General features: G+C 35.1%; 4 protein-coding genes and 1 non-coding gene across 7 annotated transcripts; 1 reads left to right on the top strand and 4 right to left on the bottom strand.

Annotated features, from left to right (window-relative positions):
• The first annotated feature begins 22,582 nt into the window (after positions 1-22,582).
• LOC131631730 (thiosulfate/3-mercaptopyruvate sulfurtransferase 2-like) lies at positions 22,583-27,382 on the top strand. 2 transcript variants are annotated; one of them, XM_058902496.1, is made up of 12 exons: positions 22,583-22,821; positions 23,249-23,434; positions 23,534-23,593; positions 23,847-23,909; positions 24,168-24,292; positions 24,396-24,558; positions 24,669-24,728; positions 24,843-24,901; positions 26,547-26,628; positions 26,767-26,830; positions 26,918-26,985; positions 27,093-27,382. In XM_058902496.1, exons 1-12 carry the CDS (start codon positions 22,720-22,722, stop codon positions 27,198-27,200), a joined length of 1,140 nt encoding a protein of 379 aa, XP_058758479.1. In that variant the 5' UTR covers positions 22,583-22,719; the 3' UTR covers positions 27,201-27,382. The 2 variants fall into 2 exon arrangements, with proteins under 2 accessions (XP_058758479.1, XP_058758478.1); XM_058902495.1 differs by having other exon boundaries at positions 22,585-22,821; positions 23,243-23,434.
• Positions 27,383-28,955: 1,573 nt separating this feature from the next.
• Positions 28,956-30,252, bottom strand: LOC131631740 (transcription factor bHLH52-like). Its single transcript, XM_058902505.1, has 2 exons — positions 29,491-30,252; positions 28,956-29,189 (listed from the first exon to the last, which is right to left on the bottom strand). The coding sequence occupies exons 1-2, from the start codon at positions 30,250-30,252 to the stop codon at positions 28,956-28,958; spliced, it is 996 nt and encodes a 331-aa protein (XP_058758488.1).
• A 9,198-nt stretch (positions 30,253-39,450) lies between these two features.
• On the bottom strand, positions 39,451-42,084 carry LOC131631721 (tRNA (mnm(5)s(2)U34)-methyltransferase, chloroplastic-like). 2 transcript variants are annotated; one of them, XM_058902482.1, is made up of 6 exons: positions 41,793-42,084; positions 41,619-41,682; positions 40,502-40,694; positions 40,345-40,415; positions 39,843-39,998; positions 39,451-39,767 (listed from the first exon to the last, which is right to left on the bottom strand). In XM_058902482.1, exons 1-6 carry the CDS (start codon positions 42,007-42,009, stop codon positions 39,677-39,679), a joined length of 792 nt encoding a protein of 263 aa, XP_058758465.1. In that variant the 5' UTR covers positions 42,010-42,084; the 3' UTR covers positions 39,451-39,676. The 2 variants fall into 2 exon arrangements, with proteins under 2 accessions (XP_058758465.1, XP_058758464.1); XM_058902481.1 differs by having other exon boundaries at positions 39,451-39,756; positions 41,793-42,077.
• Positions 42,085-44,664: 2,580 nt separating this feature from the next.
• Positions 44,665-46,271, bottom strand: LOC131631724 (aspartic proteinase CDR1-like). The gene has a single exon (XM_058902484.1). The coding sequence runs from the start codon at positions 46,124-46,126 to the stop codon at positions 44,792-44,794; it is 1,335 nt and encodes a 444-aa protein (XP_058758467.1). The 5' UTR covers positions 46,127-46,271; the 3' UTR covers positions 44,665-44,791.
• Positions 46,272-54,968: 8,697 nt separating this feature from the next.
• On the bottom strand, positions 54,969-55,075 carry LOC131631744 (small nucleolar RNA R71). Its single transcript, XR_009292802.1, has one exon. It is a non-coding gene; the product is annotated as a small nucleolar RNA R71 (small nucleolar RNA).
• Positions 55,076-72,089: the final 17,014 nt, after the last annotated feature.

Raw genomic sequence — 72,089 nt, 5'->3', positions numbered from 1 at the left:
TTTTCTAAAAAAACCATCAATTTCTTGAAACCAAAACCAATTATTCTCCAAAAATATTTACCTCCTTCGTTATTCTTCACCATCATCTTCTTACATTAAAGAGGTTCTTCCATTTTCCTTGAGAAAACACCAACAATCCTTCATAATCTCAAACCTCATACCCTTATATTCATCTGACTTTTTATCCATAAACATTCGACCTCTCCTTCAAACTACTAAGTGTTAACCTGCACTCACCTCAAAATTAATGTACAAATAAAGACAGGGAAAAAATTCAAAGAAATTTGTTTTTTTACTAACAACCTTTATCTCTTTCCCTCTGTCTCTGCATATATTTTTTCGGGAAAAGATTTTGTTACACTTGTAAGGAAGACAATGAAAAATATGTTGTTTATGAGGTGATGAAGCTGAGATACATTGATGTTTCTTTTCTTACCTGGTTTAAAGAAGAAAATAATATGAGTGTTGCAATTAGTAAACTTTTTAGTCAAAAATAAAATAAACTATAAGAAATGAAACAACAAAGCATATGTTATGTATAGAAGTTGAATGTAAAAGATGAAGTATTTTTTGGTGAAGAAAGAAAAATCAAAAACCATAATAAAAAAAAAAGAAGGTATCTTCATACCTTTAACATATTTCCCAATAACTTTCATACAAATCTTCACACCTTCAACCTATTTCTCAGAAACATTTTATATCAATCTCCATACATTTCATTAAATATTTAAGAATTCATACCTTTAACCTCTTTTAGGGTCTGTTTGGTTCAAATGAGGGGGAGGGGAGGGATTTTAATAAAGGGAAGGGGAGGGGAGGTGAGGGATTTTTTTTAATCAGATAAGTGTTTGGTTCAAAATAAGAGAGGGGAGGGAATGGAGGGGTTTTAATTAAAAATATGTTTGGTTCAGGAGGGGAGGGGATGAGTTTTATTAATAAATTACATTTTTATCCTTATGATCTTATAAAAGTGATATGATAGTCAAATATGAAAAATTCATACATAATATTTTGGTAATAAATTTTTTAATATTGAGGGACTAAAACATTATAATTTACCATAACGTTAATAAATCGAGTACATTTGATTCAGATTATAACTCTCCGACACAGATGAAACTATATACTAATAACAATTTTTAAATCGTGATGAATCAACAAACCAAACAAATACATAAAATAAGTTATTATTAAAATTAATAATTTAAAATTTTTAATAAACTGAATAAAAAAAATAAAATAAAGTGAATGATTTAAAACTTGATATAAAAGAAAATATAATAGGATAAATAACAAAATTAGAAGAAAATATGAACTTAAACAATATTAAAAAAATTATAAAAATAATGAAATGATTATGATTTATACTAAGTAAAAAATTGAAAAAATTTGAAGGTAGATAATAGTTATAATAAGTTGACGAAAACAATCGAGAAAAATCGCAAAAAAGAAAAGTAGGAACATGAAAGAAAATAATAATCTTAAAGTAATAAAATAAAACGGAGGATATTTTAGTAAATATTATTAATTTATTAAATATCAAAATCACCTCCCCTCCCCTCCCCTCCCCACTGAATCCCCCCGATTTGGGGGGACGCAAGAAGTGTGATTTAGAGGGATTTTGCTCCCCTCCCCTCACCTTCTCTCCCCTCCTAAAAATTGAACCAAACATATTTTATTTTAGATATCCCCTCCCCTTCCCTCCCCTCCCCTCCATCTACCTCAAACCAAACACACCCTTAGGGTAACTCAGTTTTTTATGCAAATGAAAGAAGAGAATATAGATGGGAGCAGAAAGAGAAGAGAGAAAATAGAGATGGTGTTGGGGAACATGTGATTATGCATATGAGAGAAGTAGTTGTATTTTTTGGCAGACATCAGTGATGCGATGACAAAAGTTGGTAAGAGAGAAGGAAAGAGAAAGAAATGATAAAAATAAAGTGTTGGAAAGAGTGAGGTGTGTTTGGGAAGCTAAGCAATAATTTGCAATTCAAATTGGACCATGTCAGAATTTAGTCACAAAAAGCAAACTTTAGACACAATTTAACCCTCATTTTAATAGGTGGTAAATTTAGAACAAAGGGCAAAAATGAGTTTTCCAGGTACATTTGTTTTCTTATATTATAGATATATTCATCTATTAAATCTTATTCTAAGTTTTTTATTTTATTTTTAACAAATAGAAAATTTTGTAAAAACCCACACCATAACATTAATCCATTAATATATATATATATATATATATATATATATATATATATATATATATATATATATATATATATATATATATATTTGTAACAACTCACAACGTAACATTAATTCATTAATATATATTTTTAAAAATAATTGAAAATAATTTTGTATTTATTAATTAAAGTGATATTAATGGTAATTATACAATTGTCATTGAACAAATTTAAATTTTATATTTTTAAATTACCATATTATAAAAAAAATTTACTATATTATTTTTTGACCCCATTACACACAAATGTTTGGATCCGCCTTACATAGTTAGTATTTCAATGTCCAAATCAATGAATGAGTCAAAAAAAGAAAAGAGAGAAGTATGAAAAATGTGAATAAGTAGGTCTTCTTTATTAGGCTTTTGGCCGACCTAGAGTAGTTGTCTCCAAGACTTATAGTTATGTGTTGAACGATAAGTCTTTTTGAACTTGTGTCGGTCGCATATTGTTGGGTTAATCAACATTAATCGTGGAAAGTTCTAGGAGATAGTTGCATTAATTGTCACTTCGCATAATTTAGTACATGTGGTTCCAACTTCGTAGACTAGGGCCTGACACATTATTAGGTTACTCGAGTGCACTTAAGTATCGTTGTATTTCTAAGATAAGATCTGATTGTTGCTTTTTATCTATATATTGTCTTGTGGTTTGGATCATTAATTGGTTTGTCTAGTTCTCATATCTAAAGATTGTTTAACATTTAAATGAACTTTTTGTTCTCATTATCCCATGGATTTTACTGTTATCCGGTGACCTTGCTTTTATTACAAACTTCAGTAACCTTTTATTTTCTTACCATCTCGTTGATTCAGGGTTTGTTAGCGAGATTTCTAAAATATTTATTTGAGACATGATAATGACTAATTTTATTTAATAGAATTTTTGGATCACAATTGGTTCTAATGGTGCAGTGGTTCAGACTTGAATAAAGACTTAAAGTGTCACGGGTTCGACACTTGATTTGGATAATTTTTTGGAATTGATATGTTATTAGATGCAGGATCGACCGAGGAAAAGATACTTTGTTGTGTATTCGTGAATCGTAATTCATTGAGTTATGAGAACTCGCGTTGTGTGTTTCCATACAAAGCTTAAATTCCCTTAGATGCTCAAGTCCTAATTCTATTGTGTAAGTGTAAACAAGTGGGACGAAGTTGAATGACTTAAGTTAAGAATCGATAAGAGATCCCTTTAGAGACGAGTGGACTCATAAGTTAGGGGAACTCACTGAGATTATTATCTCACCCACTATTATTGTTGTTTTTTAGGTGATTCTTTGCAAGTTAAAGGCAAGGATAAAGTTGTCTAATGATGTTTCAAAGACTTTTGTCGTTCGTGATCTTCCATTGCGGATTATGTGCATATTATGGATATTGTACATATCTTAGTTTTTGATTAGGCACTCTTGTATATCATATACCATATATTAGTTTTTGATTAGACACTTTTGTATCTCATGTATATATAGCGATGTCGATAGGATTTTATGATTGTATTAGTACCAGTTTATACTATGTATAATGTATTTATAGATTATATTATATTTGGCTATTATATATAATATATTTATAGACTATATTATATTTGGATACTACAATTGGTATTAGAGCATGTCGATTCTCGATCCAGCCTTGAAACATCATAAGTAAATTAATTTTTGCCTCATATGTGTGTTGCCAATATGATTTTCAATGTCACAATATGTAGTATTGGGACTGATCAATCTAATTCTATGTGTGTGGTAGGTAGTATCATGATTGAGCAACCACGAGGACTCCTAAGGTTTAATAATTGTTGTGCTTAGTGTGTAAGACTAGACCAAGAATTTTGGAAGTAAGGAGAAGTGGTGGTTTCGATCGATGCACCAACGATAGTAACGAGAGTTGTGATTCGGGTAATGTGGTAAGTGCATAATGATGCACAATTCAAGTTACCCGGTAGCTTAAGAGGAGTGGGAATCTTAAAGGTTTCTACAGGATTAATCCACCTAAATTCGGAAGGAGTCTGAACTTTTAGTAGCGCAAGATTGACCCACTAGTATAGATCGAGTCTTACAAGTAATTCCATGCAGTGAGGAAGAAAAGTTATTTTTCCGTTCATATGCCATAAAGTTCATAAGCGAGGTGGTGTACCAGTGTCTCAATTCGTATGACCAACCAAAGAACCTTGAAGGAGTGGAAGTATTTCAATGAATTGTTCTTGGGAAGTTATTTTCCAATAGTTTAGAGGCTCGAGAGGCATTGAGATTCAGCAACTTTGTCAAAAGTATATGATAGTGGCGAAGTGTGTGGAAAGGTTTGAGGGTGTAATTGCTTACTCCAAACGAGTCACTTATGTACCAGACGAATGGTAGAAGATGAACCAATTGTAACTGTTCTTAGAAGGGAGATTGGGTTCAAGGTTTTTCAACAGAGATTTAGTGTTAATACAAGACCATAATGGAAGTATTGAGTTGCCAAGGAGTATTTGAAAGAGGTTCATGTCGAAAGAAAAGATATACCTTGGATCCAAAAAAGCATGTTTTAATAGTATCTGTAACTCAGTGGGAGAACTGACTTTTTAAATGTTTCGCAAACAAATGTTGCGGTGAGCAAGAGTCGCCACCAACTTTTATTTTATCCAATTAGGAAAGGCAAAAAGAACAGGAAAGACCTTAAAAATATTTTGAGTTCGGGGGGGGGGGGGGGTAGGTTATACAAAGGGAAGGTGTAAGCACCCTTTGTATCCATGGGCTCTTAATTGCTTAGCTCACTTGTTTTTTTGAATTGTTTGAAAGTGCGGTGTGTGTTTAGAAAAACATTTTTATTTTTGAGAATGTCTGAAAAGACAATGTTAGAAAACAGGGTGTGAAAAGCATTTGATTTGTTGTAGAAAGCACTTAAGAGTTACCTACCCTAAGTTGTAAGGTGTAACTTATTCTTTAAGTCTTTACATAGGCGATAGTACTATCCATACCATTTGAGGGTAGATAGTCCTATACATTGGATGTGTTCAGGACATCCAGGGTCATCGTATAATCATAGGGCTATCCATATCATAAAGAGGGTAGGAAGTCTATGCATTAGATGAGAATAGTCATAAAGGCAACAAGTAAGGACACCTTAACAATCGAAGGTGTAACACCCTTCTAAATCCCCGCAGAATATTAATTAAATTCAGAGTAAAACATGTAAAAGGGCATTACAACTTCAAAATATTTAAAAACATTCAACCATGTCATGCCTTATGAGTAACATCAAACCATATTATTCAGCAACATGTTAACACAACGGATTTAATTCATAATCTAAATAACATAAAACGTTGGCATTCAACACCAAGAATTCACTGACTCACAACCAACCAAAATAACATTCAAACAAAAGAAATAGTAGTTCATCAAACAACTATAAGATAACTAATCGTTCCCCAGTGTTACGGGACCAGAGCATGACACCGACACGAACTAACAGACTAGCCTACAAGCTATCCTCACCGATCCCAAAAGTTGTTACTCCTCAATCTGAAAATGGTCAACAGTAAGGGTGAGACAAATCGCATTTAAACTGTATTATAAGCTCATAATGATAAAACATCATGAATAGGTCATTCACTCAACTGTAGTACAATTAGATTTCAACATCATTCACAAACAGTTATCCACACAACTCAATCATAATCACAACAATCCAATATATAACACTAGACAACCTCCAATCATGTCATATTAATAATTCATATGTAATATACTGACACTATGCATGTGGTACCAAACGCGAGATTAACTCACCCGACCAATCCAACATCTTCAAGATACAGCCCAACTGGCACAAATTCTACACAAAGGGAATTATGCCCTCACTGATCCAACACATCTTCTGGATTCAGCAATCATATGATTTATGAATGAATGCACACATATCACATACTTACCACATCACCGATCCGATAAACAACATCGTCTCACATAACTCAACATAGTTATCACCAACAAGTATGTACATGTATCATGCATCATTCAAAACAAATCAATCATCATCATACGATCAAAACAATCACCACATGATCACGTTATACACACATTATCAACATTATAATCATGTTGTCACAACATCACCATTGAATCAAAATGAACAATGTCATCACCAATAACTCACCAAAAGCAACATTGAATGATATATTCAGTTTCAACACCATCCACAATTATATCATATATAATTCACACCACACATAACGTTAAATCACAGTTATATCATTACAACATCACCACATTGTCACATTAACCAAATCATGCACACAATGTACGAAACACGCCATAAACGAAATAAATTGAGTTTTTCAAAACGAAATCAGGTCACTGCCTGTTAAACCATTTTATTAGATAGAGTACTCGATTACCTTCCCAACACACAAAACGGCAACCAAAACAAACTTACGTTTTGAAAGTTATGAATTTTAGAAAATAAAATATTTTTCAAAAAGCTTCAGTGGTAACCGGTTACCATAATTGGGTAACCCGTTACCCTGTTTAAAATTGCACTTTCTACGCCTCTGTTTGACTGGGTAACCGGTTACCATAACTGGGTAACCTGTTACCCCATTCAAAACTGCATTTTCTACACCTCTATGTGACTGGGTAACCGGTTACCATATTTGGGTAACCCGTTACACTGCACCCAGAATAAAAAATTCAACAGCTTCTTGCTGCTACGAAAATCACCTCTTTTACCCAAAATCCCAACTTTCAAAACACCATAAAGTCATCCAAAAAGCATATGAATCATACATATACGTAACACAACAATTATAAACGCATCATTACATCGATTTCTCAAATTCTAATCAATTTAGGGATTAATTTCCATGAACAATTCTACTAATTTCCATGAACAATTCTACCCCAAAACCTAACATACTCTCAATTGAATCAAAACAACCTACACGATCAATTCTACCACTATTAAACCGACAATAGATAGTAAATGGATTAGTCATCCCTAACCTTAGCAAAATTCTTGAGATTCTTCCTCTTCTCTTCTTCTGCTATTTCACTTTCTTCTCCTCTTCTGTCTTTTTACTTCTATTCTCACAATTTTCTTATTTCCCTTATTTTATGAAAATAGAACCCAATTTTAGTAATGGACTTAATACTTAGTACCTTCCCTTTACTAACCACAACACTAAGCCCAATTACCTCATTTTATCATTTCTCTACTTAATTCACCAATTAATCAATTATTTCCAAATAATTAATTTAAATTCTAATTAAATTAAAAATGGAAAACATGGGGTGTTACAGAAGGGACTATCATCATTTATCGTAGGCAACTCGAGGGACGAGATCATTTTCTTGTAGGCAACTCGAAGGGACTATGATCTTTATTCCAAAGGGATTATGATGATTTCGAATCGAAGGTGTCGCACGCTCGCGAAAAAAGAACAGAGTCGCCACCAATATATTTATCCCATAAGGGAAAGGAATATCAGAAAACCTGGGAAAGGAAGGAACAAGGTCTTCCGACCAGAGAATCAAGGTACGGGAGTCGGTTGCGCAAGGGGAAGGTATTAGCCCCCCTCGCGCCCATCGTACTCGATGGTATCCACCTATGTTTGTTTCTATCTAAAGGGTGTGTACTATGTCTATGTCAATATGCGAAATGAATGCAAAATGTAGGGAAAATAAAGAATTGTACTCGCACGGGCCCTACCCCGCTGCCTACGTATCCTTTTCAGGAATCAGAGTTACCGTAGCTCGGATCACGATTTTCTGTTTGTTTTTGTGTTTTTTAGTTGGGCAGAGTTAACGCTCGCGCTCTTGCATAAGGGGACAGCCTAGGATGCAATAGAGCGGAGATAACAATGCCCTTAAGAAAGGAGAGGAGAGAGAGAGTTTGAGTGTTTCGAGGAAATCCCTAAGGCAAGGGAAACTCGAGTTACTCTTTGGTTTGTGTCTTTTAGAATTTGGGAACTTACGCCCGAATGGTTCCCTAAAGCAAGGGAGATCCAAGCACTCGAGTGATTCCCTAAAGCAAGGGAGATTCAAGCTTCCATTCCCTTTTTAATGATTTTCACTTTTTTATTAATGTTTTATTGTGTTTTCTTTGTATTTTTTATAGGGATTTTATTTTGAATAGATGTTTTAATGTTGTAAAAGAAAAAGAATGAAAATGGGGGAGACTAGCCTAATTTCTAAACCTAGAGTTATGTAATTCCTAATAGAGAGGGAAAAAGTTATTTAAGTTGATTAAAACCAACTTTAATAACTAAGGGTATTTTTGGTATTTCGCAATATATGAAAATATTCACAAAAAGAAAAGAATTAAAATCTCAACTATTCATGAAAATATATTCACAAAAAATTTCATTTTTTGATGTTAGAACTATTTTTGAATTAACAAAAAACTATTTATTTTTATCTTTATCAACCAATTAAAAATCAAGGGAAACAACAATTAAAAGAAAATAAAATTCTAAACAGTCTCATTGGGTAAAAATATTTTTTGTCATTTTTGTTTAAGAAAGATTCACTTAATTGCAAAAAGAAATAAAAGAAAATTAATTTTTATTTGTTTTTTACTAACAGCATGGGGGTGCACAAGTACTTTCAGTATTTTGAACTAAAAAACAATTAGCAAAAACCAGAGGCCTGATCAGGGGGTGTTAAAAGCGTGGGCGCTCAGGCCCAGTCCAATAGCAGGTGGTGTACGTTAGCAAGAAAGGGTGTGTGATTCAGGAAAGATCCAGGCCCAAACGCGTAGAGGCCCAACGCCAGTTATTCACTTCATTTCATTTTTTATTTCATTATCATTCTGGCTTATTGCACATCACTTATTTTCATTTAATATTTATGGCATAAAATGTAACATGAAGAGAATGGTCTAGAACATGATATCAATTGGGTCAAGTTAATTTAAATGGGATAAGGACAAAACAACGCATCATCCAATCAGAGCCACACACTTAATATCCTAATGATTGAAATAAGACAAAATAGCATCACAATAGCAACATCAACCAACACATGTAAGCCACGTGGAAAAGGAATAAAAGGAACCACTAGTCGCCGGGAACAAATTCCGGTCATCTTCTTCGTTGATTATTTCGCCGGAATTTAACGAAACCGCCCAGAAATCGACGGCGAGACCACCACTCACCTCTCAATTTCGCACAGATTCCGGATCCAGTTTTGGTTTTCAACAATTCCTACTCTAAGCAACAAACCGATGGCAACTGCAAAGCCCTAACCAGAACAAACATCACCAATACCTACTCTAAACATCACGGTGCATTTACAATTGCTCATAACATTCAAGAACGTGATTCATCAGTGCAGACAATCGTAGAGAACAAATTTCAAGAATCAACATCACGCAAGATTTATGCAACATACAACTATTATCATTCTTTAATCATGCTGAGGAAGATCATGGAGATTTACCTGAATGTATCTTGAGCAACGAACGAGAACTTCACGAATCCGGATCCGCACCTGAATATGCGTTGATGCGATCCACTTCAAGAAGCCGTAGTGTTGTTGTGAACTTTGTTTGGAGCTCTTTTGTATCCGAGTAGTGAAGATGATGATGAAGTCGTTACGGATTCACGGAGATGATGCAGAGAAGGTGAGCGATGATGCTGAAGGTTGCGTGAAGATTGTGAAGCTATGGTAGTGGTTGAAGTTTGTTACATGGTTGTTAGAGGTGGTTATGGAACTTTGTTATAGTGGTGGAGTGTGATGAAGATAAGTTGCAGGTTGTTGTTGGTTGATGAAGATGATGGTTGTTATGGTGGTGATGAGGTGGTGTGTGGTGGTGGTTAGAGTTTGTTACGGTTGTTGATGGTAGTGGAAGTTAGTTGGAGGAGATGGTTATGGTGGAGAGAGAAAGGAGAGAGTGAAGATGAGAATGGAGGAGAGAGAACCGAGGGAAAATGAGAGGGTGAGGGAGAAAAATGAAGATGTATGAATGAATCGTGAGTGTGGTGAGTTTGTGAAAGAGGTTTGGTTTTATAGTGGTTTGCATGGGTTGTATGGGAATGTATCATGAGTGTGGAGCTTGTTATGGTAAGCTGGTATGGATGCTCTCTTGCTGCAACAAAACTTGTGCTAATGGCCCTTCTAACAATTTCAAATGAAGGACTTTATGCTAACATAGCTTGATGTATAAGCATCCAATTGGCATAATCTTGTGATCAAGTGAAAGGAGGCATGTAATTGCACATGATTGATGTTGGAGATTCCTTGAAATGGTGGCTGGAAGTGGGAGAAAAAGGACCTGGAACATGGTGTATCATTGAGGTCTAGGGCTTGCGTGCGCTTGGCTGGAGTTTGGCTTGCACCCTTGCTCAAACAGAATTTTGCCAGGGCACCACTTTAAGGCCTTGTATCTCATTGACCATGCAACCAAAATTAGTGGCCATTAGCTTGTTGGATAGAGGGCATGGCAAGGAAGAGTTTGATAGCTAGCTTAGGTTTTAATGAGGTTTGTGGAGCCTCAAAATTAGCTTCAAAGTTGGCACACCAGGTGTTTGACAGAATGCATGCGCATGACCTGGAATTCTGCCCAGCCAGATGTTGCATTCTGGCCAGTGTGAGGGCATGACTTTGAACATCCACAATTGATTCAATATCCACCCAGTTTACTCAATTCTTGTTTCATTGCATAGAGGGCATGGAGGAGAAGAGATGCATACCAAGTTTGCATTCATAGCACACTTGTATATCTTTAAAATCAACTTGAAACTTGGCATGCCACATGCTTGATGAAATGCCAGGTCATGACCTGGTCTATGACCTGAATTGTGACTTGGCTCAAATGACTTTTCAGCAACTTCAAATCATTTTATCTCTTCATACAAGCTTCAAATGAAGAAATGTCCAACTAGAGAATTGTAGCATTCCATGATCTGAACATTTTTTATGTTGGAATTTTTCTCAAATGAGGCCTTTTGACACGTGTAAATCAGAGCTGAAGTGGACTGCTCATCAAGATTTAAAGCCTTCAGAAATTTTCTAAGTGTCAAAACTTTCCACTTTTGTCATTTTTCTATTTTTGGCAACTCTTTGTCAAACTCCTGATTTTATCCATTCTCTGACTTTTCTTGATTGAATTTCCACCAAAAGTCAATATCTGAATAAATCTTCTGATTTTGACCCAAAAGTCAATTGTTCTGATTTTCCTGATTATTGATGAAATTCTTGATGAATACATCCACATAGTTAATATGAAAGCTTCTCACTCAGAAAATCCATTCCTGATTAAATGTTGACCAGAAAGTCAACTGGTTGACTTTGGTCAAGGAAACCCTGATTAAGAGGATCAGATGACTTCTAGACTTGTACATTCTTGCCAATGCTATGAACTGGATGAGGACCCTGATTTCAAGAGGTCTTGGGCAAGTTGATGACACCCCACATTAGGCTTCAAGTCTCTCCTTCTGACCAAGGACCAATGATACAAATGCATGCAATGGTATGACCTAAGGACCAATGATACAAATGCATGCAATGGTATGACCTAAATGGATGTATGTTTATGAGTTGCAAGCCAGATAAATAAGGGTAGGACAAATTTGGGGTATGACAGAAGGCAACATGTGCTAAGGTATCCCTACGCTCGAGGGACTTGACCGTATTATCGAAAGGCAACAGAAGAGGGGAAACCCTAAAGGTGAGTGAGTATGAAGTGTGTTAGATTCAGATATTTTATCTTGAATTTAGTGAGCTAACGATTGATTTTAATCTTCTCATGCAACCCTATTAGTCATACATATAAGCAGTTAATATTAGCAGAAAATTAAAGGTGCGGAAAGTAAATGTCCTACGCTATTACAGGGCTTCAGGATTAGGGGAGTACATAACAAAAAAATCGGGGGATGCGAAAAGTAAAGTGCGGAAAAGTAAATCCTAATTACTATTATAAAAATATCTTTGCGACCTATACATCGATTTCTAATACTTAAATATAAATGAATTAATTTAAATAAATAAATACTCAATCATGCGATAAACATTGAGAGTTTTGAGAGGGAGAAGAAGAATCGCGAATATTTTGAGGCTAGTGAAAGTTCAGGGTAGTGATTAATTGGGACCTAATTATTAATTTATTCAATAAGTTGACCTAATGCTAAGTTAATTATTCTAATTAAAATAGTTAAGACATTAAAAATCAAAGTGGATTATGAAACCAATCCTAATTTCTAATTGATTAGTCTAATTAACCTAAATTTATTAACCTAATTATTAGAAAATAAAAATCAAAGTTAATCATGAAACTAATCCTAATTTATAATTGACTAATTAAACCTATTATAAGTGGTTGATTGATTAAAAACTAATTCAAACTCTAATTAAGAAAATAAAATAAACAAGAATAAAAAAAAAAGAAAATCAAGGGGGTGCAGCCTGGAATAGATGTATGGCCCAACAATTTGGAGGCCCAGGAGCTTCGTTGGACTCAGTGTGCTCCTTCCCTGAGGGTTCACCGTGGACGTGCACCTTTGGATCCCTTGGATATGAATTTGTAGAGATCCTGTGGCGTGGATCTGAGGGTACATGATGAGTATGCGCGTGCGGGTGTACTGAATCTGTAGAAACATAGAAAGAAATAAAAATGAAGCAAAAATTTGCAAGAGTCAGGGTTCGAATCCCTGACCTTGTATATGAAAGCCTTTGGACGTCCTGCATCACCAACTGATCTAATTTAGTTAGTTGACAATAGAATGGGCCAAATATATTAAATGGTAAAAACATGACTCTATGGCTAATTCAAACGCTCGCCCGTGTGGACATTGACCCACAAACCAGAACACGCCACGCAATGGTCAACAAGTCACATTCACTGTTCACTTTCTTCTTCATTCACACCTGCGGAATTTGCTGCGAAAATAGCCACGACTTTTCCTGCGAATTTTCTTATGAGTTCATCATCATCAATGGTGAGAATGGGAACCCTATAAAAATGAATCAAACAAAAAAACAACACAACCCAGATTGACTATTTGGCAAGCTACAAGTTCGATGGTGGTATTACTTTGACCTGGAACGTCCAGTAAGGGTGAAAACTAAAAGCTTCAAAGCTTATGCCCTAGCCATGGTATCTCACGATCCTTACGTCTAAACTTTGATTTAATGGTTCGATCTTCTCCTAAATGGCGGCAGGAACTTATTCATACCATTAGTTCACATTGAAATTCAATAAAACATAAATTATGGAAAATCAAAGTTATGTGTGAATATGATGAATTTTGTATGAACGTTTCAAGGGTCATGGCACCTATACCTTGATTCAAACATACTCTATACCAGCCTGGGATGAGAATAGGACGACTGGAACTGGTTGAAAACGGCTGTAGGAGGATTTTCTTTTGTGCCCTAGCTTATGCAAGTTTCGTCAGCTTTTGGAAGGTCTTCTTTTTGGCCAGGATTCATGTCCCTCTTGCTGAATATTGTTGAGCATATAAGGGAATCCATTAGGGTTTAATATGGGCTTGGATACCAAGTTATTTGATGACTTGGGAATTTGAAAAAGGTTTGATTAAAATTTTATTCCAATATTTCTATTTTTTCTCAAATCCCTTTCCAATCTCATTTGTCACGTTTTTAGATCAAATATTTGGTATATAGGATGATTGAAATTGATTGGGAAATAAATCTTTGGTTTAAAACAAATTATTTCATATTTTATGTGATTTATTAGTATTTAAATGAATAAAAATTCAAATAAATAAAATAAATATTATAAAAACGAAATAATTAGTTTAGGAGTCAATATAAAGCCCAAGGATACGTTTAAAATCCAAAATTTAGGCCCAACAATTCAAAGCATCAAAATTCACCACTTTGCACTAGGTGCATTTTCTCAAAATTGACCAGCTTGTGTAGGCCATAACTCCTTCAAATGTTATGGTATGGAAATGTTCTAGGACTTTTTGGAAAGCCCAAGGTGTCCTCTACAAGCCACTTTGGAATCTTTTTTGCATTTGGAGATTTTATCTTGATGATATTGGTCCTGACAAAAAATAGCTTTTTGTAAACTTTTAGGAGGACTTATAATGCCTTGGCTCTTATCTTTAAAATGAAGCATTTCTTGGTCTTGGACCCAACATCAAAGTTGTAGAGGATGAAGTTTCCTTGAGAATAGGCTTTGGTTGTGTCATACCCCAATTTTTGACCCTAAGATCCTATATCATTCATATCCCAATCACTAATCAAGAGCTTCACTTGGAAGTTTGTTTATGGTGTTGCACTCACCTCATCAATGAGAGGGACCATCAAGCACCAATGATTGTTTATCTTTTATGCATATTATACTAACCCAAAAACCAAAAATATTGCTTTGTTTCTTTGTAGGCTTTTGTTTTGTAGGTACCAAGCCAAGACATGCAATAAGCAAGGCATTTTTCACATTTTTGACTGATGAAATCGATTTCCCTACTGGGTAAATCGATTTCCCTGCAGCAATCTTCAACAAAATCACATTCTGGACAGCATGAAATCGATTTCCCTCCTGGGTAAATCGATTTCCCTAGTGTATTTTGCGCCAATTTCTCTTCTGGAACAGAGTGAAATCGATTTCACTCCTGGGGAAATCGATTTCCTGTGCGCAAAATTCAAAAAATATAAGGAGGGAAGCTTGACATCATTTTGGCACCTTTTTATTTGATCATTTTACCAATTTTCCACCTCATCAAAATTAACTCATTCATTAAACCCACTTTAACCTCATTTTACCATTTTTACCATTTAATTGCCACTTTAATCACCAATTAAACACAAGCTAATTACCAAATGCAAAAAGACCAAATTACCACTACTCTTGCTCTCATCCTATAAATAGAGCCCTCTACTCTCTCATTTCTCAAGCTTAGATAGCCAAAAAAGTTCTTGCAAATTCATTTCTCAAGCTTTTGATAGCCAAAAAAGTTCTTGCAAATTCATTTCTCAAGCTTTTGAGAGCCAAAAAACCTCTTGCAATTTCTCTCCTCATTCCTACCAAATTCACCAAAGCTCTTCATTCTTTCATAAAGTTTGTGAGTTACATCTTGAACCTCACAAACTTTGAGCTAAACCACCATCCATTTCATTTTTTTCTTCAATTGTTGAGAGATCAAGATTTGTGTTGGTGATTCTTGAAGTAGATCCAAGTTTTGTTCAAGATTTGGTAAATTTTCTTCATCCTTTTTGTATATCATGATGTAGATCTTTGTTGCTTGTGTGTGATGCATCTTTGATGCTTTATTGGTGCTATTTGATGGTGATTTGATGGAAAATTCGTGCTCCAATTGATGTTTGATCATAAGGTGTTTGTACATTTGTTCAAGTCAAGTTTTATGCCTCTAAATGCTGTTTTTGCTGATTTTTACACTGAGGAAATCAATTTCCTTAAGGCTGAAATCGATTTCCTGCTGAGCGTGGCTTGTTTTTTTGAAAACTGCACTATGGAAATCGATTTCCCTCTGCATGAAATCGATTTCCTGCTGGCAGAATGTGGTTTTTTTGCCTTTTTAATGCTTGTTTTGGCTTCCTACTTCCTCCACTTCATTAATATCATTGGATCTAGGATGTTGATGGGTTTGAAATGACCTAATCCATAATATTAGATGAATGATATTAATGATAGTGTGAGTTGATTATCTTTTGTGAATTTTATTCTTCTTCCTCCATTTCATTAATATCATTGGATCTAGGATGTTGATAGGTTTGAAAGAACCAAATCCATAATATTAGATGAATGATATTAATGATAGTGTGAGTTGATTATCTTTATGCATTTTATCTTCTCCTTCTCCTTTTTTCTTTTGATCGATGAAAGTCTTAATACTTTGAGAATTCTTATGGATTCTTAGTAAAGACTAGATCGTTACCTATTTTCTTTTCGTGCGGTATTGCTTTCGGAAGGCGATCTACATATCGTTCTTCTCGCATGCATTAGCACATAAAGTTTTGACCGGCCTCGTTGTAGGGTGATTTCTACATAAATCACTTGGCGATCTGCTTAACATAGCGCAATATTTCGTGTCCCGAATAAAAAAGATCAAATATGGAAGAGAATTGTATGCGGTTGATTTAAGACTTGTGGAGGTTTTTATCGTGTAGTCGCTATGATTTTATCAAGCTTCTGATAAGCCCCATTGACTTTAAATCCGAGTACATCATTCACTCACCATAGATCTTCCTACTAACTTTGATAACATACTTGACAAGTTTTAAGATGGTTATCTTTAACATTTAACAACTAACTTTAATTTCCGCACCTTTATATTACCGCACCTTTATATTACCGCTCTTTATATTACCGCTCTTTATATTTCTCGCCTTATCGCTTTACTTTATCATTTCATCATATTTACTTTCCGCCATTTTTCCTTTGTCCACTTGGACCATACTTTATCTTTTCTTGCTAAAACACTAATAAATAACCAAAATCTAAAAAATACATAAGGCTCTCTTTGGACTATCGGTTACTATCCCTAGCACTTTGGAGATTCGGACTTATGGACCTAGTACCTCTGGACTCATTCTATTACTATCCTGTGATTGTTCTGTCTGTCTGGCATTGTTCTGTTGTATGTTTATGTGTGCAGGTATTTCCTTGAAAGCCCTTGATGGTTAATTCCAAGGCATTGAGATAAGGATTTTACCCGAAAACAGCCGTTACTCTGCCAAATTTTCGTCGGAATCTTAATGTTCTTAATGAAAAATGGTGCTAAGACAATAAGTTCATCTGGATCCCCAAGTGTTAATGTGTTGGTATTGATAAATCCAAAGGATGGGAAAACTACCTTGGCTCTTAATGTCAAGTGTTGGCTTCTTATTCGGTTAGACCGTTTCTTTCCTTAGCTTTTATTTTATGCACTAGGTTAGCCTCTTCATCTCCTCCCATTCTTAAATTTTCAAAATCTTCTCTCTTTTTCCAAAACATTCTTATGTTTGCAAATCTTTTCAAAACCTTTTTCTTAAAAATATCTTTCACCCTTAGTGGCTTTTCTTCAAAAGTTTAGACACCGTTAATTGTCGAAACGAGTGGTTATACCCCACGATTTTGAAATTGATTGATAATAACGAGATCTTTTCCGCGTGAGAGAGCTAGTGGCATACTCGTTGATTTTATCCGAGTTGGAGCCCTTCTTTCATTTGCGATGCAAAGAACTTGTTTGTTCTCATGCTCAAGATCAATGGCTGAGTATTTCTCTCTAACGACAACAAAGTATTTATTCGTTTTAAAAACGTTTTTCCTAAAAGCGGAACTACATTAGCTCTGACTTCTCCATTGCACCGAGGAGGTATGTAGGCCCAAAGCTAAACGCTTTGCCGAGCTTATTTTAAAAATAAAACAAACCGTTTTTAGCACACACACAACACAGATTTTCAAAAAGGTTCCCGTGGAGTACCACGGATATGAGGGGTGCTTTAAACCTTCCCCTCATATAATCAACACCCGAACCTGAGTTCTCTTTCTTGTTTTAAAAAAACAAAACTTTGGTTTTTTCGTTCTTTTCCCTTTTCCTTTGAAAAAATAAAGCGCGGTGGCGATTTCAAAACGGAATATTGATTCGAGTCAATCCCATGGCTTCGATATCAGACTTTCCCCGCTACAGGTTGGACAATTTCTGATAAACCATGTGATAGCTATGGCCAGTCAAAGTTTAGTTGACTTTTCTCCTTAAAACCCTAATTTAGAAACTTTATCTCTTGATGACTTTTGGATCTTTTTCTGATGAATCATGATCAAATCTTGATAAAATGATGAATGTAACTTCAAAATATTGATTTGACCAAAAATCATGGGTTTTGGCTGTAGGTTGACGATAGTTGACTTTTGACCCAGCATAGTCGACTGTTGACCTTTTGAGCCATTTACTGAGCAATCTTGTGAATCAAGGCTTGAAAATTGATATGGGAATTCTTTGAATCATATAGGAAGCCATGAAGTCCACTTGAGGTGTCAAAAATCTCTTTTCCTTGAGAAGAAACAAAACCCTAGTTGGGGACCTATTACTTAGGAGGAGGATGAGTATGCCCAATTCTTGTGTAGCCTTGAGCATCTGATGATTATATGTGTCTGAGGAGATTGCTTGAGCCAAAATATATTGAAATATGGAGGTAAAATTTTGGGGTATGACAGTATCTTAGTCACAAGTATGTATGCTTGATTATATTGTGTGGTGGTATTGTGAAGTATCATAGTCCTTTGTTCAAGCAAGCAAGTTTTGTGTCATAAGAATCCAAATGTGTGGAAAGCAAACAAGGGCGATCCAAGCATGAGGTCAAAACTAAACGTGGATTGTGAAAAGGACTATATCGCGTGAACTCATAAGTAGGTGACAAGAGTTGTCAGTTACGAGTCATCTAGATACGTAACCTCCGTGTGATGAAGCATATAATGGGTGTTTGGTTCGAAAGAGAATCCAAGTCAGTAAGTATCTAGGGATGTCAAGGTTCATCATGAGTGTGTATTATTTTGGTTGTTAATAATGGAAGTGACTTATTGAAAGCCCTCTTGTTGTTTATCTTCTGAAGTAGTTTTGGGTTGTATGAACTCGAAGCATGACGTTCAAGGTTGTCAAACTCGCGAGTCTACTTAGACTCGTAAAGGGTCCATAGACTCGACTCGCAGAATCGACTCGCAAACTCGTACGAGTCTATGGAAAATAAAAAATGACTTTCAAAAACCTATAAGTGACACATATATGACACACTCCCAAATTTTTACACTTGTAAATACCTCATATATGACACAAATATAAATAATAGTACATAAATTAACATTAAAATTTAAATTTCATACTCTATTAAAAACTTCTTATCAAAAAAACTTGAAAATAAAACAAATAAAATAGCATAGCATGTAGTTAAAGACTTAAAGTACTAATATATTCTTAATTGGCTACTACATAAAGCAAAAAAAACATAAAACATATATGCTAATGGCTTCAATCATAAAAAATTCCAGTGAAATTATCACCACAATTATCATCACCATCAAACTCTACCCCAGATAAATCAACTTCTTCATCATTAATCATTGTTGAATTACTTCAAGTTCTACTTCCACCTAACTCAACATTGTCATCCCACCACATCATAACTTTAATAACAAAAACATCATCTTAGACAATATTGTTAAGAGTAACATCATTTTGCTCAACAATAACTGTAGTTTGCACATTATCTTCATCAGGATCTTCAATAATTCATTCATCATCTCAATGAATATCTTAAAACGAAAGAACAACACTCTTTACTTTTCCTTTTTTATTTTCTACTTCAAATTGCATATTGCATAAACCAAATTATTGATTTTTTTCATATTAGGAGAGAGAGAGAGAGAGAGAGAGAGAGAGAGAGAGAGAGAGAGAGAGATTCTAATTCTTGTAAAAAAAGGTTTTTTAAAAATAAAAATAAAATCTCTTGGGGAGTTTGGACCTTTATTGGTTTAATAAAACAAAATTAAAAAAACTTATAGACTCGTAAACTTGTGATAGACTCGCGAGTCTATACGAGTTTATGCGAGTCTACCCGAGTCTATTTGAGTCTATCAAAAAATGATTCTATTTGCGAGTCTACTCGCTTACGCTTCCTAGACTCGTAAACTCGTACGAGTTTACGAGTCTACCCGCGAGTTTGACAACCATGATGACGTTCACACCTTAACGGAACTAAGTGTATATGAGTTCCATTTTGTGTGTCATTATAGATGTGCGAGTTTGAGAAAGGAGTTGCAAGTTAATGCAAGTCAGATGGATAAATTTGAATTTGAAATTCCTAAAGGTGTATTTCATAGTCAATCGCTTGTAGAGATATCAAGAAAGTTAGACGCTTGAGGAGCCAACCTATGTGAACTGTACTTAGTGCAAGTAAGTCTATGGCGTATCACTCTTATGACTAATAAGAGCAATAAAGAGTGAAGCTGGAAGAAGCTTACCGAGTGGTTATCTCAAAGAGATCATTTTAGTATCTTGCTAATGTATCGATAAAGTATAACTGGATAGCCATAGAATGACATATGGACAATTCACTTAGATACATGGCCTTAGAGGTAGACCCCCACTAGAGTGGTACCAGATGTATACAATGCTACCATACCTTGTCGGCAAGATTCGCGAGTTACCGTTTTAGGCGAGAGTGGGAGTAAGATATTCCCAAAGTTAAACATGTAACTTGGATTGTATATTTGTAAGATCACGAGCTAGAATTTCCATGAGATGGAGCAGGACGATTAGAATGCCTAATTATGGTTAAGAAGTGCGATGTCATCTTAAAAAGATACTTTGTTGTGCTTTCTCGTATAGTGATTCATTGAGTTATGAGAACTCATGTTGTGTGTTTCTATATGAAGCATTAATTCTCTTAGATGCTTACGTCCTTGTTCTATTGTGTAAGTATGCACAAGTAGGACAAAGTTGAATGAATTGAGTTAAGAATCGATAAAAGATCTCTTTAGAGTCGAGTGGACCCATAAGACAGGGGAACTCACTGAGATTATTATCTCACCCCACTATTATTGTTGTTTTTCAAGTGATTCTCTGTAGGTTAAAGGCAAAGATAAGCTTGTCTGAAGATGTTTCGAAGACTTTTTTCGTTTACGATCTTCCGATGTGGATTATGTGCATAGTGTGAATACTGTATGTATCTTAGTTTTTGATCAGATACTCTTGTATATCATGTACCATAGTTGTATATTATTCTTTTGGACATGTATACATAACGATGTTGATAGACTCTTATGATTGTATCAATACCAGTTTACACTATATATAATGTATTTATAGACTATATTATATTTGGGTGTTACATCACACATGAGCGAATTTTGTCTAGAATTCTTAGGTATACGCCTAAAGAACGTGTGGGGATTCATTTTCCCAATTCCCCCTGGCAGTCTGCAACCTTCTATTTAACCCTCTCAATAATGCCTGTTTCATAGCTTTTGCCTGCCTGTTTGTTTGAGGATGTTCCACTGACGTTAAATGTTACTTTATATTCAATTCTTATAGCAAGGGCTTCAATTCCCATGAGATTTCAAATCTAGCCAATATGTTTCTCTTAAAGAATTTCAAAACATTTGCATCTGTGATATTAGTTAATGCTTATGCTTTCACCCACTTTGTAAATTAATTGTTTGCTACGATTAAATACTTGAGTTGACCAAATGCTAAGGGAAATGGGTCAATGATATCCATACCCACAAAGAGAATGGCCACGATGATGTTAATGCGTGCAATTTTGACAATGGGAGCTTATGGATATCTCCATGCTGCTGAAATTAATCTCACATTTTCACATATTCATTAGCATCTTGGTTCATGGATGGCCAATAGTATATGGACCTAAGAACTTTCTTAACTAGTGTCTGGGCGCCCAAATATTGGTCGACAATCCCTTGCTATACCCCAACAAGGACATAGGCAACTTCTTATCCTTTAAGAAATTTCAATAGAGGATTCGATAGGCCTATTATATACAAAGTTTATTAAATCACAATATATGAACATGTTACTCTTTTTATGAGGGAAGTTTCAGTCAGATTAGGTGGTAGTACGCTCTGCTCTATATATGTTATGATGGGTAATATGAAAGAGGATTAGGCGGCATCACCAATGTCCATAATGGTAACTTCAGAAGCTTTAAAACTCAGGTTTTTCAAAGTCTCTTGGATGAAGACGTGATTTATCCCAATCCCCTTATACTCACGATCTTGATAGGACATCTACTAGAGTGTTCTGTTCTTTTAGGACATATGCGACCTTGGACATTTTGAATTTCTCCAAGTTTTCCCTGGCCAGGGCCACATACTGTTGCAATAATGGTTCTCTAGTTTGATTTCCCCTATGATTTGGGAGACAATAAGTTAGGAATCCATCCTCAACTTAACGTTCTTTGCTCTATCTTTGCCGTCAAAGTAAGCCCTGCAATAAATGCCTCATATTCGACGTAGTTATTGGTGGCAGGGAATTCAAAGTGTAGAGATACTTCGATCATCAAGCCTACTTCGTTTTCAAAAATCATACCTACTCCATTTCCTGAGTTGTTGGATGATCCGTCCGTAAATACAATTCACATATGAATGATTCGAATCTCACAAACTAAGAGCGATTTCAACTGTGAAATCTGTAAATAATGGTGCTTTGAAGACTTTCCTTTACTCGAATAATCTCTTAAAATCCTTATTCAATTTTGATACTATTACATCCAAATTTTAAAATAGTCTTTTGAATGTTATGTTATTGCCCTTATTTTACCAAACTGAAACATGAAAACCCGACTCAACCAAATTACCTTTAACTTACAAAACTTTACACAATCATTTGTTAAACAAAAACAGTGACACCTTCAGCTGCATCATCATCACATCACATCACACTCTCACTACCTAATTGATTGATGCTACTATCCTCTTTTCTGATTAAAAATTAAATTTTTGATTTTGGAATAACCTGCGACTCTTCGAATTATCCGAGGCCACACCTTTTATATGGTCGCTGCTGCAAAATGGCTTCGTCCCTTTTGACAAAGATTCTTTTATCTCCTCGCTCGATTCACACCTCCTCCTTATTCACTCACCACCCACCAATTCTCTCTTCTCTCTTCAATGTAAGAATCGCTTTTTCTCTCAATTTTTTCATCTGGGTATCAATTTTTTATCAACCCACTTCAATTTTATTTGTGGGTTTTTGTTTCTGTCTTTAAAGTTTTGATTTTTAAGTTTAAGAATCGCTTTTTCTCTCAATTTTTTCATCTGGGTATCAGTTTTTTGGTAACCCACTTCAATTTTGTGTATGGGTCTTTGTTTCTGTCTTTAAAGTTTTGATTTTTAAGTTTGGGAATTGAAATTTTATGTTGGGTCACTTATGAATTGTTAATTTGATGAATCCCAATTCTTTGAATTGTGTTTACTAGTGAATCACTGAAAAAAGAGCAATTTTTCTTTTGTAATCTATATAGTCTTTAAATATAAACTTGTTGTGTTATTGATCTCAAGGTGTTGTTTGGTCTTTGTTTGTTCTTTTGGCAGAAGCAGCTGTCCTCTTTACGAGGTGTTTCAACCTTTACAGCCCAAAATACTAAGTTGACTAGTTGGGCTCCTTGTATGGCTTCTTCAGTAGTTAGTAGAAGAGCTACATATTCGACGCGATCTGCACCTACGAATGAGCCAGTTGTTTCTGTAGATTGGCTTTACGAAAACTTGAAGGAGCCTGATATTAAGGTACTTACCGAATTGGTTCTATTGGTGCCTGAATTGTATCTTTGCATATTTTAGAAAAGTAATAAAGATGCTAATACTTATGTTGCCTATTCCATGCAGGTGGTGGATGCATCCTGGTACATGCCGGATGAGCAAAGGAATCCGATTCAAGAGTATCAGGTAAAGACATTTGGGTGATATATGTATATGGTATCTATTAAGAGTCCACAAAGGATGATATATGACCTGAACATGTGTTTATAAGTGGGGGCAATCATCAGCCTACTAGCTGGTTTTATAAGGATGAGTTAGGCCAATCTCTAATAGTATCACTTCAATTTGTTATCTTACATGTACGTTGTTTGTGTGTTTTTAACATTTTTATGTACCGTTTTTTATTAATGTGCTTTTTGTGTAATTCCATGTGCAACAGGTTGCTCACATTCCCGGGGCCCTTTTCTTTGACATAGATGGAATCGCAGACCGCACTACAAATGTGAGCTTATCTCCATTTTATTCTTTTCGATAGTTTTTTTTAAACACCTTTATTGATGAAACAGTTCTTGTATCTGAATCTCGTTTACATATTTTGTCAGCGATCTTCTTATCAATCACTACTATTTATAAATATTGTGATGTCTTTTGTGAGCACTCTTAATGGTTTTGTGATTATTTTATAGATTGCTCTTGGTTGTTACTTGTTAGTGTGTTTATTCTGTCAACAATGTTTATTCTGATTTTTATTCTTGATCAGTTGCCGCACATGTTACCTTCAGAGAAAGCTTTTGCCGCTGCTGTTTCTGCTCTTGGCATACATAACAAAGACGACCTAGTTGTTTATGACGGAAAAGGACTATTTAGTGCAGCCCGTGTTTGGTGGTAAGCCATGGTGTGGTGTAAAAACAAGCGGGCTGTGTCATCTTATGAAATTTTCTACCTTTGTTCTCATCAATACCTTTGTTCTCTTTTCAATGATTAAAAGGATGTTCCGAGTGTTTGGGCATGACAGAGTTTGGGTATTAGACGGTGGCCTACCAAGATGGCGTGCATCTGGTTACGATGTTGAATCTAGTGCTTCGAGTGATGCTATTCTTAAAGCCAGTGCTGCAAGTGAGGCGATAGAGAAAGTATCTCAAGGACAAGCAGTGAGTTTGGAATTCTATTTTTTAATTTTCTCTTATTTTGGAGTTGAATTTGACATTCGACAATTTCATTTTAATGCGTTGCATCTTTCATATGCATTTTTTGTTTTCAGGTTGGTCCAATCACATTTGAGACTAAATTTCAGCCACATCTTGTTTGGACCCTTGAACAGGTTGGTTTAATTATTAGTGCTACTTCAAATGTAAATTTTGAATGCGTGTGTGTATCCAATGTCTATCAAATATCAAAAGTACCTTTCTTTTTCTTTGTTTCTTTTTCATAATAGGTAACGAAAAATATTGAGGAAAAATCTCACCAACAGGTAGATGCTCGATCAAAGCCTAGGTAATTTACATTCCCTTTTGGTTGTATGCTTTCACATCACATATGATTTGCATGTAACTTAGTTATCAACCCGGAAATGATATAGCATGATGGCTGCTATACATAAGGTTATAGGTATATATATACAGAATTATTATGGTTAAATTGCCACCATGATAGCACACGGTGCTATGGAATAGTGGATTTTGTGCTAGTCGCCATATGCTACTACAATGCTTATTATTTTAGCCATAGGTGGTAATGACATGTTCATATGGTGGATTTTTGGCCGACTGCCGGAACTTGCCATCCACCTTAATGATATGACTTTACCATTGATAATAACAGGGCTAAAAAAAAAACTCAAAATTGCAAGACATGTTCAGATTGGTTCTCAAAAGTAATAATCTAAACCAGTAGTCACCAGCAATCTAAGGCATAGGCAACAAGACAATTAAGGCAAAAGTGAAAAAAAGGCATACGAAAAAAAGACAAAAGTATGATGACACCAAATCTTAGTCAAGTTGATGGAATCCATGAAAAAAATATAAGATGGTTGAAATAAGAGAAAAAAGCGAGCAATAAATTGTCCAGCATATAGGAGCGAAGCGCTTTGATCTATGAGGTGCTTGAACTGTGAAACTGGGAAGGGTTCTGCTAATGGATGATAGGAATCATATAGATGAATTGGGCCAGGGGACATATTGAGGGCAGAAGGAATTGACCTGTTTGGGGGATCATGGGCTCTGTTAGGAGAAGAAAGGATCACTTAGAACCTTCTTTGGCAAGGGAGACATTTGACTAGCGGCTAGTAGACATAATGCAATTAATTTTTCTTCTTTTCCATTTGTCCATTGTTTTCAACACAAGTTACAATACCCCCAAGAAAACCGAACTAAGACATGGGACTTGAACTGCAAAGAGCATGATGAACAAATTCAATAGAGACCTGCGTGAATGGCATAAAGAATATCGTGGATTAGTACACCAGCAGTGGACTCTGGCATACAGTGGGTGTGCCGGTAAAGCCTGGCATGGGTGAAAATAATGTGGCAAGTATCGGGTTTTGTTCATAGTTTGAAACTGGTTAGAAAAATGTTTTTTAAGCGAATCTCATCAATGAAAAAAAAACTGTACTGCTTCTAATGCCAAAATCAGGTCAAATAAAAAAAAGGTTAAACTTCACCGGTAGTCCTTTAGCCTAATTTAAAGTTTTAATGTTCTTTTATTTTTTTTTCATGTCAAACTAATCATTTTTCAAGTCAAACTAATCATTTTTCAAGTCAAGTTAGTCCCTTATGTTTAAAATCGTGATCAGGTTTGACCGAACTTCATTTTTCATCTATGTATGTGACCAAAATTCTTACTCGCCCCTTAAAAAGGGTCAATTACATCTTCAATTCATCAGGATAACAACTAAATTTCATCAAAATGACTCATGCAAACAATATCTAAGTAGTGACTTTGTTGTCTGCAAGGGTCTAATTATGCTGCTGAGTGTTCTTTTAGTATATCATTCAATAATTGTATCCTCAAATTTGTAACATTAATGAACTAAGAATAAAAGTCGGTTTAATGGCCATGATTAACGTGTTATTTAATTTGGGACACAATTTCGTTTTTGATGTATGATTCTTGGACTTACAAAGATTTTATCCTTTGTCAGGTTTGACGGAATTGCACCAGAGCCCAGAAAGGGAATCAGAAGTGGTCACGTACCTGGCAGCAAATGCATTCCTTTTCCCCAGGTACAACATATGGGGTCATATCGTATTATACTCGCCTATATCGTTATTATTAAGAACTCTTCGGTATATTGTTACATTATGCGTGCATGTAATTTTGAGACTATTATTTAATCACTGCGAAATGTTTTTGACCTGCAGATTTTAGATAGTTCACAAGCATTGTTACCAGCAGGCGAGCTTAAGAAGCGATTTGAACAAGAAGGTTCAAACATCTTTCAATATATTTTAAAAATATCGCCGAAATCATTTTCTTCTCGAATTCTGTTGTCACAAACTCATTATTCTGCAGGCATCTCTTTGGAAAAGCCAGTCGTGACTTCGTGTGGAACCGGAGTAACTGCATGCATTCTTGCATTGGTATTGCTATATCAATTCTTCCCTAATCTTTTCCATCGAAAAGTTCCCGATATATTGGAAATATCTTTTCTTTACATTTTGAAATTGATTTTGTTTTTTGTTTCCAGGGTCTTCATCGTCTTGGAAAGACCGATGTTCCGGTTTACGATGGATCATGGACCGAATGGGGATCACATCCTGATACTCCTGTCGACACCGCCGCACAAACGCAATAGAATCACCAAAATGAAATTGCATGGCAAAAGGCTGTATCTAGTTTTCAAACATTTTGTGCAGAACAGATTTATCTCTGCATCTTTGCTTTAAAAATGTTAATAATGACAGGATTGTTTGATAACTGTACTAAGGTTTGTGGTTTTAGTTCTTGTCATATGAAATAAAATCAATGTTAAAAGGATGTTAATAGAAAAAATTAATGATAAAAAGAAAATACAATGTTTAATGTAATTGGCGGAGAAGCTTATTTGGGAAATTTTAATTTAACTTTGCAAATTAAAATGTATTTTGTTTTATATATATTTATTATAATTATAATGAGTCATCTTAAAATAATTCCACATCATCATAAATATGCCACAACAATGTCAAACATAAAAATTTGCCACATCTTTTTAATTTAAATAAATTTTTCATTAAGGATTAAAATTAATGATTTTTTGATATTAAAGACAAAAAATAAGTTATAGGGTATAAAATTAAATATCTGTTTGACTTTTAAATAATTAAAAAATAAAGTTCAAATTAAAATAATCAATAGTCATTTTAATTGATTGTAAAAAAAATTATCTTAATAGATAAGAATTTTCTAATTATTTTATTAAAAAAAAATAATGTTTGTTGCTTTTAGTCAAGTTGTAGCTGAAATGTATTTCCGTATTTTTAGGGTAAGAAATGCAACTTCATTATACAGTTATTGTGAATTGATTAGGTCTTGATTAAAAAAAAAGTTGATTTAGTCCATTTTACATTTGATTTGTTCGCATCCACTCACCTAAAAGTTAGGAGTATTGAATTAGAATAATTAGGGTTAGGATAACTTGAATCCTAAACTTGTACCCTAAAAATACATAAGAAATTTATAATAAATAATAATTATGTTTTGCAAAAATAATTTTTAATTTTTGGGTTTAGGGTTTAGTAATAAAATAGTAAGTTTTAATATAATTTTTTTAATCTTAGGACAATAACAAATTATCTAAGCATCCGATAACATTTCCTTATAATTTTAGTAAATGGTTGAATTTTAGTTTAAATATTATTTTACATATATTTTGAATATAAATTATTTATTAAATTCATGTACTCAATTTATTTATTTTTTTATAATTAATAATATAGTCAATTGATTTAATATTCATTCAGAAAATATTATTTCATACAAGATAAGTCTATGACATTTTTATAAATTCTTGTTAAATATGGTTGAACTTGATAAATATAAGATATTTTTATCAAATAAAAATAATAATAAAATATAAGATATAAGTTACATAAGATAAGATTTTGTAATTTAAATTGTAAAATTTTAGAATATGACATTTTTATCAACAAGTTAAAATATTATTTTACCTATATTTTTAATATAAAATTGTTTATTAAATTAATGTACTCAGTTTAATTGATTATAATTAATAACATAGTCAATTGATTTAATAATTATTCAGACGACATTATTTTATGCAAGACAAGTCTATGACATTTTTATCAACAAGTTTAGCGTTTTTCAGAGAATCATGCAAAGTTGGCTAATGAAATGAATAACCATACAAATTATTAAAAAAACAATCAAGAAGGTAAAAATGAATAAATAAATGATTCCTCTTACAAGCAAGATAAATGAACAACCAAAAATTGAATCTAAACTATAGCTCATGAGAAAAGAGCCCTATTTAAACAACAACATAAAAAAAAAAAAACAAAAAAATGAACCAACTCTCAAAAATGGAGAAAACAACCAATAGAAAGTAAAATTATTCTTGTTTTGGTTTCTTCTCATCCTCATCATCAATCTCTGCTCCAACAAGTTGCTTAAGACCTTGAAGGATTGAAGGTTTTGACCTAACCTCAACATTGTTGGCCAATGTGGTGATAATCCCTTTTGAAATAAAGCACTTTTCTTCCGAATACAACTTCTCTTGAACAAAAGGAGAAACAACTAGCTTGTGTAGATCTTCACTTGGAGGAGGAGGAGGTTCCTTTTCTTCCTGAAATAATCAAGCACCAAAATCTAAGACATAATAATATCTATTTTAGTTCCAAAAAGTTAAAGTTCAAGCGACTTAGACTCAGCAGAACATAAGACAGACCTCAAAGCTCAAAGAGCGACAGGTATACACTTACATACAGATATACACTTACATAGTACTATCTATTAAGAATATCATTATATCTGAGAAAGTTGAACCCACGACCTCTCGGTGTGTGAGCCGACTTATTGATTATATTATACAACACAAAAACAAAAACACAAACAAAAACAAAAAGCAGTTATTATTACTATATTACCTTGCTAAAAGTTTCCATAACTTGAAGCATTCCAACTTGAGCTTGAAGAAACCTAACATAATTAGCAGCAGCACTAAGCATCTCAGCAGTATTCATCTTAGGTCCACCAGGAACCAACTTCCCAAGCTCTTGCGTCTTCTCAGTTATCTTTCTCCTCCTCTCCCTCGCCGCAATACTCTGCGTCGAAATAGTCCTTTCGCCGCCAACCTTCTTCTCACATTGCACAACATCAACCACATTCGAACACAAAAACGCTTCCGGTTCCGCTTCCGGTTCGAATAAAGTAGTAGTACTAAAAGGGTTCGCTATAAACTCATCCACAAAATAATTGGCTGAGTTCAAAAGCTCCTGTTGTTGTTGATGGTTTGTTAATGTTTCTTCATAACCTAGCTTCTGTCGTTTCGGACATGGAAGATTGTTAACATAGTTGTTGAGATTTTCCTCGTTTGGGAAAATGTCGTTCATTGAAACGAAACCATCGTTTTGATCACAAGAGAAAGTTGAGTCAATGATTAGTTGATCTTCACAAGGATAATAATAATTATTATCCTCGTTTGTGTAAAAATTACAAGGACTCGGAAAAAACAAGGTTTCATCTAGAAAGGAAGACGAAAAGTCATAGTTTTGTTGGTGTTGTTGTTGTTGATGTTCATGATGATGTTGGAAAGTGATGGTTTCGGAGTTGTCGAAGGTTTGAAGAGATTGATGAGAAGGGTAAGAGTTATTATAGTTGTTGTTGTAGTGTGAAGTGAGAAATCCCATGATAAAAAAACAGGAAACTGCACGAGATAAAGACAAGTACGAGAATCTTTGTTGGAGACAAGTACGAGAATGTTTTTAGAGAGAAAACAGTGTACGAGAATGTTTGAAGGAAGAAAAAGACTTGAGAGAGAAAAGAGAAAAAGAAGAATAAAAAAATTAAGAACAAAAGAGCTATGATATATAAAAATAAACTGAATTTAACCTCACTGAATCATGCTGAGATAATTTAGGGGAAGTTAGAGGCAGTTACAGAAAATGTAATTTTTTTTCTTAATTTGAGAAAATAAAAATTATTAAGTAAAAAAAATAATAAAATAAAAAAATGAATTAAAATTTGGTGTTTTGCGGAAAAGAAGGAGAATTTGGCTAAAAATAAGGAAGTTATGCCATCTATATTTATGAAGCATTCACGTCAAGTGTTTTTCTTTGTTCAAAAAGAAATATAATATTTTATTTATTAATTAATTTATTGTATTATTATTTAAGTATTAAGTATTTAATTAAAAATCGTAGTGTAAATTAAGTAAATTAATTTATTATTACAAAAAGTGAATTTTTAAAGTAAATTAAAAAGAAATTAGGTTGGAAATTATTTGTGAAACAGTTACATGGCCAGCTCATGTTTGTGATTGACCATTTCATAATCTTAATAACCGTTTTGTAAACCCTTTTTTCTTATTGACCATTTCCTCATTTTGTTAACCGTTTCCTTAATCCTTTTTTTCTCTCTTTCTCTCGTATAGTAATATTATTTTCTATTTATAATTTGAACAATTCCTAAATATTTGAGTAAAAAAAATCCTAAATATTTTTTGTAAAATAAAAGTAGTACGAGAAGAAAATTAGTATAAAAAAGACAATAGTAAGTCAAAGTACACAAATATAATGTAAGCTAACCAAATCAACAATAGCATTAATGTCTTTTTAGATATTTTATTTATAGGAATCTATTTTAGATATTTTACAGTAATAGTACATGACATAAGACTGTCAATTTATGAGCTTTTTTAAATAATTAAAGTTTAATTTTTAAGACCCCAAAATTTAGGAATTAAAATTTTAAAAATAAACGAACAATAAAATAGTGAGATCTAAGTAAAGGTTCCAAAATTAAAATAGGATCCTACAACACCTTACTTTTTCACTCAAAATTTTCATATTCCATTTTAAAGAAAATAATGTCTTCAAGAATATATATTTTTTAATTTTGTTTTTGTTTTTTTAAATCTCTTTTTATTTTCAGCATTTAAAAAAAATATTTTTTAGAAAATTATTTCATTGAAAAAAAATTTTATGAAATTAATTTTGAAAAACATTTTATTAAAAAATTTCAAATTATTTTTTGTAAAAAATTGATTTTTTTATTTAGAAAAAGAACTTAAATATTTTGTTTCAAAAATTAAAAAAAAAAGGTTTTAAAGCCTCTTATTTAGACCCCACAAAAATAATAACAATATCATTAAGAGGTCAAGAAAATACTCTTTAGTAGGGGCATACAAAATAAGAGGTCAAGTAGGGGGCCTAATAAGCAAATCGTTGTCATGTAGAGTTAGTTCTCGTCGACCTCAAGTCCGCGCCAGCATGACTACGAGGTATTGCATATTTTGGGTGTGAGAACCCTATCGACTTTATACTTTAAAATAATGTCTCGTTTGAAAGAGGTGTTTGAGTGTTGTATATACACTACTCTAAGCTTTGATTCTCAAGCAATGCGGGACTATTTTATCCAACCCAAAACAGTTTCCCTTGAGTTGAGGCTAAGAGACACGATAAGAACTATGAGTTACCATAGACAGCGTCACTATTTCGTTTGAAAACCATAACTGTTGGTGTAGATTCTTGATGTGGTGGTCAGTGGCGGAGCTAGGTTTAATATTTAAAGGGGGCCACAAATATAAATAATATACACAACATGGTTTTAAGTTACAATATGCAACACAATTGTTGCTGAAATATGACTAATGCAGTAGTCTTCGCAATCGCATCAAACCATAATTGATTGTGTATTAAAATGATGCGTCTCGCCGCCATTAGAAATCACATTAAACGATTTCACTTATGGTTCTTCAAGTATTTTCCTTGAAACACAAAATTTTAGAATCTCAAAATTCAATTTACTTCCTATGTAATGAAAAATTGTAACATCAGTATTTTTAAACAATATATTTCAAACACCTCTCAACTAAAATTCATGTTGCAACAGCCGCAATACATATTATAATAACCACAATGATCGCAATTGTGTTGAAGCGGTAAAGCGGCAAGCAACAAAAGTTTTGGAAATATTTATCTAGAAAATTATCGTCTCCACATGGACTAGTGCATTGAACTGCCGTTCAACAGTTTCCAAAGTTATGAGTTTGGATTGAATTGTTTAAAGCATAGCAAAGGAAAAGTAAATATTAACACAAAAAAAATTCATTCTTCAGAGAGAAGAGACTTATCAAGCATGCATATAATCTACTTCTCACAAACTTAAACTTATCGACCAGTTATACTCAACCTACAGTACTCGTCAGTATCATCCAGTGTCGCTCAAATCCTAAGTCATTTCTAACCCAAAGTAGAGAGAACTACTATATCATATCGGCGACGATCTCTCAGCCAACCTCAACAACACAGCAAACATCCATATCAATCGTATCGATGTCTCTCAACCGACACAACCAACACGGAAGCATTAAGCTTCAACTCCCATAATGATTGTTAGCTCTAAACTATCTTTATAATCCAGAAACTAACAAATAATCATCATAGATAAGGATTCGAGCAGTATATGCCTATAACAACCCAAACCCCGAGCACAGAGCAAAAATCTAAGACAACAATCAACACAAATTTGTAAAGCAAATTTTATATAACGCCATGGGCGACAAATATACATGAGCTCAAAGTAAATACATATACAAAACCCAACTAAGATAAATACATAGAGAGAAAGAGAGGAAAATCACAAATCTTCTGGGTTGTCATTGCTGGTCAATGAGCAATCCACCTCCGAATCACCAAATGCAAGACCCTAAGTTGTTTTATAAGCTAATTTAGCAAGGGAATGAGGTTGATGAAGTTGAGAGAACAAATATCACCCCCAAACAACATAACCTTAACAAATGAAATGAAAATGAAATATATACAAAATCCTTGTTCGCAACATTCGCCCGACGAGTCATTTGCTCTGCCCGACAAATCCTTTGTTCTTAGCCATACAGTCTGCGCCACGTCAATAAGCTGGTAAAAATATATCCATTCGCCCGACGAAGGGAAGCTTCGCCCGACGAATCCTTATTCTCTTGCCTGGCGACACAAAGGCGAGCCAGGGCAGAAGCCAAACCAAAAATTCATCTTCACGTTCGCCCGACGAGTCACACCAGAAGCCACATATTCGCCCCGCGAAAGCAGCTTTGCTCGGCGAACGACACCAGTCTGTAACTTTTCATTTTCTTCAAGCCATTGAATTTCTTCTTTGCCTTATTTCTTTATTGATCCAAAATAGATCTTTGAAGAATTATTACTCAATGCTCCATACATGCTCAAATACCTACAAAATGAATAGAAAACTATTAGCCAATACATAAATGAATCAAAATCTCTCTCAAACACAAAATATATGTATTTATGTAATATACACTAAAACACGTACAAATTGAGGAAAAAGAGTAGATAAGTGCACCAAAACTTTAAACCAAAATAACTACAAAAATACACTTATCAAATTGAAACATCCATAATTGCATCCACGATCACATCAACGATTTAAAACAGAGACAACTAGTTTTATTTTTGATAATATATATATTCACACTGCCGTAAAAAAATAAAAATAAAATGGTTAAGCGTAGACCTAAAAGTTGCAAATTAGTCTTTAACCACTTGGCCATTTCCATTCATAATCTATGTTTGTGCAAATACTATATATAAATATCATAATAGTTAAAATATTGGGGTGGCCATTGGCTCTGCCATTGATGGTAGTATATATTTTTGATGCGGTTGCACTAGGGTAGAGTGAATTATGATTAGAATCGTACATTAGACAACATATGTGGTGACTTATATGTGATGTACGATAATTGAGGATGTTTTGTATTGGGCCTATGGTCGGTCCAAAACAGTTGTCCTCAAGATTTGTCGTGGTGTGTGACATACTGGAATCCTTCCAAGAAATTGGGTCAAGATCTTTATTCCGGGATCCTTGTGCTAAGAATTGGAAGAGATTTAGGGAAAAAACACACTAAATACTAGTCTTATCATTGAAACTTTTCACATGATTTTCTTACACATGACCCTAGGTTCGTAGGTTAGGTTATGGCGTTTCCCTTAGGATGCTTGAGTGTACTCAAGTGCCATTATTTTATAGAGGCGAGATTTGACCGTTGTTTTTCATCTTCCCGCTTTCTACTATTTTGTTAGGGAACCATAGTTATTGGTGTAGATTATTGATGTGGTGATGCAGATATTCGACGCATTTGCGTGGGGGTTGACCTATAAGGTTATCCCTCAAATACCCAAGTTATTGAGTGAATAAAGAGGGAGTTCAATGCATTATAATTAGAATCATACCTTAGATTACACACATGGTGACGTATATATAATGGACGATAATTGGGTCTGTTTCGCATTGACCCTATGGCCGACCCAGAATAGTTGCACCAAGGCTTGTCGTGGGGTGACATATATGAAACCTCCTAAGAAAATGGGTTGGACTCCTTATACTAGAATCCTTGTGCTGAGAAGTGGAATAGATTCGGGAAACAAGCGAATAAAATGGCAGTCTCATCATCAAAACTTTTGGCATGATTTCCTTACGTGTGGTCTTAGGTTCATAGGTTAGGGTGTGACATTTTCCCCTAGGATGCTCGAGTTCACTCAAGTGCTATTACATTTGTGAGACGGTATTTGACCTTTATTTTTCATCTTCCAATTTTCTACTATTCTGTTCAGAAACCATAGTTATTGGTGTAGATTATTGATGTGATAATGCATATCTCTGATGCACTTGGGTGGGGGTGGAGCTGCAAGGTTATCCCTCAAATGTCCACTTTATTGAGTGAATAAAGAAGGGGTACAATGAATTATGATTATAATCATACCTTAGATTTCATACGTGGTGACTTATATACAATGAATGGTAATTGGGCCTATTTTGCATTTGGCCTATGGACAAACCATAATAGTTTCCCCAAGTCTTGTCGTGGTGTGACATACGTGAAGCCTTCTAAGAAAATGGGTCGGGCTCTTTATGTCGGGATTCTTGTGCTGAAAATTGTAAAAGATTCAAAGAACAAGTTGATTAAATGACAATGTTATCATTGAAACGTTTCACACGATTTCCTTATGTGTGGTCTTAGATTCGTAGGTTAGGGCGTGACATTTTCTCTTAGGATGCTCGAGTGCACTCAAGTGTCGATACATTTGCGAGATGAGATCTGACCATTGTTTTTCATCTTTTCATTTTCTTTTATTCTCGATTGTTGATTTATCTCCCTTGTTCTCCTATGGACAAGGGAGATATACAATGAATGGTAATTGGGCCTATTTTGCATTTGGCCTATGGACAAACCATAATAGTTTCCCCAAGTCTTGTCGTGGTGTGACATACGTGAAGCCTTCTAAGAAAATGGGTCGGGCTCTTTATGTCGGGATTCTTGTGCTGAAAATTGTAAAAGATTCAAAGAACAAGTTGATTAAATGACAATGTTATCATTGAAACGTTTCACACGATTTCCTTATGTGTGGTCTTAGATTCGTAGGTTAGGGCGTGACATTTTCTCTTAGGATGCTCGAGTGCACTCAAGTGTCGATACATTTGCGAGATGAGATCTGACCATTGTTTTTCATCTTTTCATTTTCTTTTATTCTCGATTGTTGATTTATCTCTCTTGTTCTCCTATATAAAGATTACTTTGTCTCTTCAAATGATTTTCGCTCCTTCTTACAACGGAGACTTAGTTCCTTCTCGCAGACCCTTACAACTAAGATTATTAAAAATCTACTGTTTCGTCAAACATCATATTGTATTATTATTATTATTATTATTATTATTATTATTATTATTATTATTATTATTATTATTATTATTATTATTATTATTATTAAGCATTTCATTAAAAATCGTAGTGTAAACTAAATTAATTTATTATTAAAAAAAGTGAATGTTTTAAAGTAAATTTAAAAGAAAGGTTAGAAATTGTATTTGTGAAACAAGCCAGCTCATGTCTGTGATTGACCACTTCATAATTTTAATAACCGTTTTGTTAACCCTTTTTTCTTATTGACCATTTCCTCATTTTATTAACCGTTTTCTTAATCCTTCTGTCTGTTATTTAATTTGAACAATACTTAAATATTTGAGTAAATAAATACAATTCCTAAATATTTTTATAAAATATAAGTAGTACGAGAAAAAATTAATACAAAAAAGACAATAGTTAGTCAAAGTAGACAAATAAAATATAAAACTAACCAAATCAATAGTAGCATTAATGTCTTTTTAGATATTTTATTTTTAGTTTTTTTTGAAGAAACTAAAAATTTATTACTAACAGAAGATCCTTCAAGTACAAGACGTACTTAAAAGACTACAACACGGTAAATCTCAAATCTAAAACTAATCCCGAAGAAATAACAGACAGCACCGAACAACACAACACCTAAACATAGACTAGCATATATTATTCGAAATACATTGCAAAGGATTAAGCATCCAAATATGATAATCAACCGTAAAACCCATAAAATAAGATTTCAACCACCAGTACGATTGAAGCTTAACCTTTTCAACAATTGTTATCACATCTTTTTCATGTAGATTTAGTTCTCGTCAATCTGAAGTCGGCGCCAGCGTGACTACGAGTTATTGTGTGTTTTGGCGGCGAGAAGTCTCACAATTTTGTCCTTTCAAAATGAAGCCTCGTTTGGAAGAGGTGTTTAATTATTGTATATAAATTACTCTAAGGCTCAATTCTCAAGCAATGTGAGACTATTTTGGCCAATCTAAAATAATTGTCCCCTCAGTCGAGGCTAAGAGACACGATAAGAACTCCGAGTTACCATAAATGATGTCACTGTTTCGTTTGGGAACCAGAATTGTTGGTGTAGATTTTTGATGCGGTGGTGCATATCATATATGCGGTTGTGCGAGGTAGGGTGATTTATGATTAGAACTGTACCTTAGACAACATATTTAGTAACTTATATATGATGTACGGTAACTATGACTGTTTTGTATTGGGCCCATGGTCGGTCCAAAACAGTTGTTCTCAAGGTTTGTCGTGGTGGGACATACGGGAAGTCTTCCAAGAAATTGGGTCGGGATCTTTATGTCAGGATCCTTGAGCTAAGAAGTGGAAGAGATTCGGGGAAAAACACACTAAATACTAGTCTTATCATTGAAACGTTTTGTATGATTTCCTTATACGCGGCCCTAGGTTTGTAAGTTGATGCTTGAGTGCATTGAAGTGCTGTTATATTTTTGAGGTGAGATTCGACCTTTTTCTTTTTCATCTTCCCGTTTTCTACAGTTTCGTTCAGGAACCATAGTTATTGGTGTAGATTATTGATGTGGTGATGCAAATCTCCGATGCAATTGCGCAGGGTGCATCTGCAATGTTATCTCTCAAACGCCCAAGTTATTGAGTGAATAAAGAGGAGGTACAATGAATTATGATTAGAATCATACCTTAGATTTCACACGTGATGACTTATATACAATGGACGATAATTGAGCATGTTTTGCATTGAGCCTATGATCAAACCAAAATAGTTTCCCCAAGACTTGTCGTGGCGTGACATCGTGAAGCCTTCTAAGAAAATGGGTCAGGCTCTTTATGCCGGGATCCTTGTGCTGAGAAGTGTAAGATATTTGGGGAACAAGCATATTAAATGGTAGTCTCATCATTGAAACGTTTGACATGATTTCTTTACGCGTGATCATAGGTTCATAGCTTAGGGCTTTGGATTTTTCCTTAGGATGATCGAGTGCACTTAAGTGCCGATAGATTTGCGAGACGGGATTTGACCGTTGTTTTCATCTTTCCATTTTCTTTTATTCTTGACTGTTGATTTATCTTTCTTGTTCTCCTATATAAAGATTACTTTGTCATTTCAAATAATTTTCGCTCCTTCTTACGACCGAGACTTAATTCCTTCTCACAAGCCTTTTCTTTCTTCTATGAACTCTGGTGATTTTATGTTTTTCCATCTTCTCCTACTATGGCGGGCATATTAAGAACATTAAAAATAAGCTTAATGGTGGAAATTCTTCATTATTTGCAATATATGGAAATCTAGATATTCAGAATACTTAAATATGATAGTTGATTTCAAAGTTGACATATTAACGACTAAGATTGTGAAATGAAAATCTTCTGTGTATCCTTTTTTAAAACCTACCAAATGAAAAGACATTGACTTGTCACAAAGTAAATTTGAATACATATTTGTTATTACCAAGGTTAGGCACATATTGTCATTTTAAAGTTAGATTTGTCTATTGGATGGACACAAAAGGAAAAAGATAAAAGAAGTCGCATAAATCATACAATCACTTAACGACTAAGTGTAAGGTTGTTTATAGTACATTTTCTTGAGAAAATCGAACTGAACTGAGTCATTGTAAAACTTCACTCGAATCAAACCGTATCATTTCAATTAATTATGAACCAAATTGATTCAAAATTATTCGTTTGATATACCATTTTGAAATTTCAAATCGTTAGAAGACAATTTTTTCTAAATCGAACCATCTGTTGAGGAACCAAGTTTTTCATTTTTTTTAAAAAATTTAAAACTTGTTTTTAGTATTTTTCATTTTCAATTTCGGTTCGGTTTATTTGTCACATAGTTTTATTCTAAAACCGTTTGTACAATATAGTTCGGTTCACTAATGAAACATAACGGTTTGGTTATTTTAGTTTCCGTTTTTGTAACAGTCCTACCTAAATGTAATGTCTTCTACAAATCCATACAAAAAGGATATTAATGAAGGTAGGGGTTGCTCCTTCCTACGGACATTAATAAAAATCATTTTCCATCCATCCATGAACATAGCCATATATCATTTTCTAAATCAACATGATTCAAATTGATTTATGGAGGAAACAGACACACTTAACAGGTGTGGCAACCCAAGATCAAGACACTCGAATCCGACCAGGGATCGACACAAACTGAATGAAGAACAGGAAACACAAGGTGATCTAAAGTCCAAGAAACCTCCTAAGATTGAACAAATCACTCAAGAGTTAAGAGTTAATCAACTGTAACAAAGAAACTAGGTATAAAAAAATAACAAAAGATGCTTAGTTAACATCAATAAAAGAGTGTACAATCTTCAAGGATCCTTAGAATTCTTGCAATCATATATATAAGGACTTTTTACATTATCTTCTGAATAAGAAAATTGGTATTGGAGCAAATGGCCGGTTTAACATTTGTAGCTTGCAGCAGATCCAATTCTCAACAGACATTCTAGCAGCAAAAGTTTCAACAGTCTCCATTTCTTCCCTGAACAGATTCTAAAACATTATACGACTATCAAAATCGAAAACTATAACCAATGTTTGTATAAGATTGAGAATCAGAAATATCACCTTCCACCGGGGTGTCCGACATATACGACTATGCTAATAAGCCCTCCTGGTATTACAACTCTCTCTGCAGCTTCTAATGCTTGTAATGTTGTTTCTGATCTTGTTATTATTTCTTTGTCGCCTCCCGGTAGATAACCCAAGTTGAACGCAACAAGCCTTAGAGTATGCAGCACATTAAGATAGAGCTCGGAATTAGATTTCCAAGAATCAACATAACTAATTATATGATAGCTGAAGTTATGGAATCATCGTTCAAAATCACTCGTTGAACTAATTGTCCATTTACTCTTGACGTGATTCAGTCATGTAGATGAAACCAAGTTGGAACTAAGGATGAAATCGTAGCTTTTCGATCAAGAAAATTGATTAATGAAGAACGTAAAAGATATCAGTTAGTAAGTATAATAAAACTAAGTACATCGGTTGCTTTCAACGATTAGCTTCTAAATCTAAACACAAAGTAATAATAGAGAGATGAAGCAAGTAAAGGGAAAGTGAGTACCTAACAGAGGAATTCCTTTGAACAACTTCCTCCATTTTACTATGGCAAATATTGAAGAGCTTGACATGTTTCTGCATAAATTTGAAATTTTGGTTGGTGACTTAAAAGTTCTTATTGTTTTCAATTAAACAGCCTCTAATATTCTTTATGATCTCACCTGATAGGAATTAAGCGATTCATCCAACAACAATGAAGTCTTAGCTAAAGCATCTTTCTGAATGTCCAATGCATACACATAACCATTATTTGAATCATCAGCTACCAAATTGAGCAACTCTAAGGTGTCAAAACCATTGCCGCACGTGGCATCGATGACCGTGTCTCCTTTCTGAACAACATGTTTCCACACCCTAGCAGGAACAAAAGTAATAGCTCATATCATGGGTAATAAAAAGCATTCATAAAAGAAACTCTCTAAAGATATACCAGAGAGAGTTTGCCAAAAATAAAGGTTTAGCTATAGGCAACTTGTGAGACGATGCCTGCCACGTTGGCACCATAGGACGCAGTGGCATGTTTATATGGCAGATTTTCAGCTTATCGCCATCGACAACATTGAATTTGAGTCTGGTCTAGCTCGACCCAAAAAGCTAACTCGTGGGGGTGAAGCTTGTACCCCACATATAATTATTTTTCGCGTATTATTGCTATCCGATGGGAGACTCTCAACATCCTTCACCAGAAGCATAACTCTAGAGGCTCAACAAATTTGTAATCGACTTAGATACCATATTATATTACAAAAGTCCTTATATCAATTCTACGACTTAAAACTAAGAGTTTTATATTAAATGAGAAATGACCTTAACATATGTTTATAAGTGAGGGGAGTCCTTATCTTACAAGTCAAAATTGAATTAGGCTCAATCCAAATTCTAAGATGGTAAGCTATCAAAAATACGTTGGATCACTTGCTATCAGTTTATTTTATTAGGCCACTCCAGACACACTCCAAATGTCCACTAAATTTTGTAAGATTGAGTTAGACTAAGTTCGAATTCTTAAAAAACTAGCCGCCTTAGGAAAATCTATATAACTATTATGAGTGACGACTACAAATAGATCTAACAAAATAGTTTTAGCTTTGTCTTGCAATCATGAGAGAAAACTCAGCCTACACAAAAGTTCAAGACTTTAACTTGTTCTCTTTATTTAACAGAAGAATCAATAACATAACAACTCAAAAAGCAATCTTTATAAGCAATGCTAGTTCACTATTATAGAGAATCAATAATAACCAAAAACATTAAAACCGTTGAGGTTTAAGAACATACATGTGAGCAACATCCGTTGCCTTTTTCTTTCCAAAGAGGAAGCTCACAAAAACATCCTCTAACCCTGTAAAAAAAAAGAGAACTTGTAGAAGCTTATAAAGCAAAAGGGTATGTGTAATTGTTAGAAAGACAGCATTTTGATGAGAGTAACATTGAAGGGGCATAAAAGGGTACCTGAAAAGGGAGAATCTTTGGAGAGAGAAGAAGAAGAATGAATGTCATTGGCAACAGCAACAGAAAAGAAGGCATTATTTTGTTTAATGGGTTTTACAGAGCAGAGAGAGTGATTTGTGGAGATTTTTGTTAGAGTGTGTGTTTGAGAAGGAACAGGGAACAAGAGTCTCCGAGAACAAGTTGCGAAAGAAGAGAAACGATAGCGAAAGGATAACATCACGGTTTGAATTGATTGAAAAATTAATTCATTGTAGCTTGAATTTTTTAAGTGGGGGTAAATAAAAATGGTAACCTTACACCACATTTTTTTTTTAAATTTAAATATCTCTTTTATTAAAAAAAATTTAATATGGACATAAAATATAAAATAAATAAGTTCTATTGATTAAGTTATAATATAGAAGTATAATGAGTGACTCATTTAGAATAAAATAGTGGCCGAAACAAAGTGACCTATTTTAATTTTTAATACAGTTTTTTTCCAATTCTACCATCTAATTAATAAAATTTTCATCATTTTCAATACATGATAAATATACTATAATAAAAATATTATTCTCTCTTACTTTTATACACTTTTATTAATCTATATAAAATGGTGAACTAGATTATTCATTATGAGACAGAGAGAGTATAATATAAGAACATAGTAAGTAGAGCCGCGTTAAAACTTTCCCTTTTTTAGAATTAAAAGAATATATATATATATATATATATATATATATATATATATATATATATATATATATAAATTCACTTATCTAATTATAGTTTTTTTTTTAAATAAAAGAGGGTCTAATTAACAAGAAATTTTAACCGCCTTAAAAATGTGACTCCATATCTATCGTCAACTAATAAAGTCTTTGTTTTGGACTGAGCTTGAGACTGGCCCACTGTCCGATAGGGCCTAGTCAAGCGTGTTGTAAAGATGGTCCAACAAGAGCGATCCAGATAGCAGTAATCGTTTGAGACTTCACACCCACGTGCCCATCCGAGAGCATGTGACCAACTGTCTACCGAAAGAATCGGTCTTCCTCCTCCGAGGACCACGTGCAGTTGACCAAGGATAGGGGTTACCTGCTGACATTGACTTACTCATGTAGGATCCTGGCAGTCCCATGTTTTGGGTTTGTGAATCCAGCCCAAAGCAAGAGATCTTGGCCCAATGCTGGGGGCTAGAAATACCCTCTTTCATAAGAGGGCCGGGTATTCACACTCAATCCATTCTCTACCTTCGTACTTGCTCTTCTGACTCTAATTTTCACTTTAGCATCGGAGTACCTTGCAGGTACACCCCTCCTATTTGGAGCAACCAGAATCAAGTTCACAGGCCACGAAGATCTTCTGATCGACATCAGATCAGTCTTCAATTCATTCATCGAAGATATGAAAGAATGATGAACTCATTGTTGTTCAAATTAAGATTATATTTAGCTATCTAGTATGCACAACTATTGCCTTCACGTCAAGTATGGTTGAATTTGATGCGAAGATCATTTTGAGTCTTTTTTTTCTACGAACTAAGGTTGAAAATTTTTAATCATCTAAACTTTCTTGACTGACCATATCAATCAAGATTTTAAAGTCACTCTCGACCACTAATTTTGTAAATCACTCTAGTCTAGCTAGCTCCAGACCATGTAACATCATATACAATTCATCAGTGAAAGCATCGCCCACAACAATTTTACGAGCATAATTCCTCACCTAACTTTATGACGAATACGCCTCCGTAACCAGCCATGGAAATAGAGTTATTATAAGTACCGTCACAATTGAGCATATCCTTTTGTTATTAGGATGCTGCCATTGAATTTGTCTAGTTTTTGTTCTCAACACCAACCCATTCTTCTAAATACGATTCTCATTCTTGATCTATCTCACCATATGCTTGATTGTTTCAGTTGGCTTGTAAGGGCGTTAGAATCCCTCCTTAAAGATTTTTTTATTTCTCCAATTTAAGATGTTCCAGCAAAATGGATAAATAGGAATTTCCAATGCATTCTATAAAACTCCACAATATCTTCTTTAACAAATATTAGAAATAATAAATTAAAACAATTTTAAAAATTTTATTTTAAATAATAAAGTACAAAATCAATGTATTAATCAAATAATTAATATTCTGATTTATCAAAATAAAATATTTTAAATTAACATCAGGGTGAGTTAGATATTAGAGTCCTTATTACCTGTCATGTACTTATATCTTAAAATTATGAAAAACTCAAATCCAAACTCGAATTCAATCAAAGTAGTTTTACTCGTCAAACTCAGAGCGAGTTCAAACGTAGCCACAAATACAAGTTATGTTGCTATATACTATAGACCTTATAAATATTTATAAAAGTAATAAAAGTCACCATAATTATGAAATTTCAATGTACTAAAACCTCAACCGATTTTGATATGGCAATAACAATTTTTTTAATATTTTAAATTAACTATTCATGGTTTCCTCAAATATACTATTTTTTAAAGATTGTTATAAAACACATTTTAACTTAAAAGCCATTTTGAAAAATATTTTAACAAATACATAAGTTTTGTCCTTTCTATTTTGTTATTTTTTTGAAATTAAATTATATTAAAATTAGAATTTAACAAAAAAAAAAAATCCCCAAATTTCTGTCCTTGTTTATCTAGAGATTCTCCAGAAATCAAATAATTCCTCATCTCTCCAAGATTCCCACTCCTCCTCTCTAGAAAAACTCATGGATATTTTTCATCAATGTTCTTCATTCTTTTTATAAATGAAATACTTGTATAATCTCACATTCTCTTGCATTTCACATTTGACATGAAAATTTTATCATCTCTTTTCTTTCTACATTTATACGAGAATCCGCAAAACAATGTCAACAAAATAGCATCGATGAAATGGATAAATATATAACTTTAGTAACTGAAAACTAAATACAAATCCAATTAAACATAACATTATTATGTCAAAAGATTAAAAAAAAAACATAGCCTTACAAGGCTTAACAATAAATTAGTTAATTCTTAGCACAATCACTAGGAACAAAAGAAAGTTTCTTCCCTCCAAGATCATACTCCACTTGAAAATCAATTTGGGCCACATTTCCAAGAATCGAAACTCCTTCGATATTCGACGATACTACCGCCAAGCATAACAAGTTACTCTCGTACAACAAAAGCATGTTCTTAGGCTCCAATGTAACATTGGCGCCGCCCGTGAAATGGAAAGCAACACGAGGAAAATTTATATCTGGTTGATACGTAAAACAATAACTAAACGGAGATGAACTATCTTCCACTTGTTCAATACCTATAGCTTCTTTCATTGAAGTTATAAAATTATCAAAAATAGGTGGTTCAAGATACGTCAATGTTGTACCTGAATCAATGATTATGTTACCATCAGTTTGACCTGTATGAAACATTTTTTGTCCAACCGTGACGCCTTCAAGATTGACGTAGTAAAAAGTTGGTGTGGAAGATTTGATTATAAGAGGTGTAGAAACGACTCCTTCACCCGTTATGATCGCCTCATTCCCGAATCTCAATTTACTAGTCGAGTTTGACGCGAAAGGAACCAAACAATATGAAAATTTCCTACCGATGGAATCGCCTAGTTGCGAAATTAGCGACAACGGCCCGGCTCCTAGACCAACAAGTCCCGATGCTTTACCACTATTATCAGATGTGAAAATATTATAATATCCACATCCAAAAATAGACTTAGGAAATGTAATGTTACCATTAGTAACACTATTAGCACCTTGAAGAGTACTATTAGAAGAACCAAAACTAATGGAATCAAACCCTAATTCACCAATAGAGAATGATCTATCACCATAATGATATGAGTAGAAACACTCATTTGATTTTCCACAAAGTTGTTGTTCTTTAGGGAGCAATGTACAAGAATGTGAGTCACATTGAACATTTGAGAAAGTTGAGGATTTTGTTGTATCATAAAAAGGAGTGTTTTGAGGGAAACAATTCATACAAGGGGAACATTGTACCCAAGTGAGATCACTACCTGTGTCAGCAATGACAAGCTTTTCAATAGGTGGTGTACCTATGAAGATTCTCATTAGATAATCACCATTGTTTGGGAGAATAATTGATTCGGGTGATTCATTAGATAAAAGTGAAAGGGAGAATCTATCTAGTCTAGAGTTTGATCGAAAGGCTGCTTTTTTTATGAGATTGAATTGGGATGTTGAGGGGTTGTGAAAAGGTGACATAGGCGAATCACGATGTATAAGATCAACACTAAAGCTAGTTTGGATGTTAATTGATTTGATAAATGGTGGAGAAGAAAGTGAACATAGTGTTAGGATGATGAATACTAATGAGTCCATGGTTTAGGAAATATAGACCCAAAAAAGTATTCAAGGAAGCAAGTTTGTTAATGTGCTTCTATTTATGCATTTTTGAATAACTATCTAAGATTCCTTGTTAGTTAAGAAATATATACATAGTTAGGTTAATCCAGCTCGATTGGTAGCAGTAGAAATATTTAATCGTATGAATGTAAGTTCGAATCAGCGACATCTTATTTATTCATTTTTAAATTTCTGACTATTAAATTATTTAAAATAAAAAATATAATTTATATAATAATAAGAATAATTAGCAAACTTCGATGCGATTTGACTTTTGTTATTTGTTTAATTACAATTTTGTCCTTTGAAAGTATCAAAATTGTATGATTTTGAATTTTTTAAATCTTTGTTGATGGATTTTGGCCCTTTATTTTTTTCTCCTAAAATTTGTAGGCCATCTTACAAATTTCTTTTACATTTAAGCTAGTGACCTTATTTATTGATGAGATACACAACTATAATTGTTTTTATAAAATTAAAAAATATTTAAAAAATTGAATATTCACTTGCAATTATAATAAGATCAAAATTACAATTAAACATTTTTTATATAGTAACTTATCTCTTGCCTTATGATATTTACTTGAAATATTTATAAAACAAAACGGCCAAACAAAACTTTTGTACCAATAAATAAATAGATAAACTATATTATATAATGTTATTGGAATATCCAAAAGTCACTTGAAATATTAAACATAAAATTTATTTCTAAACGGCAAGTCTTTAAGCATAAGTCAAAAGTCAAAGAAAATAAGAAAATAGTATAGCACATTGGAAAACAATGAAGAGTCATTTTATAGCAATTAGGTGAAGAAATTTGTAAAGGCCTAAATTTGGTCTAATTGAAAATTTTGAAGTGTTTAAAATATATTAGTAAAACAAAGCATGCTAAACGTAGTTTATTAAAAGTACAAAATTAAAGAATTATTATATAATCGCAAAGAGTAATTTGAGTTAAAATTAATAATATTTGACTATGGCTTTTCATTTGTATTATGGCATACATTGTTCAGTACATTAGGGGATAGTTTATTTAGCTTATTCACGTAATTTTAAAATTTTTTTAGGTCGTAAAAGATTATGTGTCCATGTTTGAGATTTTCGGATGGATCTAAACTTGAATTCGAAAGAGTCTGCCTCGATTTCTAACCTATTCAATAGGTCATGGTTGAACTTAGTTGACTAAGGGTCTAAGCGAATCAGAAAAAATTAATTAAATAGACAATTTAAACCAAACTAAAAAAAGATCGATTGTTTTTGGTTCGTTTCCAAAATCGAACCAAACCAATAAAAATCAAGGTTGTATGGTGCAGTTTTCGGTTTTAGTTTTTAAGAACCGCTAAATTGATGAACCGAACTAATGGTTAGAATTAGGTTATAAATCTTTTAATCCAACCAGCATTAAGTCCAAATTTTGTATCGATCAAATCATTTTCCATCTTTGCTTACGTTTTCTTCCTTTCAGTAAAAGACACATCTAGAACCAAACTCAAAAACATATAAAGTAGAAGTCATAAGTCACAAATTTGGTTTTACCAAACTACCGCTCTCGTTTCCCGCAACCACAGTTGCGCTCTACCATCATTCTGATATGTTATGGTCGTCTTCTTCATGTTCAAGTTCTCTTCATTAGTTTTCATTTTTTTTACCTTTTTTGTTTCTCATTCTTCAACAAAATTCCTTCTAGTGTTATTACAAAATAGTTTTAATTGATGTGTATTTGAGGTGTGTGAAACATGTTAATTTGTATTGAAAATTGTTATTGTTATTATGGTGTTTTATTTGTTAAGCTTTCGAATCTCTTACCAACCTTCTAATACCAAGTGCCAACTTTTATATTTGATAGTGAACTTATTTCATGATGCAATAGAAATCATGTCATTATTTTGTATGATTAAAAACAACTTGCAATTTGTTTGAAAAAATAGAGCACAAAATAAATTACATGAAATGTATTATTTTAAAAAAATAATAGCATTTTGTCAACAAAAAAAAACATAAAATACACCTAAAACCACGATAGTAGAGAATATATTGATGAATATAATGTTTGCAAAAAATATTATAAATTGATCAACCAAACCAAACCAAATCGAACAAAACCAGTTAGTTTGGTTCAATTTCATTTTTGAAAAATATTAAAAATCGAACAAACCAAATCGATGGAGATATCATCGGTTCAAACATTTTTTCACTACTATAGAATATACCTTTCGTAAAACAATATTACAACGGCCTCCTTGTTAACCGTGGTGGTGTCTCGTTTTTGGGCTTTTTTTTTTTGCTTTTACTAAAAGATATATCACTACATTCATTGTTAAAATTCGTAGTGAAATATACCACAAGTTACAGGGTTCGAATCTCAACTTCCTCAATTTACAATTTTATCGTCACATAAAGGGAATGTCCTTGTATAACACAATGGTTCATTTAGTCAACCATGGTGTAAACTCCAATAACTTCATCACAGTTCTTCTTATCAACCGTGATGAAAAGTGTTGTGAATTCAATGCCACGAACAAAGTATAAAATAAGGGATGAATAAAGGACAAGGAAGAAGAGGAGAACACAAATATTGGTTATAACTGCTATTCTTTTACTTTCTCTTAAAACAAGATTACAAGTTTACAAGAATAACAAATAACCTCTCTCACCCTAAATTAGGATTTGCAGCTTAGCAATGATGAGAGACTAGTATGCTATTTATAATAAAACCTAACATACTAACTAATGGGCTTTTTCCACAAGGCCCATTACACAAGCCAACTTAATAAACAAGCTAACTTAACAAATTAGGGTTTAAACACTAAAACCTAATTTAACATGCTAACAACCCTAACATCTTCGACACAAGCATGTGAACAACCTTCGACTTCATGCTTAACCCTGTCGAACCAAGAAGCTACCCTTCGGCCATACTAGAGTTCGATCCAATATCTCACAAATCTCCACCTTGGATCTAACTCTACAACATCAAGGAAACAAACTAGCTTTCTTCATGCAGCTTTATCAACTGCATACAGTGGAAAAACTTGCAACTCGGCAATGTCTTGGTGATCATATCAGCAGCATTGTCTTCAGTCGAAACCTTCAGCACTTGGACTTCTCCATGCTCGATTACTCCTCTGACGAAATGCAGCCTCACATCAATGTGCTTAGTTCGCTCATGATAAGCTGAATTCTTCGACAGGTGTATTGCACTTTAACTATCACATTTAACAGTGATACCTCGACCTTGAAGTTTCAGCTCCTTCGCAAAACCTTCAAGCCACAATGCTTCTTTCACAGCTTCAGTTAGGGCAATATACTCCGCTTCAGTGGTTGATAGAGCAACAACCTTCTGAAGTGTTGCTTTCCAACTAATTGTAGTGCCAAACATAGTGAAAACATATACAGAAATAGATTTTCTGGAACCCATACAACCTGCATAATCAGAGTCGACATATCCTTCTATTACTGCTTTACTATCTTCACCCAAGGCTCCACCATAAATTAGGACTCTATTCAGAGACCCATTTATGTACCTTAAAATCCACTTCAATGCTTGCCAGTGAGCCTTTCCAGGGTTCGCCATGTACCTGCTTACAAGACTTACTGCATATGCTATGTCGGGTCTAGTACAGACCATAGCATACATCAAAGTACCAACTATATTAGCATATGGGATGCTATTCATATAGGCTCTTTCGACATCAGTACTGGGACACTGATCAATACTCAGCTTGAATTGAGGGTTTGTTGGAGTCACAACTGGCTTCAAATTCGACATACCAAACTTTTCAAGAATCTTCCATAGGTATGCCTCTTGAGATAAACATAACTTAGACTTCTTTCTATCTCTTCGAATGTCAACTCCAAGAATTCTGGAAGCAGTTCCCAGATCCTTCATATCGAACTCCTTATTGAGTTCAGCCTTCACCCTCGTCACATCTTCAACATTGTTGCTTGCTATGAGAATATCATCCATATAAAGCAACAAAATAACAAATGAATTACCAGGTCGAAATCTGAAGTAAATGCAGTGGTCGAACTGACTTCTAATGAAACTTATGCGTGCCATGAACTTGTTGAATCTCCTATTCCACTGTCGAGGAGATTGTTTCAGCCCATACAAAGATCTCTTTAACTTGCACACATAATCTTCCTTCCCCTTTTCGACATACCCTTCAGGTTGCCTCATCAGGATCGTTTCATCTAGATCACCATACAAGAACGCAGTCTTCACATCCATCTGTTCCAGTTCAAGATCGAACTGTGCCACCATGGCAAGCAACATTCGAATGGACCTATGCTTCACAAGAGGAGAAAACACATCATTGAAGTCGACACCTTCTTTCTGAGTGAAACCCCTTGCAACTAACCTTGCCTTGTATCTTTTTGACGTCACTCCTTCAATTCCTTCCTTAACTTTGAAAATCCATTTACAGCTGACTAACCTTGCCCCAGCAGGTTTCTTGACCAGTTCCCAAGTATGATTATCATGAAGAGATTTCATCTCATCATCCATGGCTTTCAGCCATTCAGTCTTATTTCGACTCCTCATAACTTCCTTGTAGTCTCTAGGTTCTTCGTCTAAAACCTCACTTGCAGAGATTAAGGCATAAGCTATAAGATCTGCATACCCAAGTCTCTGAGGTGCCTTGATGACTCTTCTCGACCTATCTCTCGACAATAGGTAGTCATCGTCAGTTTCCTCAACTTCCTCAGCATCTTCTGCTTCTTCTTTGACTTCATCAGGGATATGCAATTCAGCATCAACATGCTCCACCTCAACAGGAATCTCTACCTGTTCCAGCTCTTCGTCAGATGTTTCTGTACTTCGATCAACATCATCAGTTTTCTTAAAAGCCATTTCAGCTTCATTGAAAACTACATCTCGACTGGTGATACACCTCTTGTGACCTGGCTCTAGGCACCATAGCCTATAAGCTTTGAATCCTTCTGGGTATCCCATGAACATGCATTTCAGAGCTCTAGGTTCGACCTTGTCTTGCCTAATGTGAGCATAGGCTACGCAGCCAAATACTCTCAGTTTGTCGAGATCTGGTGGATGTCCCGACCAAACTTCTTCAGGTGTCTTCATATCTAACGCTGTCGAAGGACATCTGTTTATCAGATATTTTGCTGTCGAAACAGCCTCAGCCCAGAACACATTCGTTAACCCCGCACTAGTCAACATGCATCTGACTCTCTCTAAAATAGTTCGATTAAACCTTTCAGCCAAACCATTTTGCTGTGGAGTACCTGTAGTAGTTATATGCCTTGCAATACCAGAGGCAGCACAAAAACTGTCGAATGCCTCATTGCAAAATTCAAGGCCATTGTCGGTTCTCAACCTCTTGACCTTTCTGCCAGTCTGATTTTCAACCAGAGTCTTCCAACTTTTGAAATTCTCAAAAGTTTCATCCTTAGTCTTCTGGATAAATACCCATAATTTTGTGGAATAATCATCTACTATGGATAGAAAATACCTTGCTCCTGAATGTGATGGACACCTTGCAGGCCCCCAAAGATCAGCATGGATGTAATCAAGGGATCCATGTGTTCTTTGTTTGCCTTTGTTGAACTTCACTCCGCAAGATTTTCCAAGTACACAGGGTTCACAAAAGTTCATCTTTTCGACTTTGTCTCCACCAAGCAGATTTTGTTTCCCTAATTCGACCAGACCCCTTTCACTGACATGGCCCAATCTCATGTGCCAGATTTCTGTTTTCGACAAAGGTTTCGTGGATGCAACATTTATCGAACCACTTACAACTTCAGCCTCAAGGGTATACAAGCCTTGTTTCTTCACGCCTCTCAAGACTTCCTTCGAACCCTTCATGACTCTTAGGATACTTTTCTCTCCTTAGAAAACATATCCTTTCTTGTCGAATTCACCAAGAGAAAGCAGATTTCTCTTCAAATCAGGAACATACCTGACTTCAGTCAACAACCTTATTGACTCATCATGGAGCTTGAATCTCACAGATCCAACACCTGCAATCTTGCAAGCCTTGTTGTTTCCCAGCAATACTGATCCACCATCTTGATCACATAATTCCTCGAACAAGTCTTTGTTTGGAGTCATGTGCCAAGTGCAACCTGAATCCATAATCCACTCCTTCTTAGAGTCATTGCTTGAAACCATAAGAACATCAGATGATTCGAAATCATCTTGAACAATGGCAGCGTTGCCATTATCCTTACCTCCATGATATTTCAGGCGTTCAGGGCACACCTTTCTTGTGTGACCCTCCTTCTTACAATGGTAGCATCGAATGCCAGATGCTTCGCCACTGTAAGACTTCGACTAGCTTGTGCCTTTCTTCTTGTCGAACTTACCATCCTTTCGTAAGAGTTTTCCTTTAACGGCCAAACCTTCGCCAACAGTCGAATGTTTATGCTCCTTTCGTTCATTCAAGTCCTTAGAGTACTGATAACACGATTTTATATCGTATATTTAGCCTGAAATACATAGATATTTATAGCATTTTCCGTTTATTATATTGATTTATTATGATATTACGCGAGTTTTTGCTTTGTTTCAGGTTTTACACTCTTATTATGACTATTTGTGAAAAGGAGAAGAAATGGAGCTAAAACGACCTCTATTTATGCCTAAATGATGAAAAATGGGTGCTGAAGTAAAAAGGGAGTGCAAATAAGGCCCAAATATGCTAAAGATGACCCAAAGCCCACAAAGGAACAAATCTGCACGTGGCCCAAACCATCCCAGCAGGTGGAGACGCACGTCTCCAACGTTCTCTATGCCACATCAGCAAAAGGGAGACGCACGTCTCCATGCCCCTATTTTTCCTCCACTTGAGACGCACGTCTCAAGTCGTTCAAAGCACCTCCTGAAGAAGCGGAGACGCACGTCTCCAAGTCTCAGTCAGAAAAGCTCCCTCAATTCACGGATTCCAACTGCAAAGCCTCGCCTATAAATAGAGGCAGATACTTCACTTCAATCTGTCCGATTTCCTGCTAACGAAGTGCTGCCGAAATTGTACCGTGCATTATATTTTCTGCCTTCCTTTAATTCAAACAGTTATTTTCTCACAACGATTGCTACACCGGAAATTGTTGTGAACCTTTTATAAATCTAGCCTTACGTTAGATTTATCGCCTTTTATTTTCCTTGTTTTATTTTCCGTCCGTTTAAATTCCGAAGAACGATCCAGCCAACCTGTGGTGGAAGTTCAGTACTCGAAGATTCAGTTTCAATTTATTTAATTCAGGTTTAATATTTACTGCCTTTATTCATATATTTATTTGCATGATATATTATATGCCAATTAACATGCCTTTTATTATAAGCCAAATTAATTCATGCATGCTTAACTGTATTAATATGTCTGGCTAAATTACTAAGGTATCGGTATGTAAAGTAAGTTAACCGTAGGGATCCGAAATAAATTGGCTTAATTATGTTTTGTTAATTATCACCTGTTTTTTGTTTGTATGTCTAATTTAATTAGTAAGTCTTAAAACCAACAGAGCGAAAGTTTGAGGGCTTAAGACGGTCAAAGGTTAAAATCAATAGAGCGAAAGTTTGAGATCTTTAACTGGATAGTAGACATAGGACATTAGTTTTAAGGATGGCGAAAGCGTATTAAAACTAATTAGAACTTATTTATTTTCAAAAATTGTTTTTACACCCGAGCGGGATGGCGAAAGCGTACGTTAGGGATATTAGCATGTTCCGAGTCAACAGAGCGAAAGTTTGAGATTAGGAGATTTAAATAGATAACAACTTCATAAAACAGGCATTTTATTAATTACGTTGTTTCCAAAAAGCTTTTCTAAAATCTAATGGGATGGCGAAAGCGTACATTAGGATTAGGATAGTAATCTAAATTAACAGAGCGAAAGTTTGAGACGCGGATTTTTAACCAATTGAATTAGTAAAGATTTTTAATCGAATTATGCAAAAGCCAATGGACCTTCGGATCACCTTAAGTTAAACGAAATACATGCTGATATCTGTCTTTTATTATATTCTTTATTTCTCACAATCACTTTCCTTTAGGAACAATCGAAATATTAGTAGCCCTAGCTTTACATAGTAACCTTATATAACGGTAGATCGATTCATAGTCCCTGTGGATTCGATATCTTTTAAAACTACACGACACGACTGTGCACTTGCAGTCATCAGATTAATAGACACGTAAAGTCGCGATCAAGTTTTTGGCGCCGTTGCCGGGGACTATTTAAGTCGATATCATAACTCACTGTTACACCGTAGAGACTAGGGAAATTCTTTCCTTTCTTTCTGAACGATTGTATGCCAAGTACTCGTTCACAAGGAGGAGATTTAATACAACGAATTAACGAGATCGAACGTTTCATTAACGTCAAACGTCGAGCTCGCAATCTTCCCGAAGTAGCACCAATTCCGATTAATCAGGAATTGACTTTTACTGATCAAATTAATCAAATCACCCCAAAGTTAGAGATGGCTGCTCTTCGTCCTCTTAGAGACTATGCCGCTCCTTCGCGCGCTGAACCGCATTCAAGTATCGCACCACCTGCGATTGAGGCAAACAATTTCGAACTGAAACCTTCGTTGGTCCAAGCTGTTCAACAAAATCAATTCTCTGGAAGCCCTGCAGACGACCCCAACCTCCATTTATCTGTGTTCGTGCAATACGCCGACACTGTCAAAGCTAACAACGTTAGTTCCGAAGCTATTCGATTACGTCTCTTTCCTTTCTCCTTGAGAGATAGAGCTAGAGCGTGGCTTCAATCCCTGCCTTCTAATTCCATAACTACATGGGATGAATTAAAGAGAGTATTCTTAGCAAGATACTTTCCGCCTAGCAAAACTGCTATGCTCAGAGGTCAAATCAACGGATTTACCCAGAAAGATAATGAATCACTCTTCGAAGCTTGGGAACGTTACAAGGACATGCTTAGACTATGCCCTCATCATGGACTCGAACCATGGCTGATCATCCATACTTTCTATGGTGGTCTCTTATATAACACCAAAATGACTATAGATGCCGCTGCTGGCGGAGCATTAATGGACAAACCCCATGATGAAGCATACAACCTCATAGAGAACATGGCACAAAACCATTACCAATGGGGTGGAGAACGAGCCGCTCTAGAGAAAGCCCAAACCAAAGGAGGAATGTACGAAATAAGTGGTATAGACCGCGTTAACGCTAAAGTAGACGCTTTAACTCAAAAGATCGAGAACTTAACCATCACTCCTTCAGCCACCGCTGCTGCTGTAACACCTAACTGCGAGATTTGTGGATTGACTGGACACGCAGTTGCCGAATGTCAACTCTTGACTGGAGTCCCATCTGATCAAGTAAACTATGCTCAAGGAAACCCTTATTCTAACACGTACAACCCTGGATGGAAAAACCACCCGAACGTTTCTTATAAAAACAACAACGCGTTGTACGCGCCTGGACAAGCACCTGCTGTGCCACCTGGCTACCAAAAAGCGCCTGTAGCTGCTCAAAACACCCCTAGGAAGTCAAACCTAGAAATCATGATGGAGAAATTTATAGCTTCCCAACAACAAACCAATAAGGACTTCCTAAATCAAAACATCCACAATAGCGAGCAACTAAAACAACTATCGAACAAAGTAGATGCCTTAGCTACGCATAACAAAATGTTAGAAACTCAAATCTCACAAGTAGCTCAACAACAAGCACCTACTGCCGCCCCTGCTGGCACGTTTCCTGCTCAACCACAACCTAATCCTAAAGGACATGCGAACGCGATAACACTACAAAGTGGAACGAATTACGATGGACCCATTGATCCTAGAACTCAAAACGCACCCATGTCACAACAAGAGCTAAAGGAAACCCAAAAGACATCAACCGATGATCAAACTGCTAAGGCCAATGAGAGCAACAACGAAGTGGAACCTGAAAAAGAGAAACCTTACGTTCCACCACCACCTTATAAGCCACCAATTCCTTACCCTCAGAGATTAGCGAAATCAAAAACCGAAGCGCAATTTAAAAGATTTGTAGAACTTCTGAAACAATTAAACATAACCATACCGTTCACAGAAGCCATAACTGAAATGCCTTCATACGCTAAATTCCTAAAAGAAATCCTATCAAACAAAAAGAAACTCGAGGATAATGAAACTGTAACGCTTACCGCTGAATGTAGCGCTATCATCCAAAATAACATGCCTCCAAAACTGAAAGATCCTGGTAGTTTCTCTATACCATGCGTAATAGGAAAAACCATCATAGAGAAAGCCCTGTGCGATTTAGGAGCCCGTGTTAGTTTGATGCCTCTTTCAACCTGTAAGAAACTAAATCTGGGTGAGCTTAAAGCAACGAGAATGTCTCTTCAATTAACTGACCGTTCAGTCAAATACCCTGTAGGAATGTTAGAAAATATCCCTGTTCGTGTAGGTCAATTCTACATCCCAACTGATTTCATCATTATGGATATCCAAGAAGATTCTAACATCCCGATCATATTAGGAAGACCATTCTTAGCAACCGCTGGTGCAATCATAGATGTCAAGCGAGGAAAGCTTACTTTCGAAGTAGGAGAAGAGAAAATAGAATTTATACTTTCCCAATTCCTAAAAGCACCCTCTATAATTGACACATGCTGCTCTGCCGACATAATCGACGAGTGTGTTAATGAAATAAAATCCGAACCAAATAAGGAAACCGAGATCCTAAAAATTCCTATACCGCCAATCTTTGAAGATGACAACTGGCGTGGGGAATATCAAGATGACCATCTGAGTGAATGTTTAACCTTAACTCCTGATCCTATACCTGGACCGAAGAAACCTGCTATAGAACTGAAAACACTGCCTACCGATCTTAGATACGAATTCCTAGACGAAGAACGTAACCGACCAGTTATAGTTAGTGCTGACTTAGGACAAACCGAGACTGTAAAATTACTTACTGTCCTGAGAAAATCCCCAACCGCTTTAGGATATAACATATCAGATTTGAAAGGAATAAGTCCTTCCCTCTGTATGCACCGCATTATGCTCGAAGACGATTGTAAAACCTCTAGAGAACATCAAAGGCGAATAAATCCTATTATGAGCGATGTGGTTAAAAAGGAAATCCAAAAACTGCTAGAAGCCGGAATAAATGGGTTAGCCCTGTTCATGTCGTACCAAAGAAAGGAGGAGTTACTGTAATCACTAACGCAAAAGGCGAATCTGTAGCGCAACGTACCCAAACTGGATGGAGAATGTGCATTGACTATAGGAAGCTAAACAAAGCTACCCGAAAAGACCATTTCCCTTTACCTTTCATAGATCAAATGCTTGAACGCCTAGCTAAACACTCACATTTCTGTTATCTGGATGGATACTCCGGATTTTTCCAAATTCCTATCCACCCTGACGACCAAGAGAAGACCACATTTACCTGTCCTTATGGTACATTCGCTTATAGACGAATGCCTTTTGGGCTTTGCAATGCACCCGCGACCTTCCAAAGATGCATGATGGCAATATTTGCCGACTTCCTAGATGGAATAATGGAGGTCTTTATGGACGACTTCTCTGTCTGTGGAGGAAGTTTTGAAACATGTTTAGAGAACCTTGAATTGGTACTTAAACGATGCGTAAGCGTAAACCTAGTCCTTAATTGGGAAAAGTGCCATTTCATGGTTCAACAAGGAATTGTACTTGGACACATCGTATCTGATAGAGGGATTGAAGTAGATAAAGCCAAAATCGAAATTATCGAAAACCTTCAACCTCCCAAAACTGTTAGAGAAATAAGAAGTTTTCTAGGACACGCTGGTTTTTACCGACGTTTCATTAAGGATTTCTCTAAAATAACCAAACCCTTAACTGAATTACTAATGAAAGACGCCGAATTTATTTTTACCGATAAATGCACTGAAGCATTTCATACGCTTAAACGAGCATTAATCTCTGCGCCAATTATGCAACCTCCCGACTGGAATGAGACTTTCGAAATAATGTGTGACGCAAGTGATTATGCTGTAGGAGCCGTTCTAGGGCAAAGAAAAGATAAGAAACTACATGTCATATACTATGCGAGTAGAACCCTAGACGAAGCTCAAATGAATTATGCCACGACAGAAAAAGAATTATTAGCTGTCGTATTCGCATTAGACAAGTTCCGTTCTTACCTGGTAGGAGCCAAAATAATCATATACACTGACCACGCTGCAATTAGGTACCTCCTAACCAAGAAAGACGCCAAACCGAGATTGTTGAGATGGATCCTGCTATTACAAGAGTTCGACTTGGAAATTAAAGATAAAAAGGGAACTGAAAATGTCGTAGCAGATCACCTCTCTCGATTGGAAAATCTGAAACCCGAACAAGTACCAATTGACGATGATTTCCCTTATGAAAGACTCATCGCTTAGTTAGAAGCCAATGAATTCGAACGATACCATCCAAACGCTGAAACCAACAAATTAGCAGAAATAGCTTTAGCCCGCTCTGACACACCTTGGTATGCAGATTTCGTAAACTACCTAGCTGCTGGTGTGCTTCCTCCTGATCTAAGTTACCAACAGAAGAAGAAATTCTTCCATGACCTAAAACATTACTATTGGGACGATCCACTCCTGTTCAAAAGAGGCCCCGATGGAATCTTTAGACGTTGTGTACCCGAGGAAGAAATAGGAAGTATAATAACACACTGCCATTCTGCACCGTGTGGAGGACACCATAGCACATCTAGAACCTGCGCCAAAATCCTTCAATCTGGACTCTTCTGGCCCAACCTGTGGAAAGATGTTTATTTTGCTGTACTAAACTGTGATAGATGCCAACGAACCGGAAACATTTCGAGACGCGATGAAATGCCTCAAAAGGGCATTCTGGAAGTAGAAATATTTGACGTCTGGGGAATAGACTTTATGGGTCCATTTCCGTCATCGTTTGGAAATCAATATATACTCGTAGCCGTCGATTACGTTTCAAAATGGATAGAAGCTATCGCTTCTCCTACAAACGATACACGAGTAGTTATCAAACTCTTCAAAAACGTCATCTTTCCTAGGTTCGGTGTGCCTAGACTGGTAATTAGCGATGGTGGTTCCCATTTCATTTCAAGAATACTTGAGAAACTCCTTCGAAAATATGGAGTAAATCATCGAATAGCTACACCATACCATCCACAAACAAGCGGACAAGTAGAAGTATCTAACCGCGAAATAAAACAAATATTGGAGAAAACTGTTGCTATATCTAGAAAAGATTGGTCAACCAAGCTAAATGAAGCTTTATGGGCTTATAGAATAGCTTTCAAAACTCCAATAGGAACTACCCCCTTCAAACTCGTTTATGGAAAATCATGCCACCTCCCGGTAGAGTTAGAACATAAAGCCTATTGGGCCATTAAGAACTTAAACCTAAACTACACTGCCGCTGGTGAGAAACGACTTCTAGACATAAACGAACTAGAAGAACTTAGACAAGACGCTTATGAAAACGCCAAAATCTATAAAGAGAGAACGAAAAAAATGGCACGACAAGCGAATATCTAGGAAAAAATTTTAGCATAGGCGATAAAGTACTTTTGTTTAATTCTAGACTAAAATTATTTCCTGGGAAGTTACGATCTAGATGGTCTGGCCCTTTCGAAATAACTAACATATTTCCGAGCGGAGCGATTGAAATCAAAGGAGAAACCGTCAAACCTTTTGTCGTAAATGGGCAACGTCTTAAGTATTACCATCATCTCGAACACGATGAAAACATCGAACTTTTTAAACTTGACGAGCTGCCCGCTCATTCGAAAAAATAGTTTTCTATTTTTAAAATCGTCGAGCTTACGACATAAAACAAAGCGTTTGGTGGGAGACAACCCACATTTATTTATTCTTTTATTTTATTTTTATTTTTATTTTTAACCTTTTATTTTCATTTAAATAATCTATTCTATTTTTAATTATTTTAATTTTAATCATTTTTACATTTTTCCTACATTTTATAATAACTACTATAATTATAACTGCTATCTTAATTCGAGAAAATATTCCCTTTTTATAATTATATTTATTATTATAATTTGTTACATTTTTACTTTATTTTTATTTTTATTTTTCTTCCTTTTAAATCAACACTAGCCTAGTTCTAACTTAATCTTAATATTTTCAACTTCTAGGTTTTTCTTAACTACTAACTAAGATGCAAGAAGTCGATAATATGGAAGTTGTGTTCCGTGGTAGAGGACAAGAAGCAAGATTTGATAAGCTGGCTGAAAGACAAATGGATTTGACTTGCTACCCTCACCAACCGACTATGGTAAGACTTGGTATCGAAGAAAGCGTTCTACACCTGCTAAACCAAATTGGTTGGACTGGTTCTCACCTGTTCCGCAAGTTTAGTACCTACCGGAAGCTCACTCTGGAATTCTTGAGCTCCTTGTGTAACATCCCGATTTTTATTAATATTTTTATTTATATTAGTAATTATACTGTTTGGTGTTTTTAATAATTACTTATTTATTTAGTTATTATGTGATATAATAATTATTTAAGTATTTAATTATGTGAGTGTTTGTGTTGTTTGACTTAATTGAGTTATTAGAGAGATATAACTAAATGGGCCTAAGTGATAGAAACATAATGGATGGATTGATGGGTTAAGCCCAATTGAGATAAGTGAGATAGTAAGAGAAGGTTAGGGTTTTAGAGGTTACTATTTTCATTTGGGGGAAAAGATAGGAAGAAGAGAAAAGAGGCAAAAGGGAAGAGAACAATGGTGGAAGAGAAAAGCTAGAAGAAACCTCATTTTCGCAGCAAGTTTCAGCATTGAGTCACCTTAGCAAAACGGATGTATCTCTCAATCCAACCGTTGGATCGTCGCGTGGTTTTGACATAACGTTCCTGACTCATAGAGGTAAGTTCTGACCGGAGCGATTTTGATTTTGAGGATTTTAAGTTCGTCTGATAAGCTGATTTCCGAACTGGTTTTTAGGTGTGTCTCCAAATTATGTTTGAAGGATTTATTTTGGAGAAAAGCTTAGAGCTATGGTGAAAGATTTCATATTTGCCAAGGTAAGGGTGGGGTTCTTTCATGCTAAAGGGTTGTATGATAGTATGTTATAGTGGGTTTAATTCTATACTTTGATATCCATATTCTTCTATATTGCAATTTTGGGTATTTGATGATTGTTGGAATGTGATGATATAAATGTGATAAGTTGTGTGCAATTGATAATCTATGTGTATTAGATTGTTATGTTTGTTGTGAGTAAACCATTGATAGTGAAATAATGGGTTTTGTTATAGAATTGGAAAATAATGGAATAGAAATATAATAGTTGAATTGAAATTAATATAGTTTAATTATTAATTGGATAGTTAAATTATTAGTTGAATTGATTCCAATAAGTCTATGTGATTGGAATATACTTGAACTTGGACCAATTATTCGGTTTATCGGTAAATTACGGTATTTTGAGAAATTGTTTGTAATTGTGTTTTGGCTTGAATATGTATGTTGAGAAATATATATTGTCATGCCAATGATGTTGCTTTGATATTGATTCTTTATGGTTAGTTGGTTAGCATTAATTCTAATGACTAATTGCTCGATGTTGAAAATGTGTGTTCATGTATAATTGACAAAAATGAGAATTAACATGAGATAGTATGATTACTAGTGTTAATTGGATTGTGTGAATCGTAATTGATTAATTGGCCTCTCATATGTGAATGATGTGTGTGTGTTGTGAATGTTGTGTACAATTGGTGGATAATTCATAGAGTTGAATTATTGTGATATGTGGAAAGTTAAGATGGTAGAGATGATCTTAATTGCATATATTTGTGAGATTGTACATACATTCATATCATAGTGTGCCTTGAAACATAGGTGGAATTGCTTTGAAACACAAGCGTGGCTTGGATTCTAGAGTGAATCGGAAAGCGGTAAACTATATGTTTACATTTGGTGGCTTTGGTCTTGTCCGGATCTGAAGCGTGGCTAGATTCTATATGAATCGGAAGCGGTGGAACTTTGGGTCCATATTGGGTACCACATGCATAGAGTCACATGTCTTGCATTGAGTTACATTGGAGTTATGTGATGTTTGAATATATGTAATTATGTGATTAGGTGATTGTTATGTGTGCATGAGATGTGATAATTAAATTTGGTGATGTTTGATACATGATTTTGGTGATATATGTAAATGAAACGTATATGATGAGAATGCAAATATATATATGTATTAATGATATATGTATATATGTGGAATATATGAACCATGTTTTGCCATTGTTGATAGTTGTATTAATTTACGTTGTGATTATGAAGTATATGTTATTATGTGCTTGAATGACATACTTGTAAACTTGAATACATTGTTATAGTTGATAGTTAACATTATTGTTGTGATGCAAATTGCTTATATTGAGAAGTGGTGAATTGTGTATGATTTTATCTTTGCTATATGTATTATCATACTTTCCTTTATAATGTTTGATATCTCACCCCTTCTGCTGATGTTTCCCCTACCATGGGAAATGGGCAGGTACTCAAGTATAGTTGTGGAAGTTTGTAGATTCACCGTGTCTGGTTGGTGTGTCGCTCTGATACGTAGCACTCGGGGGTTGTCTATATTGTTGTTTCTATGTTGTTCATGTTTTATTTGTTGAGTTCCAAATTGGATAATGAGAAGTACTATGATGTTTGAAGTTATTTCCGATTAAATAAGATGATTTGTTTATAAATTCGAATGTTATGATTCCGCTGCACATTAAAATGAAGTTGGTTTGTCTAAGAGCTGTTATAAGTTGTTTTGTGCTTCTCTGAGATTAAAGTGCTATGTATCTGTTTATGAGTTGTTTATAGGAAGTAAATGTGATATCCCAAATGCTTGTTGATAGTTTTTAAAATACTCTGATTTCTCGCATGATATTTTTGGGTAGAATTTGGGGTGTTACATTAGTGGTATCAGAGCAGGTCGGTCCGTCCGGCCAAGTTGTCGAGTCAGTTGAGTTGTGTGACAGTTGAATGATGTTAGTGTTTTATTCCTTAGTACGCGACATGTGTGTGAAACACTGTTGGTACTTGTTCGTTTTGTTGCAGGGTTAGTTTGAGCGAAGTAGGGAAGAAGCTGTGCTTCTTGGATATGTTTCAGTTGTAAGTTATTGGTGCAATATATTTCTTAAGGAGACAGAGCAAGCAATGTAGAAGTTTGTTGGTTTCCGAATTCGAAGGTAACATGGATTTAAGATTTTGGTTGTTTAACAAGTCGGAACGTCTTGGAATAAGGACAATTGTTATAAGATGGAATTTAGGAAGTTGTCATATTCAGCATTATTGGTGGACTGTGAAGTTATCAGTTTAAGTAACCGTTGCGTAGGATGTTGACGTAAGAATAATTATTAAGCGACGAATTACGGTAGACCTTGTCAAGGGATCCTTGGCAAGAGATTGGAAAAGTTGTCGAAGTTGTTGGAACGTTCAAGTCGGAGTTAGAAATGTGAAGGGACGAGTATGATTCCAAGAATAAAAAGTGTTGATAGTGGTCTAAAGGAATTATGTTCAAATGTTATCACAAGGTGTGTGTTAGCATGTTCAGATGATTTTGGGAGTTAATGAAGTATGGTACTTTTGGTGACGTAAAGGATTCTATTGCAGTTAAGTAACGATGGTTTACGCTACCATTATGGTTGTCGGCTATCTATTGACAAATTGAGGAACTGATCACCCTTAATCTCTTGTTGATAGTAGACGGAATCGTATTGGAATGAGATAGACTTGTCTTACCAGCTTGATAATATTGGAAGTGAATAAGTCTGTGCAAGATGGTGCGATGTTGTTTAGGTTGCTTGCAACTTTGGATGTTCATGAGGAAATAACGATTGGGGGATTATCGATAGTTGGCGCATTTGCATAAGTGTTTCCTGAAGATGTAAGTGATTTACCGTCAGAAAGAAAAGTTGAGTTTTCGATCGATTTAGTTCCTGGAACTAGTCTTGTATCGAGGACTCCATATAGGATGTCTGCTTATGATGTTGAAAGAGTTGAAGAGTCAACTTGAAGATTTGTTTGAGGAGAGGTTGATTCGTTCGAGTGTGTCGTCTAGAGGTGCATATGTTTTTGTTGGTTAAGAAGAAGGAAGGTTTTGCAAGGCTTTATGTTGAAACAAAAAGGACAAGTTGTAGCTTATGCTCCAAAGCAACTTAAGATTCATGAGAGAAATTATCTGACGCAAGATTTTGAGTTGGCCGCCGTTGTTTTTGTTTTAAAACTTTGAAGGCAATACTTATTTGGATCGAGATTCGATGTGTATAGTGACTACAAGAGTTTGAAGTATTTGCTTAATCAGAAAGAGTTGAATATGAGACAGAGAAGGTGGTTGGAATTCTTGAAGGACTGGGATTTTGCTTTGAATTATCATCCGGGAAAAGCGAACGTTGTAGCCAATGCATTGAGTAGGAAATAATTGCATATGTCTATGTTGATGATTCAAGAATTGGAATTGTTGGAATAATTTCGAGATTTGAGTTTGGTATGTTGAAGCTTACTTGTGGTATTCTTGATGAGATTAGAGAAGGTCAGAAATCGGATTTGAAATTGGTTGACAAGATGAAATTGATTGATTGAGGATAAGGTGATAATTTTCGGATTGACGAGAACAGTGTCATGAGATGTCGTGATTGAATTTGTATTCCAGATGTTTCGGATTTGAAAAAGAGAATTTTTGGGATGAAGGGCATCAAAGTGGTTGAGTAATTATCCTGGTGCTACTAAGATGTATCAAGACTTGAGAAAGTTATTTTGGTGGCGCGATATGAAGAAGGATATTGCGGAATTTGTGCATTCGTGTTTGACTTGTCAGAAGTCAAAGATTGAACATCAGAAACCGTCTGGTTTGATGCAACCGTTGTCCATTCCTGAGTGGAAGTGGGATAGCATTTCTATGGATTTGTTTTGGGTTTTTCTAGGAAATCGATTAATTGTGAGGCAATTTGGGTCATTGTAGATGGATTGACGAATTTTGCTCACTCTATTCCGATAAGCATGTATTATCCGATGGAGAGACTTGCAAAGTTGTATTTTGAAAAGATTGTGAGTTGGCATGGTATTCCATCGAGTGTTGTTTCTGATAGAGATCCGAAGTTTACTTCTAGATTTTGGAAAGTTTTGTAGAGTACTTTGATTATTAAGTTGTGTTTGAGTTTTGTTTATCATCCGCAAGCTGATGGTCAAACGGAGAAGACGATTCAGTAACTTGAGGATCTTTTGAGAGCTTGTATTTTGAAGCTTTGTATGGTTGAAGGTGTGGAACGCCTTTGTGTTCGTGTGATTCTGGGGAGAGTAAGTGTAGTTTTGGAGATGAGATGGTTGTGTCGATGGTATTTTCGAGGACGAAAATATTCTAAGTGGGGGAGAGTTGTAACATCCCGATTTTTATTAATATTTTTATTTATATTAGTAATTATACTGTTTGGTGTTTTTAATAATTACTTATTTATTTAGTTATTATGTGATATAATAATTATTTAAGTATTTAATTATGTGAGTGTTTGTGTTGTTTGACTTAATTGAGTTATTAGAGAGATATAACTAAATGGGCCTAAGTGATAGAAACATAATGGATGGATTGATGGGTTAAGCCCAATTGAGATAAGTGAGATAGTAAGAGAAGGTTAGGGTTTTAGAGGTTACTATTTTCATTTGGGGGAAAAGATAGGAAGAAGAGAAAAGAGGCAAAAGGGAAGAGAACAATGGTGGAAGAGAAAAGCTAGAAGAAACCTCATTTTCGCAGCAAGTTTCAGCATTGAGTCACCTTAGCAAAACGGATGTATCTCTCAATCCAACCGTTGGATCGTCGCGTGGTTTTGACATAACGTTCCTGACTCATAGAGGTAAGTTCTGACCGGAGCGATTTTGATTTTGAGGATTTTAAGTTCGTCTGATAAGCTGATTTCCGAACTGGTTTTTAGGTGTGTCTCCAAATTATGTTTGAAGGATTTATTTTGGAGAAAAGCTTAGAGCTATGGTGAAAGATTTCATATTTGCCAAGGTAAGGGTGGGGTTCTTTCATGCTAAAGGGTTGTATGATAGTATGTTATAGTGGGTTTAATTCTATACTTTGATATCCATATTCTTCTATATTGCAATTTTGGGTATTTGATGATTGTTGGAATGTGATGATATAAATGTGATAAGTTGTGTGCAATTGATAATCTATGTGTATTAGATTGTTATGTTTGTTGTGAGTAAACCATTGATAGTGAAATAATGGGTTTTGTTATAGAATTGGAAAATAATGGAATAGAAATATAATAGTTGAATTGAAATTAATATAGTTTAATTATTAATTGGATAGTTAAATTATTAGTTGAATTGATTCCAATAAGTCTATGTGATTGGAATATACTTGAACTTGGACCAATTATTCGGTTTATCGGTAAATTACGGTATTTTGAGAAATTGTTTGTAATTGTGTTTTGGCTTGAATATGTATGTTGAGAAATATATATTGTCATGCCAATGATGTTGCTTTGATATTGATTCTTTATGGTTAGTTGGTTAGCATTAATTCTAATGACTAATTGCTCGATGTTGAAAATGTGTGTTCATGTATAATTGACAAAAATGAGAATTAACATGAGATAGTATGATTACTAGTGTTAATTGGATTGTGTGAATCGTAATTGATTAATTGGCCTCTCATATGTGAATGATGTGTGTGTGTTGTGAATGTTGTGTACAATTGGTGGATAATTCATAGAGTTGAATTATTGTGATATGTGGAAAGTTAAGATGGTAGAGATGATCTTAATTGCATATATTTGTGAGATTGTACATACATTCATATCATAGTGTGCCTTGAAACATAGGTGGAATTGCTTTGAAACACAAGCGTGGCTTGGATTCTAGAGTGAATCGGAAAGCGGTAAACTATATGTTTACATTTGGTGGCTTTGGTCTTGTCCGGATCTGAAGCGTGGCTAGATTCTATATGAATCGGAAGCGGTGGAACTTTGGGTCCATATTGGGTACCACATGCATAGAGTCACATGTCTTGCATTGAGTTACATTGGAGTTATGTGATGTTTGAATATATGTAATTATGTGATTAGGTGATTGTTATGTGTGCATGAGATGTGATAATTAAATTTGGTGATGTTTGATACATGATTTTGGTGATATATGTAAATGAAACGTATATGATGAGAATGCAAATATATATATGTATTAATGATATATGTATATATGTGGAATATATGAACCATGTTTTGCCATTGTTGATAGTTGTATTAATTTACGTTGTGATTATGAAGTATATGTTATTATGTGCTTGAATGACATACTTGTAAACTTGAATACATTGTTATAGTTGATAGTTAACATTATTGTTGTGATGCAAATTGCTTATATTGAGAAGTGGTGAATTGTGTATGATTTTATCTTTGCTATATGTATTATCATACTTTCCTTTATAATGTTTGATATCTCACCCCTTCTGCTGATGTTTCCCCTACCATGGGAAATGGGCAGGTACTCAAGTATAGTTGTGGAAGTTTGTAGATTCACCGTGTCTGGTTGGTGTGTCGCTCTGATACGTAGCACTCGGGGGTTGTCTATATTGTTGTTTCTATGTTGTTCATGTTTTATTTGTTGAGTTCCAAATTGGATAATGAGAAGTACTATGATGTTTGAAGTTATTTCCGATTAAATAAGATGATTTGTTTATAAATTCGAATGTTATGATTCCGCTGCACATTAAAATGAAGTTGGTTTGTCTAAGAGCTGTTATAAGTTGTTTTGTGCTTCTCTGAGATTAAAGTGCTATGTATCTGTTTATGAGTTGTTTATAGGAAGTAAATGTGATATCCCAAATGCTTGTTGATAGTTTTTAAAATACTCTGATTTCTCGCATGATATTTTTGGGTAGAATTTGGGGTGTTACACCTTGACCTATCTTCCTAACTGTGGACAAGGACTGAGAAAAGGAGTCATTCTCTTTCGACTCTTTGGTATGGAATTTAACTTTTGCATCCGAGATTTTGCTGAAATGATAGAGCTACCTCATGGATCAGATGCATACACCCAAGTAGCTGAAGACAGCCTTGCGTACTGGGAGTTGGAAAGATATTGGGGCAAGATCACTGGAAACGACAACCCTGAAGAGAACGAATTCCAATCTGAGAACATCCATAACCCCGCTTTCAGATACTTCCATAAGATCATTGCTCACTACATCTTTGGTAAACCCGATAATGTCACTGAAGTTTCTAGAGAAGAGTTATTCATCATGTTCTGCTCCTCTCAGAATCGTCCGGTCAATGCCATCGCATTCATGCTAACAAACTTCGAGCGCATCACGCAAGACGAAGTTTCACCTATTAGGATCGGCGGATTTGTCACTATGATTGCTAATGCTATAGGAATGAGAGTACCTTTGCTTAGATTGACACCTCTTGGTTCTCACAATTCTATGGACATTCACTTCTGCTTTAACCGAGGTATCATCGGTAACCTTGGACCTGATCAGTTTGATTTACTCATTGATAACAAAGTATTGGATCAGTTCACCTTACCGAGTCCAAGGACGAGTGTGCACAACCCTGCTAACTGGCTTTACTATGGTCAGATTCCTGAGAGAGAACCCTCACCTGAAACCCCTCAAGCTTATGAACATTTTGATGAGGAAATGCACGTATCAGAATCTGAGCCTGCCACTCCTCCTGGATACTATGACCCTAATCCTGAAGATGAACCCATTCATGATTATGAACCTCTTTCTGAAGATGAACCTATACCCGAGTATGAGCCTGAGACTCCTTCTGAAAATTCTGCTGATGATTACACTATTGATATGAGTGATGTCGAGCTCGAGCCACAACAACCCGCCGCATCCACCGCATCAGTGAACCAAAGAATGCCTAATCGGAACACACACGAGCAAGCCATCACTGCACTGCAACAAGATGTACAACATGTGCGCAACGAGCTACACATTTTGCAAATGCACTTCTTCGATTTCATCGACACCGTCAATGCTCAATTCGACGAAGTTTTCAAACAGATTTATTCTAATGTGCACAACAATAGACGTGGCTAGATGTTACCGTTTAGATTATTAGATTTTATTTCTAGTTTTAGCAATTTCTAATTCCTAGTTTAGAATTTTAAATTTTCTGCACTTTTACACTCTAATTCTGTCAACATTCAGTACCAATTTTTAATTTGAAATGCAATATTTTATTCATTACTGCTACTGTGTTATAATATTCTGCTGCCTGACTGCTATATATTTATGAACGCATATAACTCACTCAGTCTGGTATTTTGCTGTTTATAGTAACATCCCATATTCCAATCTATGCTATTCTTTAATAAATCCTATGTCAGAACTGGTCCAAACCCATGCACGCGTGACAGCCACCTGCCTAAGCATGGAGACGCACGTCTCCAATCATGTGGGACCAGCACACTGCACGCAAAGGACAGGAGACGCCCGTCTCCATGCCCTGTCCCCCAGCAGACTGACTGCCTGAAACGCGCGCCTCCCAAGGCTAGCAGCCTGCGTTTGACCACGCAGAAGAACCACCATAACTCCATTTTGAATTTTGAATTTGAATTTCAAAATTCAAACTTATTCATTCTCCCCATTATTTCTTCCATTTAAACACCATTAACCTCATTCATCCTCCATCATTCACCTCTTTAACTCTACATCATTTCCCATTCTTCTATTCCATTCAAACTTCAAACACCACCATAATTCCATTTTAATTCTCCATTAACCACACCATTTTCAAACCTCACTATAAAACCACACCACCACCACTCTTCTTCTTCACAACCTCCAAACCATTTTCTACTCTTCTACTCTCCATACTAATTTTCTTTTCAAACTCATCACGCCTCCACGTTCAATCATCCGTAGTGTGCGTCCAGAGAGGCCACCTCCTAACCTTGCAAATACTATCTTTCGAGAGGATGACAACGATGCTCAAAGAACCAAATACCTTGCATTCTATGAACGTTCGGTTGTTCCCACAAAATTTGTGAACATCGAATGTCTAGAAACTTTGGGTCTCATTGATGGTGTCACCCGTTTACTCACTAAATCTAGCCTACACCATCTTTGTACCGAACCCGTACCAACTTATGAGCCGCTCGTCTTGGAGTTCTTGAGTTCTTTCAACTACGACACTCCTTCTGATCAACCACTCTCAACCGGTAGCATCCAATTTCGGATGTTCAACCGTGAATATACTCTGGATCAAGAAGTAGTGGCTACGTACTTGCATTTTAATAATGCACCAAATGCTCTCCGCACAATTTTTCAAGAACTCAATGGTCGTTCATGGGAACAACATGCTTTCGACCTCTGGTTTAATCTCACTGGCGAAGTTCCTACTGGTTGGAGGGCTCTACATGCTTCTCACATTCAAAACCCCGCTATACGTTATTTTCAGCGTGTTTTGGGGCATACTATTTTTGTGAGATCCAACAACCATAAGGTAAATCAGCATGAATTATTTTTCCTTTATTGTGCGCTAAACAACCTCCGTTTCAATGCCGCACCTTTTATGCTCCAACACATCCAAAGCTGCGTCAACGCCCCTGCTACAAACCCCTTTCTGTTTGGCGGTATTATTACTTCCTTGGCCTGTGCCTTAGGTCTTGGTGATAAACTCATCTCCCTCTCTCATCTCATGATGCCTGCTCAATCACTCGACCTCACTTATTGCCGTGACTCCCACTTGGTTTCACCCCGCCATGATGGCCGATACACTTTGGTCGTCAACAAAGTTCTGATTCCTTATGTCGTCCTTCCATGCCCAGAAAGAATCAACATCCGTTATGTTCAGCGTTGGAGGCTTATTGAAGACAATCCTCAAGACAACCAACCTGAACATCCTAATGAACCTATGGATGCAAATGAAGAAGAACTCAACCACGAACAAGCTGATGTTAACCAACCTCCTCAAAACAACCCTCCGCCTATCACTCTTGATGCCATGTATGCTGCAATTCAACGACAAGACCACCTTCTTCAAGCTATGCAGACAAACCAAAATGAAACACTGAGGCTTATTCGAGAGATACAACAAGAGCACCGTGACTATGCTATTAGGAACGAAGGCCAATACACTGAAATTGCTACACAATTGCATGATCTTAACATTCGTGAGAGTGGCTCTCCTCCTGATAGACGTCGCCGTGTTCGTACATGAGGCACAAGCAGTTCTCGCAACCGCAACACTGAGGAGTAGTTCTCATATATTGAGGACACTGCATCATTTAAGTCTGGGGGAGTCGTATTACTTGCTTTATTTTTATTTCCTTTTAGTTTATTTCCTTTCCTTTTAGTTTATTTCCCTTCCTTGTAATGTTTTTCTAATTCAATAAAGAATATTTATGGAATTTCAAGTCTTATCTTTATAATTCCGTAGTTATTTCAATTTCTTCCATTTTCTTGAGCCATAACAAATTTTTTTTGCTCCCAAACGATAAATGCAAAACCCCACACGTTCGAGAAATACGAAGCTACTCAAACAACAAATACATAGAGATTGACTTAGATTCAAGTCAATACCCTTATTGTCCCAACACTCTAAAACCCCCAAGTATGCGTAACCGATTTGAATACCCTTTATACCGAAACCATCGACTTTAATTTTTGAAGTAACCCTTAGTAGTTTATTCTAGCAGTCGGCACCGTCTTAGATACAAACTACGCAGAGAGTCGATGAATATAAGTGTATGATCCTCATAATAATAATTATGTGCTTAACCGTAACAAGAAATGCGCCTACTAAGTAAGGTGATCCTCACAAGATCATTTAACCTAACGGTCGCAAATCTCAAATACAAAGAATTTAAAAACTCATTGTTGATTGGTTCAGAAGTCATCTGGTACTGAACTTGGTAGGAGGGACTATTGTCCGATTCCCTGCGATCTACAAATGAGCGCTAAGGAGTATACCACATAATTGTGCAAGAACTCCATAAGAA

Source organism: Vicia villosa, unplaced genomic scaffold, assembly GCF_029867415.1.
Source record: "Vicia villosa cultivar HV-30 ecotype Madison, WI unplaced genomic scaffold, Vvil1.0 ctg.000858F_1_1, whole genome shotgun sequence".
Classification (NCBI taxonomy): domain Eukaryota; kingdom Viridiplantae; phylum Streptophyta; class Magnoliopsida; order Fabales; family Fabaceae; genus Vicia; species Vicia villosa.
This window is presented reverse-complemented; position numbering and strand designations above follow the sequence as displayed.

Coding starts and splice junctions, on each gene's coding strand:
- LOC131631730 (XM_058902495.1), top strand. CDS start 22,720: ATGGCTTCGTCCCTTTTGACAAAGATTCTTTTATCTCCTCGCTCGATT. Junction 24,293..24,395: donor AGTGCAGCCCGTGTTTGGTG/GTAAGCCATGGT, acceptor AATGATTAAAAG/GATGTTCCGAGTGTTTGGGC. Junction 26,629..26,766: donor AATGCATTCCTTTTCCCCAG/GTACAACATATG, acceptor TTTGACCTGCAG/ATTTTAGATAGTTCACAAGC.
- LOC131631740 (XM_058902505.1), bottom strand. CDS start 30,252: ATGGGATTTCTCACTTCACACTACAACAACAACTATAATAACTCTTAC. Junction 29,190..29,490: donor TTATGGAAACTTTTAGCAAG/GTAATATAGTAA, acceptor TGATTATTTCAG/GAAGAAAAGGAACCTCCTCC.
- LOC131631721 (XM_058902481.1), bottom strand. CDS start 42,009: ATGTTATCCTTTCGCTATCGTTTCTCTTCTTTCGCAACTTGTTCTCGG. Junction 41,683..41,792: donor CAAAGATTCTCCCTTTTCAG/GTACCCTTTTAT, acceptor TTTTTTTTACAG/GGTTAGAGGATGTTTTTGTG. Junction 40,416..40,501: donor AATCGCTTAATTCCTATCAG/GTGAGATCATAA, acceptor AAATTTATGCAG/AAACATGTCAAGCTCTTCAA.
- LOC131631724 (XM_058902484.1), bottom strand. CDS start 46,126: ATGGACTCATTAGTATTCATCATCCTAACACTATGTTCACTTTCTTCT.